This window comes from Girardinichthys multiradiatus, chromosome 9, assembly GCF_021462225.1.
Source record: "Girardinichthys multiradiatus isolate DD_20200921_A chromosome 9, DD_fGirMul_XY1, whole genome shotgun sequence".
In the NCBI taxonomy this organism is placed as follows: domain Eukaryota; kingdom Metazoa; phylum Chordata; class Actinopteri; order Cyprinodontiformes; family Goodeidae; genus Girardinichthys; species Girardinichthys multiradiatus.
Genome location: NC_061802.1, coordinates 3,104,114 through 3,167,359, shown reverse-complemented (window position 1 = coordinate 3,167,359; position 63,246 = coordinate 3,104,114). Strand labels below are relative to the sequence as shown.

At 40.9% G+C, this 63,246-nt stretch overlaps 1 protein-coding gene across 3 annotated transcripts; it reads left to right on the top strand.

The window, feature by feature from the left end:
• Positions 1 to 33,287: 33,287 nt before the first annotated feature.
• On the top strand, positions 33,288 to 55,073 carry LOC124873776 (zinc finger protein 239-like). 3 transcript variants are annotated; one of them, XM_047374735.1, is made up of 2 exons: positions 33,288 to 34,030; positions 52,135 to 55,073. In XM_047374735.1, the coding sequence occupies exons 1-2, from the start codon at positions 33,859 to 33,861 to the stop codon at positions 53,097 to 53,099; spliced, it is 1,137 nt and encodes a 378-aa protein (XP_047230691.1). In that variant the 5' UTR covers positions 33,288 to 33,858; the 3' UTR covers positions 53,100 to 55,073. The 3 variants fall into 3 exon arrangements, with proteins under 3 accessions (XP_047230691.1, XP_047230689.1, XP_047230688.1); XM_047374733.1 differs by lacking the exon at positions 33,288 to 34,030 and adding an exon at positions 41,787 to 43,658; XM_047374732.1 differs by lacking the exon at positions 33,288 to 34,030 and adding an exon at positions 48,613 to 48,889.
• Positions 55,074 to 63,246: the final 8,173 nt, after the last annotated feature.

Genomic DNA, 63,246 nt, shown 5'->3' with positions numbered 1-63,246 from the left:
GTAGGAATGAAAGGAACTTTATCGATCATCTTAAGGTCATGGTGTTTAAAAATGATTCAATAAACAGCTTATTACAGGCTGGCTACCTGAGCAGATAGCCTTAATAATTAACCAACAGATATCAGCTTGTTAATTTTTAAAGGAGGTGTTCACTATGGTTAGCTGTGTTATTCAATAAAGAGCAGAATGGCAAAAAGAGACAATATTCTGTACGGTAATCACATAACAGAGCTACTACTTTGTTTTTATTGTGTTTCTGCATAAATCTAAGTACCAAAATCAAAACTGTAAGTGTTGGTAGAACCTCAATAATTATTAATGTAGAGCAGTAGAATTAGTTATTGATTTTTTGTTTTAAATAAAAGCAATTTAAGGATTTTATTTACAAAAAAGGTAAAAAAAAAAAAAAAAACAACAGTTAAGATTTTTTTATATTTAGACAGTGTCATTGTTCTGAAAATGTAAGAATGTCTTCAGAATGTTTCGATCAGATGTCTTTGAATGAACAAATCAGAAATAAAAAAAATGGTTTATAAAAGGTGAGTGACTTTTAATTTCACTGTAGACAAAGTAAACCCAACATGAGAGACATTTGACTTGACAACTTCATCAAAGAGTTCGGATTTGGAGCTAATTAGGGATCGGCTCAAGTCAGGTCGGTACCCCCCCATGTGGTGGTTCGGTATGCAGGTGTACCAAAAAAAAAAAAAAAAAGCTGTTTTCCTTTAAACATGCAGAACGTCACTGAGCGGAACTAAAGTGTGGAGTTCTACGTTCAGCCACGCAACTTTAAAACGCGACACCAAAACAAAGCCTGTCTGCTGTTTGGGAAAGGACAGAAAAAGAAAGGTGGACCGAACCAAAGCTTTACATCAGCATTTTTCAGCAGTGATCACGAAACGTAAACATCACAATGGAAACGTTCAAATCCAGCAGCGTTCAATCAGCCCCCAACAGCATGAAGGTCTTTATCCGAGCCCATTTGGTACAGCTGGGACACGGGACTGTCTTTATGTCAAAATCTAGTGACGTCAAAATGAGGCTTTTTGAAGCATAGAATCATTTTGAACCATTGTGTCATAAAGTGGTTCACTACCCGAAGCTTCATTCAATTCCCTTGGGTGACATCTAGTGGCAGTAGTGATTATTGCACCAAATGAAGCTCTGCGAATGTGATGCAGCTCTTGTGTAAATAATAGCACTTATGTATGTATAGATGCGTGTTGTACATATGTGTTTTTAGTAACCCATTAAAGATTCTGAGTAATTAACTCATGAAAAACTAATAATTTAAAAACATTGTGAACTGTAGGGGATTACAGATGAAAAATAGCCATTAGGCTAATTCTGGCTTCTTAAAATTGTCATATGTTTTATGAAATTCCTCTGTCCCATTTTAAATAAATAAGCAAAAATAAAGTGGAATGTTTTGATTTGTCATTCATATTTTATTTGGGAGTGTGCTTGGTGTACTGAGTGTTTTTGGTAAAGAGGATGATTGTGTTACTTCAGGTGTTTTTATTCAAGAAAAGTAATTTCTGCACAGTAGAAGGGCTCAAACGGTTTCTTTTTTTTGAGACGATTTCTTCAGCTTTGCCTTCTCCTTTTCCTCCACATACCTCTTCTCCACCATGGCGTTAACTGTATTCCTACTTGGAATGGTGTATGTAGGATCCAGTTCTGCCACAGATGCTCTGAATCCAGGATCATCCACCACAGTGAAAGGCTGGGAGTCCTTCACTATGAAGTCCACAACAGATTCATCAAGCTCTTGCTTCCAGGATCCTAAAAAAAAATAAAGAAAGAAAATGATAAAGAAAAGTAACTTCAATTTAACTAACAAACATTTAACTGTCATTCTTTCAAATTCTGCATGTATATTTATGTTATGCTGACCTTGATTGGTGGCACGAGGCTGAGTGTTCTCATGTTTGCCTCAGCATTGATGATGTATTGTTATTATATGTCAGCAGCTGCAGGCAAAGCAAACACTGCCGCTGTAAAACCAAGATAACAACCCATTACTGCACCTCTTGCATAACATGATACCACCACTGTAACACTACTGCATAGTATAGGCTATAGGCTTTCTAATAAACACTTTGAATCTACATTTCCTTATGAGGTGGCACCAAATCTATGGAGGTAAATTTCTCTCAATATTATTCAATCAAAAAAAACTAATCTCAATTAAAAAATATTAAGTTGTGATCAAACCTTCAGAGTTGTAACGATTTTTTTTTTTTAATGGAATATTTTATTTTGGGGAGAAAAAAAATTGTTTGAAAAAACTTTTTGATTAAAATTACAAATTTTTTTCTCACAAAGAGAAAAAAGTTATTTGCAAAACATAAACTTTTATTTGTGCATGTCAAAAATCTTTGGTTACGATTTGCTCTTTTGGTTTTGACGCTCTCTGTTTTTGGTTGAACTCAAAGAATTTTGAGTTCAATATAAAATATTTATTATTTGACAAAAAACATGAATGTGAAACTTGTAAAAATGTCATTAATAGAAATGTTCTGCAGGTTCCTTTTCTGCTTTCCTCTTATTTTCTCAACCGTTGCCAGGATCAGCGTCCTTTCTGCTCCATTACCGTAAAGCGCCTTGTATGCGCGAATCTAATCTTTAAGAGAGAGCTGGTGTCGGCTGGCATGACCGCGTATTTCTGACTGTCAGCTCACTTGACCGCAGTTTATATATATGTATGTATGTATGAATATATATATGTATATGCACTGTTGCCTTGCAGCAAGAAGGTCCTGGGTTCGATTCCCGACCGGGGGTCTTTCTGCATTGAGTTTACATGTTCTCCCCATGCATGCGTGGGTTCTCACTGGGTACTCTGGCTTCCTCCCACAGTCCAAAGACATGCCTGTTAGGTTAATTGGTCTCTCTAAATTGCCCTTAGGTGCTTGGTTGTTTGTGTGTTGCCCTGCGATGGACTGGTGACCTGTCCAGGGTGTACCCTGCTTCTCGCCCATAGACAGCTGGAGATAGGCACCAGCTCCCCTGCAAACCACTATGGAATAAGCGGTAGAAAATGACTGACTGTATATATATGTGTATGTATATATATGTATGAATGCATGCATATGTATGTATGTGTTTATATATATATATATATTCAAGAATCCCTCATGAAGAATAAAATATCGAGGAGCCAGGCCTGGGGTCGGGACTCGTCGGAGAACGCCTGGTGGCCGGGTCGCTCCTCACGGGACCCGGCCGGGCCAAGCACGAACAAGAGATGCGAGGCCATCCCCCAGTGGGCCCACCACCTGCAGGGGGAACCGTGAGGGACCGGTGCAAAGAGGATTGGGTGGCGGACAAAGGTGGAGACCTCAGCGGCCCGATCCCCGGATGCTTAGGCTGGCTCTAGGGACGTGGAATGTCACCTTGCTGGGGGGGAAGGAGCCTGAGCTTGTGCGGGAGGTCGAGAGATATCGACTAGAAATAGTCGAGCTCGCCTCCACGCACAACGTGGGCTCTGGAACCCATCTCCTTGAGAGGGGTTGGACTCTCTTCTACTCTGGAGTGGCCCACGGAGAGAGGCGGCGGGCTGGTGTGGGTTTGCTTGTTACCCCCCCCAGCTCAGCCGTCTCGTGTTGGGGTTTACCCCAGTGGATGAGAGGGTCGTATCCCTGCGCCTTCGGGTTGGGGAGAGGTCTCTGACTATCATTTCAGCCTACGGGCTCTATATCCTCTACAGGGTGCTCGAGGGTTCATGGGAGTTTGCCCAACCGGTCTACATTTGTTTTGTGGACCTGGAGAAAGCATTCGACTGTGTCCCTCGTGATGCCCTGTGGGGGGTGCTCCAGGAGTATGGAATCGGGGGCCCTTTACTAGGGGCCATCCAGTCCCTGTACGAGCGGAGCAGGAGTTTGGTCCGCATTGGTGGCACTAAGTCGGACCTGTTCCCGGTGCATGTTGGACTCCGGCAGGGCTGCCCTTTGTCACCGGTCCTGTTCATAACTTTTATGGACAGGATTTCTAGACGCAGCCAAGGGCCGGAGGGGGTCGGGTTTGGGGACCAGTGGATTTCGTCTCTTCTTTTTGCAGATGACGTGGTCCTGCTGGCCCCCTCTAGCCAAGACCTACAGCATGCGCTGTGGCGGTTCGCAGCCGAGTGTGAAGCGGCTGGGATGAAGATCAGCTCCTCCAAGTCCGAGGCCATGGTTCTCGACCGGAAAAGGGTGGCTTGTCCTCTTCAGGTGGGAAGGGAGTTCCTGCCTCAAGTGGAGGAGTTTAAGTATCTCGGGGTCTTGTTCACGAGTGAGGGAAGAATGGAGCGGGAGATCGACAGACGGATCGGTGCAGCTGCCACAGTAATGGGGGCGCTGTGCCGGTCCGTTGTGGTGAAGAGAGAACTGAGCCGAAAAGCAAAGCTCTCAATTTACTGGTCGGTCTACATTCCTACCCTCACCTATGGCCATGAACTTTGGGTCATGACCGAAAGAATGAGATCCCGGATACAAGCGGCTGAAATGAGCTTCCTCTGTAGGGTGGCCGGGCACTCCCTTAGAGATAGGGTGAGGAGCTCAGCCATCCAGGAGGGGCTCGGAGTAGAGCCGCTGCTCCTCCACATCGAGAGGAGCCAGTTGAGGTGGCTCGGGCATCTATACCGGATGCCTCCTGGACGCCTTCCTCGGGAGGTGTTCCAGGCACATCCCACCGGGAGGAGGTCCAGGGGACGACCCAGGACACGCTGGAGGGATTATGTCTCTCGGCTGGCCTGGGAACGCCTTGGGCTCCCCCTGGAGGAGCTGGAGGAGGTGTCTGGGGAGAGGGACGTCTGGGCGTCTCTGTTGAGTCTGCTGCCCCGCGACCCGGTCCCGGATAAGCGGAAGACGACAAGTACGATATATATATATATATATGTATATGTATATATATATATGTATGTATGTATGTATGTATAGATATAGACATGTATATGTGTATGTATGTATATATATATATATATATATGTATATGTATATATATGTATGTATGAATGTATGCATGTATGTATATATAAATGTGTATATATATATATATATATATGTATATATATATATGTATATGTATATGTATATATATATATGTATATATATATGTATGTATGTATGTATGTATGTATGTATGTATGTATGTATGTATAGATATAGACGTGTATATGTGTATGTATATATATATATATATATATATATATGTATATATATGTATGTATGAATGTATGCATGTATGTATGTATGTATGTATATATATGTGTATATGTGTATGTATATATGTATATATATATATATATGTATATATATATATATATATATATATATATATATGTATATGTATAAATATGTATGTATGTATGTATGTATGTATGTACATGTGTGTGTGTGTGTGTGTGTGTATGTATGTATGTATATATATGTGTATGTGTGTGTATATATATATGTATGTATATATATATGTGTATATGTGTATGTATATGTATGTATGTGTATATATATATATATGTATATATATATGTGTGTGTGTGTGTGTGTATGAGCTTCAACATAAATAAAAAGTTAGATTTCCAGTGGAACCAGAGCAGTGCAATGTCTCATCTTCTAGTTATGAAATCCATGTGATGTTAGCCTTGAAAGCCCCAGAATTTATTTTACCTGGATAAAAGGAATCCCAGGGAATCTCATATTTTCTTTTTGCATTTAGTAGAAAGGCCGGGACCATTTATTGATGAAGTCTGGGGAAGTTGTGAAGAAAACTGCAGTACACCTTCAGTCCAGCAGATGGCATTACTCCTTTAATCCGTTTAAAAGACTACTAGCTAATAAATATTTTTTTGTTTCAAATGATAAATTTTAAATAATGAGCAGCTTTAGAGTTATACGGTTCATTAATTCTTTCCATTATTCCTCTTGATCCATAAGAAAGAAAAGTTTAAATAATTATTTTACATAAAATTTATAACAACCCGCGTCAGGCCATAGTTGTTGCTTTTCTTCTGCAATAACTAATAGACACTGGTTAACTCACTTATTTTTCTTTTATCACTATTAGGTAAACTCATATCACATAACAGAAAATGTTTTTAGTAAAAAATGTATTTATTAGAATAAAAACCCAGATAATTAGTCCAGAAATAAAGTGATCTGATAACTTGACTATCTAATGACAAGCAAATATTTATATAAAGTAGAAGATGTGTAGACAGTGGAGTAGAGGATGGCAGGACATAAAGATGAAGATCACTGAGAGCTTCTGGTAATCGTCATCCAAACCTGGAACTGTTGTCTCTCCTCCTGCAGAGCTGTCTACATAAAACTATGTAAAATTAAAAATATTAAAGAGTCTATACTCCATTAAGTTAGGTTTACATAAAAAGACAATCTTAGGAAAATGTGTATTTTTTATGTACGTGGAAAATTCAAAGTGCTCTGATTGTCAGCCTTTATTAAAACATTTGTCTCACAGAACTGTGGCTAAATAGTTAATAATTAATGCCAACAATAACTTAAAATGCTACAAATATCCAGCAAAAAATATTCAATTTTATTTTCTGGTTCTTGTGGTTATTCACCACATACCTACTAAATGCTTTATATTCACTTTCAGCTGACAGGTCAGGACCATTTACCTGTGAAAGTAAAGCCCTGAGAAAGAGAATTTACCCAGGTAAATGCGACTCGAAACGCATCATGGGCTGTCTATGAGAAATGGGCACAGGGCTTTAGTTGAGGTAGACCTGTGCTTACAGACCATATTTTCTCCCAAACTCAGAAACGTCTATTCCAACTCAGATCTTAAATACTGTCAGTACTTCAGGAACATCAGGTAGTGGTAATAAATGTTGCATTAAACACCTGTTTGTCAGGCCTGGTCCGGTTGTATTTACAGTTTGAATGGATTAAGATGGGGACATCAGAGCTTCTGTTTGTATGGCTACTAAGGAACATAATGTGATTAATGTAGTTAAACTATCTCACACCATTATGACCTTCTACAGATATTCAAAACACACCAGAGGGAGGATCAAACATTTGCAGGATGATGGCGATAGTAATGATGTTGCCTCTGACCCAGAACTCTGGTTGTAGAAGGTCTAACCAGCACTGTTACAGAACCAGTTAAGAACTTGCCCTTTCACCAGTTTTAGTTAAGCAACCAAACAGCTTTGCTAGAAAGGCCCTATAAGAAACAGACAAACTAGTTGGTGGTTGGTATATCTAGGAGGTTGGACAGACTGAAGGTCTCAGCTGCACATATCTGCAAAAAGAAGAATATTGTGGACAGCTGGTCAGCAGGCTAGTTTATTATTTATGAAAATATTCTTCAATTGGGTATTACCTGTTCTCACCTGAACCTTAAGTAGGACTAAGTCAGACAATAAAGAAAGTTGGCAGAGATGATGTTTCCTGACCTGAATGACAGTCTCAAATTAAAGGATTAATTGTGGGTTCTTTAACATACAAAGGAAAGAAAAATGTAAAAATGTAAAGGAAATGTTCTGAACTTAATCCGGCTCCAACCACGAAAACAGACTTACATCCAATTCAATTCAATTCAGTTTCAATTCAGATTATTTATATAGCGCCAATTCACAACACATGTTGTCTCAAAGCACTTCACAACAGTCAGGTTTATACATTCCAGTTAGTCCTAACCATTGAACAGTGCAGTCAGATTCAGTTATTTATTCAAATTGGATAAAAAGGTTTTCTGTCTAAGGAAACCCAGCAGATTGAACCCTCTGGATCGCTGTTGTTTTCATTAACGATGACGATAACGAGACAATGACGAGATCTACGTGGCTCTTTGATTACTCCTTGATGACTAAAACATGACAAGAGGTGTGTGAGTTTTCGTTGACGAGACAAAAAGTAGTGGGTGGTCTGTCAGATTTTCAAAATGCATGACATTTCTGCCAATTGTGCATTTAATGTCAGTGAAAAGCTAAAAAGTTTCAGCAAAGCTAAACCGTCCTCTCCTTGTTTGGTGGTGCCACCACCACCTTTGAGTTTATTAATTCACTGATGGACAATGATGTTCACGGCACGTTCTACAAAGGAAACCATGAAAGGATCTGTGGACTTATTTTAAATATATTCCATCTGAAAATAATAACAAATGTATTGAAAAGGCAGACGCTAGTAAATGTGGCCACAACTAGGTGGGAAAATATCTCAAATTTTAACTGGCACCTGAAGACTCACCACGCTGATATTATTTCAAAGGTAAGTTACAATAAGCCCTGTTAACAATACAATCGGCATGTAATACATTTCATAGTAAGCTTAAAGTCTAGCATTTACAGAACATTTATGAATATTTCTTAAACATTCTTCCCAAATTTCATCACTCAATTCTATATTAAGCTCAACCACCCAGGACTGCTTGTAATTCTCAGTATTAAATAAAACATTATTATGAATGATTCGATAAAATGAGCAGAGTGCCCCACGAAGGCTCGGGTTTGACTTGATAATTTCTTCCAGAGTTTTATGCTCCGTCAGGGATTCATAATTTGGTATGTTCTTTTTGATAAAATATCTGACCTGCAAATATCTAAAAAAACAATAATACATCTTAAAATGCTTCACGTGGCTTGCATAAGTGTTTCTTTGTGATTCTTATAGATTTATAGCCCCAAATGAAAGGCACAACAACAGAATCTAACTGCTTAAAGTGAGATTGTGAAATATAGCAGGGAAGAGATTGGAAAGAATATTCATTTTAATGGAATTAATGCAGTCTGCCAAAGTAGTGCTTGACATGACAAATCCAATCTAATAGAACATCTGTTCCATGCTTTTGTGACTTTGACTGCTCTGTGGAATGTAGATTCATCCCTCACCAGCAAAACGAAACAATTTTTCTGGCAAATGAACCCTGCCGAAACCTTTTAACCTTTATCCTACTAACTGACGTCTGTAGACTCTGAGATGGAGCTCCTGGGTTTTTAGTCATTTCTCTGAGCTTCACCTCTGACATTGAGCTGAATCTGCTGGGATGTCCACTCCTGGGAAGATTTGGGAATAATCTTCCAATCTGTAGGGTGATGGCCTCTGAAAGTCTGGAAATGACCTTATAGGCCTTCCTATGTTGATGAGCAGCAACAGCTGCTCCTCTATGATTTCTGTTGATGCCCTTGCACCCTGGCATTATATTAAATCAATTCAGTTTATTTATTTAGCGCCAATTCACAACACATGTCGTCTCAAGGTTCTTCACAACAGTCAGGTTCATACATTCCAATTAATCGTAATCATTGAACAGTTCAGTCAGATTCAGTTATTTATTCAAATTGGATAAAAAGTTTTTCTGTCTAATGAAACCCAGCAGATTGCATCCAGTCAGTGACTTGCAGCATTCACTCCTCCTGGATGAGCATGTAGAGACAGTGGACAGTCACTGGTGTTGACTTTGTAGCAATCCCTCATACTGAGCATGCATGTAGCGACAGTGGAGAGGAAAAACTCCCTTTTAAAAGGAAGAAACCTCCAGCAGAACCAGAACCAGGCTCAGTGTGAGTGGCCATCTGCCATGACCGACTGGGGGTTTGAGAGAACAGAGCAGAGACACAAAGACAACAAAGATGCACTGATCCAGGAGTCCTTTCTATGGGAAGGAAAAGTAAATGTTAATGGTTGTAGCTCCTTTAGTTGTTTCATCTAGAAAGAAAGAACAGATAAACTCTGAGCCAGTTTTCAAGGTTAGAGTCTGAAAGAGAGAACATAGAGTTAGTTACAGTAGAAGCTCAGTCAGTAGCCATGTCTAGGAGAGAGAAAGGGTTAAACACTAAAAGACAGGGCCAAATGTATCATTGGTAGAAGGTGAGCATTAAGTTGTTGCCAGCAGAAGCTTGTACGATTCCCCTCTCGAGAAAGGTGTCACAGGTAGACACAGAGTCAGGCCAGGTGTAGCTTCTAGGAAGAGAAAAGAGAGAACAGAGTTAAAAGCTGAAATAACAGCAAATAATGCAAACTTGGAGAGTAGTATGAGAATGTAGCGAAGACAGTGAAAGTGGTCATTATGTCCTCCAACAGCCTAAACCTATAGCAGCATAACTACAGAGATAGCTCAGGATAACCTAAACCACTCTAACTATAAGTTTTATCAAAAAGGAAAGTTTTAAGCCTAGCCTTAAAAGTAGACAGGGTGTCTGCCTCACGGACTAAAACTGGGAGCTGGTTCCACAGGAGAGGAGCCTGATAACTAAAGGATCTGCCTCCCATTCTACTTCTAGAGACTCTAGGAACCACCAGTAAACCTGCAGTCTGAGAAAGAAGTGCTCTGTTAGGAAAATATGGACCAATCAGATCTCTGATGTATGATGGAGCTAGATCATTAAGGGCTTTATATGTGAGGAGGAGAATTTTAAATTCTATTCTGGATTTAACAGGGAGCCAATGAAGGGAAGCTAAAATAGGAGAAATATCATCTCTCTTTTTAATTTTCATATTTTTCATATTAACAACACCTGAATGCTTTACAGCAGCAAATTGACCAAACCTCTTTTCTAGCTGCTCATACTGATCAGTTAAGTGCCGAACCTGGCTGCTATGTTCATGTTTGATGTAGTTGGCAGTGAGGATGGACCTGTTCACCCAGTAGCTCTAAATGTCTGTTTATACTTAAGAAGATCTTGCTGGTGGTTTTCTCCTCAACCATGAGAGGAACTCTACTCTGGACCCAGAGGAACCTCTTCAGAGGTCAAGGATGAACTAGAACCTCCACGAATAAAAGAAGAAAAGGAGAAGACAGATGCTGCACAGGTGATAGAGGAGGAACAGAACACCTGTAATATTCGGGATGTTAAGGAATGGGTTCTGAAACAGGAGAGTGATGTGTTTATGGTGATTCCTGGTAATGTGAAAACAGACTTCAGTGAATCTGGATTTAAACAGGACCAAATCATCCTTCAAAACACTTCTAAAAGTAGCATTCCAGATAGGGAATATGCAATATTAGAGGCTCTGAGTCAAGGACCAATGAAATGCCAGAGAAGAGACATCAAAAAAATAGAGGTCACAGCGACAGTACTGAGCAGCAAGTTAACAATCCCAAGATCAAAAATTTTACGTTTGCCAAGTGTGTAGTAAGGGTTTCCTTTCAGCAGTCAATTATAAGAGAACTCACTCTGGGGAGAAACCTTTCCCATGTCTGACCTGTGGAAAAGGTTTCAGTATAAAACGTACTTTGGTCACTCACACAAGAACTCACACAGGAGAAACACTTTTTGGATGTTCTGTGGAAAACATTTCATTGTAACATTTCATTGGCATTGTGGACACATGTCACTCTGAGCAAATTAAAAAATAGATATAAAATAAATCCCACTCCTTGACTCTGCCCCTCTCATCAAATCAGATCCACTGCTGTGCCTAGTACCATTTAATTTCATTTTCACCACTTGGACGTTTTATAACTGACATAATACAAGACCATGCCATAACGCAGAAATAGGCTAACCCTGACTGGTTGGCCAACAATCAGGACTGGAAACACAACTAGTAGAAGCTAAATGCTACTGAAGCAGTGCCTTATCGTGTTTCTTTGCCTATAGCGATAGCCATCAAGAATTTAATCTCTGACACAATCGGGTACTGCATGTCGCAATCCTGAAAAGCACAAAAATGTTCCTTTATTTCGCAAGGCCTGATAAAATAAACAAGTGATGGTTTAAAGTATAATGAGATGTAAACTCACTGGAAAGTTAGAGGTCCCTGCGATGAGGCGGTGTGCTTGCATATTGAGGGCAGAGCAGCTAATGTGCTGGAGCAGGAACATCTAAAACCTTCAGGACTCCAGGCCTCATGGACAAAGCATGGGTGCCAATAATTGTGGTGCACATCCTCCTCACACTGTTTGAACAGAAATACCAAGATGCCTATTTATTATTTAATTAAAAAGCATTGGGGTCTGTCAAGTATTGACCTGGGAATACCAGCCCGATATGGCGGTGGTATTAGGACAATAGATGATTGAGTGACTCGAGCATTGGCATTATTGAATAGCAAAATCTGCAGACATATGGAATAAATTCACAACTTCTCCTTAAAATATAAGATTTTATTATTAGAAAACATTCAACTCCAAGTTAACCATTTCAATTAAACTCTTCACTAGGCTTCATCTAAAACTACCAAGCAAAATGAAGGAAACTGATGAACTATGTACAACAAAGGAACAAGGGAACCAATAACAGTGATGCAATGATATGACAGTTCAATGTGGAATCATGTTTAAGATCCAAGGTTTATCTTCAGGAACTGAGAAATGAAGTCAGATTAGTTTTACACCAAATTAAGAACAATAATCAGTGTGTATTCAAATAATCAGCAACAATGCAAAATCAGAGGAGTAGATAAGACATTCATTTCATAAAGCAATATTTTAAAGAGTGATTTGATGAATTAGAAATCAACATCTTTGGATAACTCTAAATGATATTTCATTTGCCGTCCTTATCTCAGTGAAATATTTAAAGAAATAGTATTTATTAGATTAAAAAACCAATAAACCTGTTGGAAAATTGATTCTAAATGTTTACTTTGCCGTTCATATATAAGGAATATCTGAGGAAATATTTGTTGGATTATAAACCAATAATCCTTTGACAACTACTAACATGGAGGAGAGGAACGCCTATGGACTCACAAGATGGCGACGAGTCGGATGTAAATATATGATCAGCTTGGAACAAGCATTAGCTGTTAGATGTTTTAGCTAAAAGAGGAAAACTTATAGCTTGTTCACCACTTCTTTAAGCTCAAACATGTACCTTTACCTACCATTAATATACATATTAATGTGCATATGAGCGCTGGCGGCGCATTATGGCCGATCTGTGTTTAAAATCACCCATTAAATAAAGTTTGTCATAACTTTAACTTGAAACAGAACTTGAAACAAATACAGCAAGTAGCCTCAAGGTCTAAAGGTCTGGCAATTTTAGCAGAGCAGATAGCCTTTTAGCACTCAAAATAGTTAACTCAAAATAGTTCAACCTTTAGAACCACACACAAAGCAAAACGTCATAAAATAAACAATATTTAGGTTGTTTCATCCTAAACTACTGTTTTCTGCCAAAACACAACCTCTTACATGAACCAACCTGAAGAAAAAGGACGGGAGGTCCAAAGGGTGCTGGTTTAGCAAAGTTACAGCTACAGACACCTATACCACAAGTATGACATGGGAAAGGTTTCTATTTTATATGAGTTCTAACATGCTTAGTAAAACTACTTTTATGACAAAAACGTCCTCCCCAGGTTATACATGAGAAAAGCTTCTAACCTGTATGAGTTCTGTTGAGGTAAAATAATGCTATCACTGACATCCTTGCGGCCTCAACCTCACCCAGTCCGGATGTCGTGAGAAAGAACAGATGAAGAGCAGGAAATTAAGATTAATTTGGAAAATAATAAGTCCAATGATTTCCAATGCAAAACAAATATATACAGAATAACACAAAGAAAGAAAATTACGTAAGGCCTTACGGAGAGATCGTAGGTTTCAGCAAAGCATGGCTGTCTCTACCCAGATGTCTGACTCATCACAGTTGCCAGAACATCTTTATACCATCTACTTCAAAGCTTACTGACTGTGCCTCCCCCTTATGCAGTCTGGTGTTGTAAATTAGACAAGCTCCCATGCCCAAAAGTTGACATTTATTGCTTTATTATCCATACAACCAGCATTTACTGCTTGCAGTTGTTGAGAACTTCCTAACCTCTGTTTCACCCTTGTTCCATCCTGACTCCTGCTGTGATCTGTGAATCCTTTCCTTAAGGCTCACTCATGTTAAATCTCAGTTTAATGTTCCCACATGCAAACTGAACTAATATCATGAAAGTACATGATTTTAATTCTCAACAGTTCTCATGTGGCTTTCCAATCTAACTTTACAAATGAAACCTATTCCACATGTTATACATGTAAAATGTTTCTCTCTGGTATGAGTTCTATTGTGGGTAACCAAACTACTTTTTTTGACTGAAACCTGTTCCTGTCATCATTTTACGGATGGTTCTGACCCACATGCAGTAAACGCTCAAAGGAAACCAGGAAGTATTTAACAGATTTATTGAAAGCACAAAAGTAAGTACGGTCTTGGCATAGTAGGCAAAGCTGTAAGGAAGAAAGCATAGGTAAGTTAAGACAGTAACTAAGATGGGAAACTAATGGTGTTCTGTTTCTTACTAGTTGGTTGCTGACAAACCGCGAGGAGGAGAGGGAGTCGGGTCAGAGGAAACAGCGTGGGATTACGGAGGTGAGTTCTGCCAAGATACTTAGTCCCTTGGACATTAACAGTGTTTGGAGGATTGTATGGTGGGCTCGAGTGGAGCGGTGGAGGTTGGACAGGTTTCTTGGAGGCAGGATCAGAGGTCGAATCCAGAAAAAGATCAGCAGGAGGAAATCCAGCAGCACAGCGTTAGCGAGACACCAATTTGTAGATCCATCCGTGGGAAACTTGGAACGAGGTCTCATAAGCAAAATCCATTGGTGGCCAGCCTGTGTAACATCCAGGTGGTCACCAACATGGTATACTGAAAAGACAAAATAGGTTAAAGTCGAAGCAAGCAATACGAGAAGCGGCTCAAAGGTCGGCTTGGATAGTACCACTGAAGGCTAACACTCGAGCGCTGACATGCTGGCTGCCTCCTGCTTAAATACTCCAGGAACCTCATCACCGGTGAATGGAGAACACCTGTCTCACAGCTCTTGCTTTCCAACGCCCTCTAGAAACCCAAACACAAACAATAAAAAAAAAAAACACAGAGATCTCCAACCCCGACACTTCCATGTGTTACACATGAGAAAGGTTTATCTCCTGTGTTGGACCATGTTTTGCTTAATATTGGACCATTTGTAAGTTGCTGGACACCAGTATGCCTTCCGGCATGATCGGCCATTTTGTATCCCAGGACAATCCGCTACTACAAATCCCAGCAGCCACCGCGGCTGATAGGACGGGGGCATCGCAGCTCTGATGCCACAGTCAACTATATAAGAGAGTACGAGACGGCCCACCATTGCTTTCAGCTTGGGACCGAGACGCGGTTACCACGCAACTGGAGCATCACTCTGAAGAAGAAATCCCACATGGACTTTCATTCATTCTCCCCGTTGGCCATTGAGAAAACTAAACGAATTAAGCTTACAAGAACAAGAAGGCTTGTAAGTTTTCAACTTTACCGATCGAAGACGTGGGTTTAACATGTAACCAAAAAAACACGGAGACGCAATTTTTCCTCCTTGTTTTTTTTTGTTCCAGTTGACTAGTGACGGTCCGTCATATTTTTTTCACCTTTCTGCCAAGGAGGTCACAGAGGATGAAAAACGGACTGCTTTGCTGAGTATCCACAGACACGTGGAACTCTTCAACCCTTTTCTCTCTCTCCCTCTGCTCAGAGGAGACAACATCAAGTAAAATCCATCCTGGTACAGCACTCAACAGGTTTAAATCCTACTTGAAGGACAGGGACTTTTCGGTGTCAGTAGGTAACTTTACATCAGAGAGCACAAAAATCACGTGGCATTCCTCAAGGGTCCATCTTAGGGCCCCTTCTATTCAATATCTACATGCTCCCCCTAACTCAGATTTTAATAAACGACAATGTAAGTTATCATAACTATGCAGACGACACACAGCTATACGTTACGATGTCACCAGGAGACTATGAACCCATTCAAGCGCTGGGTAAATGCTTAGAAGAAATCAATGCATGGATGGCTAATACCGCAGTGAACAGCAGGGGTACCGATCCACCTGATAGTCAGAAAGGGACAAAAGCTTTAGAGCACCCGTGTTTTCTTTCAACCGCTTCCTCACTTCCGGGAACTGAACCAGGTAGTCTGTGGCACACCCATGCTTGAGCTGAGCAACCGCTCAACTTATCTCTTGGTGGAGAATCCAACCCAAGTGCCTATCCAGGTAACCACAAGAAAACCCCTGGGGATGCTCATAGACAGCTCCTTTCATGACTTCGAGCTGCCCATCCCCGTCATTGGAAACATGCCCTTATTTGTGTCCGGCAGACAGAACTCTCCAGACCTTTTGTCTACGTTTCCGTCGGACATGATCACAATTGAGAGACATGAGGTTTTAACGACCAAATCCACCTGTGGTGCTACCCTGGGGGCTGAAGGCAACCTGGTGGTGTACGCACCGGCGACACACCCAGGGCAACCAGCTCAAGAAGAGCCAGGGACCCAGGATTCATCCATCGAGCCCTACCCTGGTTTTGAGACCGTGGTCAGCGAGTAGTTGGAGAAAGCCGATGCGCTAAGCACAAAAGAGGAAAGAACAGCACTTAAGAAGATGTTTTATGAATATCAAACAGTACTCTCGAAGGACTCCCATGACTGTGGGGTCACTGACCTCAACATGGTTCGGATTCCAACGAACCATGTTTGTTCGCCAATATAAGATCCCTCTGGCCGCTTACGAGTCGATCCAGGAGATCCTCGAAAGGCTGTTGGAGAAACAGATAATTTGTGAATGCAACTCCACGTACAACTCTCCTATTTGGCCGGTGTTAAAACCGATCGGGAAATGGCGCCTGATAATTGATTACCGTTCACTGAACAAGCAAGTACCCCTCTCACGCTGGCTCATGATTCACTTGGACAGGGAGCTGGCTAAGGTGAGAGATGCTCGCTTTTTCTCTACAGTGGACGTGGCAAATGGCTTCTGGACAATGAAGGTAGACCCGGCCGACCAGTACAAATTGGTGTTTTCTTTCGGGAACCACCAATATACCTGGAAAAGGTGCCCCTTTGGGTACTCAAACTCTCTGGCCAAATTTAACATTTTCCTTCACAAGACTATGTCTGATGCCGCAGCCCGGGGAAACCTCATTTACGTCGATGACATCCTTATGAGGAGCAGGACGTTTGAGGAACATCTAGCCGAACTCCGGCACGTCCTGGACCAGCTTGGCGCAGCGGGGGCTAAGCTAGCACTCGCCAAAGGCCAATGGTGCCGGACAAGAGTGGAGTACATTGGTTTAACCGTGGGCCGAAACGGCATTGTGCCCCAAGCCAGCAGGATCCGGGCCATCCAAGACATAAAGGCTCCAATGAATGTGTTCGAATGTGTTTCTTAGGGTCTGTAACTACTCCCGCCAGTTTATTGAAGACTATGCGGAGATGGCCAGATCCCTCACAGAACTCCTGCGCAAAGACACGCCTTTCACTTGGGGAGAACCCCAAGAGCATGCTTTCCAGCTCTTGAAGCAGAAACTTGGTTCTGCTTCTTGTCTGGCCTACCCAGATAAGGACAAGGAGTTCTACCTGGAAGCGAATTTCTCTTCCAAGTGTCTAAGTGCTGCATTGAAGCAGAAATATGACCAGGACATGCGAGTTGTCGCATACGCAAGCCGACCCTTGAGTGACATAGAGGTTAAGTTATCAGACTGTGAGAGGGCTCTGCTTTCTACAGTCTGGGCAATTGAACATTTCCGCAGTTACATTGGGGGGCTGAAAGTGATTATTGAAATGTGCCATCAACCGGTCACCTTCTTGAACAGCGAACGGTTGAGAGACAGTCGCATTGCAACATGGATGATGGGACTCCAAGGCTATAACGTTGAGGTGAGGTACGGTCAGAATAATAAAATGGTGTCTGGGCAGGGGTTAGCATAATGCCAGCACTGTGAATGTGACACCGTGGCGACCACCATTGACACACCTGCTACCTCCCAGTTTTCTTCGAGTCACCACTACTTCGATGAAAACGTGTGCGAAGGGCTTCCTAGAGCCTACATTGACGGGTGCGCCTTCCTTCACGAAGGTCGACCACAAGCTGGTGTGGGCATCATCTGGGTGGGACACCACGCCACCGAACCAAACCACTACCAACTGGGGCCGAAAACAAGTCAGTATGCAGAGATCGCAGCAGTACTCATCAACCTCCTACAGGCTACAGCCCTGGACATTAAACAACTGGTGATCTGCTCCGACTCAAACTATGCTAGGCACAGTTTCATCTCCCACCTCCCGGTGTGGAAGGAGAATGGAATGAAGAATGGCAGGAATAAAGAGGTAAAATATTCAGAACTCTTCCTGACATGTGACCATCTCACCAAAGAACAAGGTATGGTAGTGTACTGGAAAGAGGTGAAGGGTCACTCCCGAACGTTGCGCTCAGACAAGGACGGAAATGATGAAGCAGACCATCTATCCCGATTGGGAGCAGCAAGTGGAACCCTGTGGGGTTTCCAAAAAGAATGGCTTCCTCCCTCTCAGACCCATGCTGTCTCTGCCGTCACTCGGCGACAGACGAAGGGGAGGTGTGAAGACCCCCAAAGCTCTGGGGAGACTCTCCGCCTTGGACGTAAACCCTGTGATACGGACTTGGCAACCATGCAGGACCAAGACCCCAACCGCCACACCATCAGAGAGCTAGTAGCTAGTGGTATGTCAGCTGAAACGTCGCCATTGGCGACGGGTGAGACCAAAGAACTGCGGACCCTCCGACGTAACTTGTCCCGCCTGAAGTTGGAGAAAGGTTTGTTAGTCTACACCCACAATGGGCGCGGGACGCCCCGTTGGGTGGTACCAACTGACCATAGTGGGGTCATGTTAGCCTAAGTTCATGATTCTCCTGTAGGGGGCCACAGGGGTTTTAAAGCTACAATCCATAGCCTCCAACAGGTGGCATACTGGTCTTCAATGGCTCCCGACACCCAAATCTACATCTAAGGATGTTTGACCTGCTGTCAGTTCCAACCATCCCAGCCACTCGGTCGGGCCCCACTTCAGCAAAGGGAGTTACATTCCTGTGGTCCCACCTGCATATCGACTGGGTTGGTCCAGTCCTCAAATCGACCAGAGGTAATAAATACCTCATAACAGTGACGTGCAGTTTCACTAAGTGGGTTGAATGCTTACCTGCACCAAACAAAACAGCGGTAACCACGGCTGTTCTTTTGCTGAACCATGTTTTCAGCCGGTGGGGTCTTCCCCTGTCCATTAACTCAGACAGAGGAACACATTTCACCTCAAGCGTCATGACAGCGCTTTTTGACATTCTGTGGAGTGGAAGTAAAATTTCACATTCCCTACCACCCACAATCATCGGGTCAGGTGGAGCGGATGAAACGTACCATAGTGGCCATGCTAAAGAAGTATGTTAGCAGTGTCGAGGTAGGAAAACTTTACTTGCCGTCCGTTAACTCTTACATTACTCCTCACCTCTCATCGACTCTTTATTTGGCACGCCAAAGGACAATCCTCAGTCAGAGATCAGTTGTATGTGTCCACAAGTTTATTAAAACCAATCTGAATTCAGAGAGGAGACATCACACTTACACTGCAACCTGGAAACGTCTGTGTGTCTCACTGGGGGCTGCGTTACATTACATTTTATACCCCAAACTGCTATTGCAGTACACATACACAATCATTCCGTCTTGTCTCCCCAGCAACAGTATCAAAGAAACAGAGATACATTTCATCATTTAATTAAAAAATTGTTTCCCACATGTCATCAGTAATCTTCAGGGAGAGGAGTACCATGCCTTCCCACATACACTGCCAGCTTCTCACGATACAGACAGAAAACACCTGCAAGCTTTAACCTTGAATAATAAATACTCATTGTGTCAAATACTAGAGGCTATTAAGGTTTTTTTCTAACCATCAAAAGCATAACTAAAAACTCCTAATAAAAATCAATCTATAAGCAGCAAAGTCCCAAATACTAATAATACTAATAATAAGGCCTTTATATTTCCACAGCATCAATGGGAGGGACTGGGACATCAAACTCCCTTTGATCCTGATGGCCATCCGGTCCACCCCCAACGCTCCACAGGCGTAACACTCTTTGAGATGATGACTGTAAGGCAAATGACCCTCCCATTCCATCTACTGTACCATCCAGAAGATGTGAGTGTGACAACTGCCTACACAGCACATCAATATGTCGCAGGCTTGAAAGAGCACCTCAGATCCACATTCGCATGGGCACAAACGAACCTGGAAGCCAGCGTAGAGGGCGCAAAAGCATATTATGACCGGAAAGCAGCCCACCGTGAAAACGAAGTGGGCGAAAAGGTTTTCTATTTCAGATTTGCTCACCCAACCGGGCGTTCCAGGAAACTCCTCCCAAGCTGAACAGGCCCCTTCGACATTGTGGGAAAACTCTCACCAGTGGCCTAAAGAATAAGAATCTCAAAATCCAAACAGGCCCCGGTGTACAAATGGGTTCATGCAAACCACATCAAACCCTACAACAGACTCTCCTTCACAGGGACAGGACTCCCTTCTGGACAGGAGGAAGGAGAGGATAGTGCATAGGGCCAGCAAGATCATGCACTAACCACTAACAACTACACCCCTAAAACTCCCTTCTATAATCAGGATTTCTCTGTTGCAGGATGGAGGTCATCTGGATGATTGGCATTCTTGTTGGCTCAACACTCACTCTGCCAACCGGTGTAATTGAGATAGGACCCCCAACCGGCACAGTACTGCAACACACTCCCGGGCCTCTTATTACACACTGGAGACTTCATACGCAAAGGGTACGTGTAGACCCATGGGACGTGTGCTGCAAACACATCCGCCTTCCTCCACTGATGACTGAAGGAAGACCGCAGGGGACTCAAACCCCCGACACCATAGACCATGCCAAACAAACTACAATCTATATCCTCAAACAACTGCAGAAATTCATGGTCACAGAAGAGGACCTCAGTGGCAGTAAACGTCCAAAGAGATTCCTAGGTGGATTGATAGCCTTAGCGGATGCGCTGGGATCTTTGTTTTACGTTGGCCTTTCAGCAGCAAATTCCGTTAACCTGAAAACTATTTAGCGGCATGTACAAGAATTAGATGAAGAAATGCCAGAAATCCAACAAAGACTCCTCCTCCAACAGTGACTATTGGAAGTACAAACCAAGACCCTCCAGGGCACCGTGGTTACTGTAAATTTACACTCCACTCTTATTAACAATACCCTGCATGCACTGCAAACCCTCACAGAAGTGGTCAAGAATGATTTGATGTACACACAGGTTGTAAGAGACTTGATGCAAGATCTGATTAGGGACGTTGGTTCATCGGTAGACAGCCTAACCGAAGGACGGATACCTACTTACCTAGTTCCGCTGGATTTAGTATAGAAAATCCTAATGTCCACCACAACAGACACCTTGCAACCTCTACAAACACACCTGGCTTATAGCTTAGGCAGCGCAATTCCAGTTTTCGTCAATCCAGATAACTTAGAGATAGGATTTATGCTCAATCTCCCTATCATCGAAAGAGCAAATGTATACAGGCTTAAAACAGTGTTAAATGTCTGGTTTCAGAAGGAGAATACACACGTACACCTGAAAACCCCATCACTCTTAGCTTACCACGATGCCAACCCAAAACTTTATTTAATTCCCAATTTAGACGTGTGCACCAAAACCAAGGACCTCCATTGGGTGTGCCCAAGTAATCCTTTTATTAGAGACGTCACCGATTACATGTGTAGTTAAAGGGAGGGATCTCCTGAACAAAACTGTCAGGCTAAAGTGACTCTGAAGGACGTAGGCATAGAAACCAAGGTCGAACGTGCGGGTAATCAATGGCTTGTAAGCACACCAGTGACAGAAGCCTTGCTATCTTACGATCATCACGACACAGTTACCTGAATAAAATTACCCAACCAAACAATGCTCGTCTCTGTACCCCAGGGTGCACTCCTCCACCTCGGAGACATAGTCCTTCATCACCTTAATCTCGATCGATATGATACAGAAATTGAAATTATGGATGCCTTTAAAGGATATAATTTCAGCATTGATGCTAGTATTGAAGAAGAGCTTGTAGTGGAAGGTACCAAACTAATTAAGTTCAGCCTCACCCCTGCAGAGTTAAGCTTCACACATTTCCCTCAATTCCCCAGGGGAAAACAGAATGGACAGAAACCCATAAAATGACCGTCACTGTAATTCTCCTTGTAATCGGATGGGTCGTGACGGCAGTAATGGCACACACTGCATACAGGCAGGTTAAGCGTTCACAAGTCAGGATTGATTCCCTCACATTCAGTTCCCCACGGTTCATAGCACCACCTTTGCCAATGACACAGGCAGGCTCCAGTGCCTAATGGAAGTTGGACGAATAAGCTATGAACCATGATTTTGTTTTTTTTTTATATACATATATATGTACTGTATCTTTTTGTTGTTGTTTCACTTTGTTTCAGGGTTACCAAAGCTGATGACCAAAAGAATGTAATGATGATATGAATGTATTGTTCTGTATTTTCTCATTGAACAACATAAGAAAGGTATGAGTCAGAGGTTAGCCTGGGCAGGTCCTGCCCAATCATAGGCTTTTGAGGAACACAGAGACAGTTTGTTTTTGTTTTGCTTCGCCACGGATCACAGATGGTTCAGCCAAGGACAGAATGGCCCCAGTAGCTTCAAAGACTGCGATTCATCTCACCCTTTAAACCTAGGGGCAATGTTGGAATATGTTTTGCTTAATATTGGACCATTTGTAAGTTGCTGGACACCAGTATGCCTTCCGGCATGATCGGCCATTTTGTATCCCAGGACAGTCCGCTACTACAAATCCCAGCGGCCACCGCGGCTGATAAGACAGGGTATGAGACGGCCCACCATTGCTTTCAGCTTGGGACCGAGATGCAGTTGCTAAACGGATCCAGGCTCAGCAGGTAAGAACACTTCCTGGTTGCAAAAGTACATTTAGATATCAGCAGTTATTGTTAACTATTTTATTATTATTAATAATAATAATCTGAAATTATTATTATTAAAACAAGATAAATTACAGCCGGACACAATATATCTAAAAAAATGTTTCGCTATAGATTCTGACATAAAGTTGAAAAATGACACCAGGTGGTGTCTTCAGATCTTGAATCATCTCTTGTGTCGCTGCAGCTGCTCCAGGCCGCTCAGCTTCACCTCCGGTTGTTTGACTCGGTGCCGTATTTACTGTATCTGCTCCGGTCCGGCCCGCGTGAATTACTTTGATAATCTAGATGTTGTGCTGGTTCTGTTTCCTGGTGGTCCGGTATGATTCATGCAGATTGACTCCAGCCGTGCTCCGGCATCCAGCAACAATAAACTCTGGTGGAATCACATGGTTGTCTGCAGGCTGCAGCATCTGCTGCTCTGCTATCTGATGAAAGCTGACTTTCTTCTCCTGACTCTGCTGCGTCTCTCTGATGGCGACTGAAATATATCTACAGAAACATCAGATTCTTGGCTGCTGTCTGTGTTGCTGCCGTTGTAGCAGCAGTCAGTTTACTGCAGGGGTTCCCCTCTGATGTCATCAAAGAGCGTAACAAAATCCAAAGGAGTAGTCTGTATAGTGGCGATTGTTTGTCAAACCAAATATCCTAGAATTTCAAACAAGCCACTACTGCACTGGGGTTATGTTTCGTACGCAGGCAAAAGAAGTCCAATGTTCCCACTGCTTCTGCTGCTCTGGTAAAAAACCATAGGCCACACCCCAATGCATGTTGGTCCTATACCAGTTCCTCTACTTATAGGAACTGGAAACACAGTTCTTCCTCAACAAAAAAATAAATAAAAAATAACAAAGACAAAGAAACAAGAAATATAAACCATTATTGACCTCCAAATAAACTGTAGAAATAACCCCAAAAAATATAAAGTAAACTAAGAATAAATTTGAAAAACATTCAAGGTAACAAAACAAAATAAGGAATAAGTAGCTCCAACTTTCTGGCCCCTAGTTGTGCATACAATCACAATTACTTTAAAGAAGAAAAGGAGCTATTCCCTCAAACACATCCTTCATTCTTGCTGGTGATGTTACTTCTTAAAGATGATGCTTCCAGTAACAAAATAAGTTTAGTCACAAGTCTTTCCAAAACACTGGGCTTTGTTTGTAGCCTCACAGAACACACCAAGCTTTTTTCATCCTGGTTTACACTCAAGACTTTAGGCATCATCCATGATCCTCTTGGAGCTGTAAAATCTGCAATTAAGATGACATCTCCAGGAATGAGACATCTTTTAGTTTTTGTCCATTTTTGTCTTTCTTGCATCAGAGGTAAGTACTCAGAAAGCCATCTTTTCCAGAACAGGTCTACCATATACTTCACTTGTTTCCACCTTTTTCTAGCATGAACAGTCCTGGTGGCAAAACTCGTTTGTTCTTTAACAACAAATGGTTGGGTATGAGTGCTTCAAGATAATTTGAGTCATCTGAAATTTTGGTAATGGGTCTGTCATTCAATATGGCTTTGACTTCACAAAAGATGTTTGAAGTCCTTTATCAACCAAAACTTGCTCTTTAAGAACTGAGACTAAAATGCTTCTTATGGAACAAATCAGACGCTCCCAAACTCCACCTTGGTGAGAGGCTGCTGGGATGTTAAAGTTCAATTTGAGTCCATCCTGAATTAAAGCATTTTGAATTTTAGTATGGTTCAGCTCAGCCAAACTCTCTTTCAGCTCTCGACTTGCACCAACAAAATTTGTGGCATTATCAGATCTGATGGTAGAAACTGGACCTCTTCTACAGATGAACCTCCGGACTGCATTTATACAGAAATCTGTATCAAGAGTGGATGCAATTTCCAGATACTGCACGGCTGGTGAAACAAGTAAAAAGAACTCCATACTTATGAAGGAGGCTTCATCCTCTTTTGACACTTATAGGACCAAAGAAATCCACTCCAACATTTGTGAAGGGAGCAGTGTCTGGCTGGACTCTTTCTTCTGGCAGATCTGCCATCTTTTGTTCAACAAACTTTCCTCTGTTGCATCTGCAAATAATACAGCGAGAGATGACTCTTCCTAGCAGCTGAGTTTGCATTTACTACGCAGTATTTTTGTCTTAGTTTTGACAGCATGTGACCTCTTCCTGCATGTCCCAACTGTTGATGAATATGACGTAAAATCAATGTAGACACATACATATCCTTTGTCAAAATGGCAGGATTCTTTGCTTCTACGGGCATGGCTGTTTTATTCAATCTGCCACCCACTCGTAGGACGCCAGCATCCAATACTGAGTCAAGTTTGTATAGAGCTTCTCTTGGAGACTGCTTTGAGGCCACTAGTGATTAAAGTTATTTCAGTTGTAAATTTCTGCTGCCGTACATACTGAATAATAGCTTGTTCTCCCTTAGCCAAGTCTTCTGGACTCAAATTTTCTTTCTTCAAGGTGATCTTAAATCTTTCCATCTGCTTTTCCATTTTCTTCTTTTGATTTTCCAGATTATTTTTATTCAGGCCTGCAGTAGCAAACTCTTTCCTTTTTTTGTTGCAGCAACATCAGGATGTTTTTCAGCTTTAAAAACCAGGCAACAGAAGTTTTAAGCTTTATCCAAGATGAAAAGTAATGAATCAGATAAAATGTAGCATTTTGTGATTCCTTGTTAGGACCTTTTTGACCTCTGAGTCATATGCAGGAATTTCATGGTGATCCATATCCAGTTTAGGCCATTCCTCTTCTGACCTTTTATTGGCAAAGTTCCTGAAGTAACAGCTTAACTGGCAAACTGAAGGGAACCAGGATTCCCAAAGGATCATACAGTGAGCTAACCACAGACAAAATGCCCCTTCTGGACTGAGGTTCTGAACTTGTACTCGTTCTATTTCGATGCACCACTCTAAATCCAGTACTCTCTCAATTGGAAGCGGATCTGTGTCCAAATCCAGATTCTTGATTTCCTTAGTTCTCCTTTCCTCTGGAATTATCATGGGCACCGTGCGACTGTTGCTGACCCATTTCGAAAGCGTGAATCCTCCTTTAGCGCAGATATCGGTCAGCCTTTTCACCATATGCACTGCATCTTCTTCTGTAGGAACAGTCATCCACATTAAAATTATTTTTGACTGTATCAACCACTTCAGCTGGAAACTGCTGTGCCTTATAATCAGCAGTTCTTTGCAGAGCACAATTTGCACAACTTGGTGAAGACACAGCTCCAAACAAATGCACTTTCATCCTGAACTCCTGTGCTGGCTTTGAAGTGTCACCATGATACTACCACAAGAAGCAAAGAAAGTTAACATGCTTTCCAGAGACATAAACTTGGTGAAACATAGCATCAATGTTGGCCATTAGTGCAACTCTTTACAAAATCGGATAAGAACTCCATTAAGAGAATTTGTGAGATCAGGTCCCTGTAGAAGCTGGCTGTTCAATGATGGTCCTTTGTAAGTTGATCCACAATCAAATACAACTCTCAACATGCCTTTTGTGGGATGATGCGCTCCATGATGAGGAATGTACCAGACTTTTCAATCATCTTTCAGTAGCTCTTCTGCTGGTACAGCTTCAGCATATTCTTGTTGCAGCACGATGTTTACATATGGAGTGTAATCCTCTTTGTAATGAGAGTCCTTTTCAAATCTCCTTCTAAGACTCTGGAGGCGCTGTTCGGCAACACAGATGTTATTCGGCAAGCTGACACTTTCGGTGTGTTCAGGAACAGGTGGAGGCAGAGCGGTATAACCCAGACAAAGATAGCGGTAAAACCTGAATGCTGACTCAGAATGGGCTAATTGTAAGTTACAGATAATCACCGATTCACCCAGCAAGACATGAGTTGGAGGTTCACTCTAATGAGCATCTTCAGGGTCATGATGAGGGACTTTCACCTGAGCTACAGGTAAAGTTAAATGATGTCGCTGTGATAGAAAACAGGAGCAACCTTCTTCCAACCGGATTTGCTTCATAATGAGAAATTATCTGGTCCTTTACTTCAGTCAAAATAAAAGCATTTAATCCTAACGTAGCTGAACACATTAAAAGGTCCTTCAGATCAACACATTGATCTCATAGCTGCAGCCAGTTTTATAATCTAGATCTACATGTAGACAGAAAAAAGTGTTGCTCAATAAACCAGGAAAATATCTCCTGGTTCCAGTAAGACGTAGTAGAAAGAGCAACAGTAAGCCTCCGTCTTCTGTTTCATATCTTCTGTGCTGATTTTAAACATAAAGCTCTGGCTTTAAAGATGCAGGATAATTAAGAAATAAATTAATCACAGGTGGACCATTAATTAGTTAACTATTTTATTTTTTCTGAATTACACATGTAATATTATATAAACTAAACTAATTAAACAAGGATACAGTTTTACTGAAGGTGAGACATACATACCATATGTATACAGTTATTAATAACTGTAATATTAGTACTGATAAGGTCCAGGATGAGGCTCTATGCTTTATTTTAAACACCACAACTTAACACCCTTTCCTCTCAAAGTGTTTAATAGTAAGAACTGCACTAATGTCTCACATGCAAAACAAAAGACTGGGTTGTAAAATGTTTCATTTATTATTTTTGGCAGACAAATTTCTTCAGAAGTGGAATGAAGGGCTGAAAAGATGGTGATAAAAGAGAACAGGTTCATAAAAGAAGGAACAATTTTAATGAAATGTTTTGAAAGCTCTTGGCATAATAAAATAAATGTGTTTTAGGATTTTACCATTTGACTAAGATTTTGGAAAATCAACTTTATATCACTTTCCTTTTTTGAAATATAAGAATAAAGACAATGGAGCCTCCGGAGTGGAACACTTTGATGAGAATGTAACGTTTAAAAAAGGTAATTTATGTAGATGAGAAAACAAGCACATTTATTTGGCCCATAGTAAACATCTATGAGTTTAAGAAAAACGTTTGTCAGCAAAAATTCAGATTAAGTTCTTTTCTAAATACCTCAAAATGTGTCATTATTTGCTTCAGCAAAATGGTTTTTCATCAGACCTAAACTCTGTTTCTCCTTGTCCTTCATTCAGCTTCTAACAAAAATAAAAAGTAAAATTATTGCAAAACGTTTTTGTTTGATTCACAATAATTTACATTCAGTCTAAAACCAGCCGAGACAGAGAACTGGTACAATATGTCCTATATTATTTTAACTTTAAATCACCTATAAATTGTTTTATTGAAATCTAAATACTTTGGATTTGGGCTAAAGCCCCCAATGTTTTCAGACCCTAAAAACGCCCCTGCTTCTAAACTAGACAAAACGTGTACATTAACAATCTTATTTTGACTCATTGTTCTCAGCAGAATATTTGTCCTTTTGCCCTTTAGGTTCAGTCTTTTTGCCAGGGTTTCTGTACAAAATGTACCTGAACTTCCTGGATCAAGAAAAGCATAAGTTTGTACAACTTTATTGCTCTTTTGGCTTTTAACTCGAATTGCGACAATAGAAAAAACAGCATCATCATCATGACCGGCCCCAATATGCCTTCACGTTTGAGTGGTTGCACTTGAGAAGTTGACATGAGATCTTGTTCTCTGATCTTATGTGGCCAACTTTCAGACAACCAAAACAAATCCCCTTTTGCTTAATGAAGGTCAACTTATCTTGATGCATCTTAGCTTTGAACTGCATACAGTTTTCCAATAAATGATTTCTTTGTAAACAAAACAAACAGCTCTGAAGAACTGTGGATTTGGTCTTGATTTCAGCTGATTGAGTTTTGGCTCCTGGAACTGTGCTGACATTGGTGGCAAAACTGCTTCCTTTTTTGCTTTGCTTGGTGGAACTTGACACTTTAGAGTTTCTCCCACTTTGTGAGTCTTGAATATTGCCAAACAATGGATCTGATGCTACTTTCACTTGTTTTGTTATAAAGGCAACCAGATGAATGAATAATGCTCTGTGACCATTTCGCTCTTGCAGCTCATAAGTTTCAACTCTCCATTTTTCCCTCAATTTGTATGGAAGTTTCAAAACAATCGTTCACATGTTTGAGGGTAAATCCAACTCTTTCATGTAAACAATTTGTTATGTTAGATTTGAACATCCTTGAAGAAAAAGACAGAATGACTGAAGGCTATGCACATCATCGCCTTTAATTGATGTCCAACTCATAATCTTCTCCGTATTTGCAGAAGCAATTTTATTTTCATTTCCAAATTGTTCTTCAAGAAGATGTTTGGCCGTAGAATAACCTTGCTCAGGAGGTAAGTGCTGACAACTATGCACCAAATCTTTAGGCTGCCCCCTAGTGAACTGCTCTAAAAAGTGCAAACAGTCACTCCAGCTATCAGTTTTAGCTTCCACTCCATTCTCAAAGGCATTCATAAATGATCTACAGGTCCTTCTCAAAAAATTAGCATATTGTGATAAAGTTCATTATTTTCCATAATGTCATGATGAAAACTTAACATTCATATATTTTAGATTCATTGCACACTAACTGAAATATTTCAGGTCTTTTATTGTCTTAATACGGATGATTTTGGCATACAGCTCATGAAAACCCAAAATTCCTATCTCACAAAATTAGCATATCATTAAAAGGGTCTCTAAACGAGCTATGAACCTAATCATCTGAATCAACGAGTTAACTCTAAACACCTGCAAAAGATTCCTGAGGCCTTTAAAACTCCCAGCCTGGTTCATCACTCAAAACCCCAATCATGGGTAAGACTGCCGACCCGACTGCTGTCCAGAAGGCCACTATTGACACCCTCAAGCAAGAGGGTAAGACACAGAAAGACATTTCTGAACAAATAGGCTGTTCCCAGAGTGCTGTATCAAGGCACCTCAGTGGGAAGTCTGTGGGAAGGAAAAAGTGTGGTAGAAAACGCTGCACAATGAGAAGAGGTGACCGGACCCTGAGGAAGACTGTGGAGAAGGGCCGATTCCAGACCTTGGGGGACCTGCGGAACCAGTGGACTGAGTCTGGAGTAGAAACATCCAGAGCCACCGTGCACAGGCGTGTGCAGGAAATGGTCTACAGGTGCCACATTCCCCGGTCCTGGGCTACAGAGAAGCAGCACTGGACTGTTGCTCAGTGGTCCAAAGTACTTTTTTCGGATGAAAGCAAATTCTGCATGTCATTCGGAAATCAAGGTGCCAGAGTCTGGAGGAAGACTGGGGAGAAGGAAATGCCAAAATGCCAGAAGTCCAGTGTCAAGTACCCACAGTCAGTGATGGTCTGGGGTGCCGTGTCAGCTGCTGGTGTTGGTCCACTGTGTTTTATCAAGGGCAGGGTCAATGCAGCTAGCTATCAGGAGATTTTGGAGCACTTCATGCTTCCATCTGCTGAAAAGCTTTATGGAGATGAAGATTTCATTTTTCAGCATGACCTGGCACCTGCTCACAGTGCCAAAACCACTGGTAAATGGTTTACTGACCATGGTATCACTGTGCTCAATTGGCCTGCCAACTCTCCTGACCTGAACCCCATAGAGAATCTGTGGGATATTGTGAAGAGAACGTTGAGAGACTCAAGATCCAACACTCTGGATGAGCTAAAGGCCGCTATCGAAGCATCCTGGGCCTCCATAAGACCTCAGCAGTGCCACAGGCTGATTGCCTCCATGCCACGCCGCACTGAAGCAGTCATTTCTGCAAAAGGATTCCCGACCAAGTATTGAGTGCATAACTGTACATGATTATTTGAAGGTTGACGTTTTTTGTATTAAAAACACTTTTCTTTTATTGGTCGGATGAAATATGCTAATTTTGTGAGATAGGAATTTTGGGTTTTCATGAGCTGTATGCCACAATCATCCGTATTAAGACAATAAAAGACCCGAAATATTTCAGTTAGTGTGCAATGAATCTAAAATATATGAATGTTAAATTTTCATCATTACATTATGGAAAATAATGAACTTTATCACAATATGCTAATATTTTGAGAAGGACCTGTATACTGTAGAGGGTCTCCATCAAACACAGGAATGTTTCTGACTGGAAGAACGGACGATACGTTTGTTTTACAAGTAAGGCAGTTATGTCATTTTGTCTTTGCATGATGTTCACAATATCATTCTGACAATTTTCAGTCAAAGGGGGAGATTGAGTCTGTGTTTGCTGGATTGTTTGAGCTGAAGCATCAACTCTTGCCATCATCTTATCCATCTAAGGCTGTTTCTGCCTTTGTTTTGGTCCGACCACAGGTAACTCAGATGAATGATTTGCAATAGCGTGAAATCTTTCTTTTGGAACAAACGCATCAGTGCAGGGGTTTAACTGGGGCATGTCCTCTACTTGGCCTCTTTCAAAATAAGAGTTCATGCCATCAGATTGTTTAAAACCAACAACTGACCTTATTTTTAAAACACGAAGCTTTGCATTAGTTTCTGCCAACTATGTTTCCAAGGCCAATTTTTCCTTTTCTTTTTTCAATTTTTTTCTCTTGAACTTCAATGAAATGTATTTTATCCAATGCAGCGAATCGGTCCATGAGTGCTGCTTTTTCAGCTGCAGCTTTACTGCAAGCAGAAGACGTGGAGGAAGTCTGAGACTGCTGTGAAGAAGCTCTTGAACGTGGCTTTACACATGAAATATTAGAGATACTGTCTTCAGGATTTATTTCATCCAGACCTGCATCAACTTGATTATCATCAACATTGTTTTTCTGTTCAATGTAGGTATCGCCTGCTTTCTGCAACCAAATCTTTACAGTGTCCATAAAATCAGAAAATGTCGTCACCTTGGACTGAAAATACGCAATTTGTCTTTTCACTTCCTCTTCTGGCAATGGCAAACTCAAAAAGGATTCATGTTAATTGGTTGCCTCTTGATAGCATTTAATAAACTTGGAAAAATGAGAAGACACTTCCTTGACATTTTCTTGTGACGTCATTAACGCAGATATTTTCTCCATAAACTTTGAAGCTTGTTTACATTTTAAACTCTGCTTTTTTGACATGTTTTTATATAAAGCTCCAAACCCTTTTGTGGGAATTTGATGTTTCTTTTCTCTTGTGACATCTGAGTGTCATTCTCTTGTTTGCTCTTTACATCCGACACCTTCATCGACCTTTTGAATTATTTGAAACAGTTCAAAACTGCATAATCCACTGAGAGCATATAGCATAAAAAGGTCGATTCTTGAGAAGAAATATTTCCTGATGGGCGTCGGCACACGTCTTGAGCCAATTACGCATCAATTTGACACATCATAACTCATCTCATCAGTCTTTGCAGTGAAATAATGTATTTAAACTCCAATAGTTTCACTGTTTTCCTTTACGGCTAGCACAATATTGCCACGTACCAGTTTTGATGAATGAGTGATGTGTTGATCCAAGCTTGACGCAGCAAGTCGTTTGATTTCTTCATAAGAGGCTCCAATAACTTCGTCTGAAGGTAATCCTTGAGATCCATACATCCAACAAGTCCATTGATGAGGGATTATTCCTTTAGGATCCAGGGGTGGTTTTTTACTTTTGTATAGTGGTGATTGTCAAACCAAACATCCTAGAATTTCAAACAAGCCACTAGTGCACTGGGGTTATGTTTCGTACGCAGGCAAAAGAAGTCCAATGTCCAAAAACCTGAAGGCTGAGTTTTACGGTTTATTTATCCAGTTGGTAAGCAAATAATACAGATCAAACTTTTATTTGTTCCCACAGCTTCTCCTGCTCTGGTAAAAAACCATAGGCCCCACCCCAATGCATGCTGGTCCTATACCAGTCCCTCTAATGATAGGAAATGGACCCACAGTTCTTCCTCTAACAAAAAAATTATAAAATAAAATAACAAAGACAAAGAAACAAGAAATATAAACCATTATTGACCTACAAATAAACTCTAGAAATAACCCCAAAAAATATAAAGTAAACTAAGAATAAGTTTGAACAAAATTCAAAGTAATAATAATAAAAAAAGGAATAAGTAGTTCCAACAGTCTGGAAATGCCTTTTTAGTGACATTTATGACCATATATCTCAACAACTGTTCATTTCAGTGGCATGAATCTACTTTTAAAAATATCTTACTAATGTTTCCTTTCCATAAATGTAAATGGATTTTTCATGAAAATTCGAGGTACTTTCATACTAGTACTGCAGTGAAAGTTAAAAGTACCATGCGATAAAACTACTCCCTGGAATACATTCTATCTAAAACGTTAATCAACTAAGGGTAAGTAGTTACTCTGACAACAACCCTGCTGGTGACACAAGAAGGTCAACAACACTGGGATCTTCTGGTAACGCCTCAAACTTCAAGCCTATGAAGCTCTGTGAATGAAGCTGAAGCTGTCAGGATCCTCAAGGATGGAATCTGGGATAACCTGCTGCCATTGACAACTATTCAAAATGCTTTTATGAACACATTTATATTCCTTTTTTTGTTTAGTTTTTTCAGTCCTTAGTTTTAAATTTGTTTGAAAATTCATGTTTTCCACAAGTTAAGATGTTTTTATAAACTGTAAATTTACCTATCTGCCTATATGGAATGGAAAACCCAGTTTAGCGACTTTGCCCCAGTTCCAATGATCCTTTACATGTTCACTCAGTTACAAGAAACTAGGGTTTTATTTATGAGAAAGAAAAACCTGAAGGCTGATGAATATTCCCGAGGTCAACTCCTTCCCAACCAGCCGGCATGAGACGCGGACAGAAATCTTGACCGGCAATGAGGACAGAGGGCGTTTTTCTTCTCAGAGCAACATAAGTGAAGTACGTCATTATTTGTTGGCAAAATAAATGAAACTCAAACTACCTGTGATCACCTGCTGATCAATGCAGAGCCTGACATCCATCCTGCTTAGTAAACATTTATGTTTTAATGTAAGACAAGGTTGTCAGGTGTTTAAACGACCATGATGTTTCCATCTACAACTTGGTCAAAGTTGGCTACTGCTCTCACTGCTGAATCTGACTGGATCATCAGAAGAAGAAACCTTCTCAGTACCAAGACCACACTCCACCGACCAGGCTCGCCGCTCGTCTCACCGGCTGTAAAATGATGCGGAGACACGTAGACGTCCGGCGGAATAAACTAAAGAATCTGCTAGCATCGTTAGCTTCCCGCTAGCATCGTTAGCTTCCCGCTAGCATCGTTAGCTTCCCGCTAGCATCGTTAGCTTCACGCTAGCAGAGGTTTTCCGTGTGTGTTGCTCAGTCTGAGTCTGCGCAGCAACAATGTGTTCAGTTCAGCCTCTGAGAGAGTTTATCAGAGAGAGACTAACTGCTGCTGCTGAAGAAATCTTCTCACAGGTGGAAAAAACCATCGTCCAGTACGAGGAGGAGATCGACCGTCAGCGCAGACTGCTGGACCTCACCTGGAGACCCCGAACCGGCCAGAACCCCGCAGGTAGGTCCGGGTTGAGGGTCTCAGGGTCTGAGGACCTAAACCAGAAAAGGTTTTGCGTTCCCACGCAATAGTCTTTGCGTTATCTCGCAATACTTTGTGGGAGACCCGCTTTTGAGATTTATTTATTGAGTTTTTATTTTGAAATCGGTCTTAAATAAAAGGATATTCAGTCAGACTTAAAGACAGTTTTTATCTACAAGCTGTCAAACTACTGAACAATAAAACTGCACGAAACCACATCTGACACTTTTTTGCTTATTACTGCTGCATGATGTGTACTTTTTTTGCACGCCACTTTAGTTTTTATCGTGATTTGAACGGTTCTTCTTCTTATTCTAAGCATTTAATCGCATTGTTGACTGCGTGTTAACATGAAAATGACAAATAAACCATATCAATGCCATTTCAGTGCTGTTTGTTTTGTGAGCAGTTTATCAAATGTGCTGCTGTTCCAAAATGCACCACTTTCTCAAGGTGATTAACAACTAAAATCCCCTATGTTCCCTCGCGGGCTCCGTAGTTTACAACCTGATATCAGGAAAAGTTGGACACAGTTTTCCTTCAGTTTCGTAGAAAATTTTAATTTGACCTCAGAACTAATTCGGGATTTTAATAGAGAAATGTTCTGTTATGACCACATGATGGTCCACAGAGCCGTGGGGGTGACTGCTGAATGACACACTGCACAAGGACGGGAAGGTGGCTGCTCTCAGAGTTCTGTATCTATGCACATTAATGGAAAGTTTAGTGGAAGGAAGTGTGGTAGAATAAAACCATATAAATACAGTGATCATGCATTGTTGGTTCTTTTAGAAACAGTAAGCACTAACAGGGTCTGCAGCTTCATACGTAACAAACTGTGAGACCGTTCTTCAGAACCGGCATGAATTTCTTCAGCAGGTGTAAGCTACAGTAGCTCGTTTGTTGGATCAGTGAGCCTTAGCTGCCCATGGCCCTGTTCAATAGGCTTCCTTCCATGGGTCACTTAGATACTGACCACTACAGAGCAGGAACACCCCTCAGAGCTGCAGGTTTGGAGATGTTCTGACCCAGTCATCACTCAGATTCTCACGCTGCTTTTTTTCCTGCTTCAAACACATCAACAAAATGTTACCCTGCTGCCTAAAATGTCCCACAGACAAAGGAGCCATGGAGAGACAATCTGTGGTCATAATGAGGACATGAGCATCAGAACTGGGTCACAACTGCTGATAAACTGTGTTAGCACTTCCCGTAGGGAAAAAATCGCTTCGTGTGAAGTTGCAGAAGATGAAGGAGAGAAAAGCTGAAGAATCGTAGCTGACTTAACTGAATAATAAAAAAAAGCAGTCATAATTATAGCAATAATATAAATTCTGAACCTATTGAAGTGGGGGCAGAATAACTGATTCTAGATCATGACCAAACTGAGGTTCTGACCTGATTCCCAGTTTTTATTGAACAGTGATGGATGAGCACGCCGAAGCTTGGTTCTGTCATAGAAACCTGCAGCAGCAGTTCTAAACCGAGCAGTCAATATGACTGAAATGATAGGAGGTGCATGTTCTGGACCAGTTCTTGGCATGGGCCACATATGCCTCAGGCACTAACTGCTGCAGGGGGCGCTGCCACGTCAACGAATCAAACCCACAACAGAGTGAAATAAGCAATAGCATCAGCGTGCAGCCCGGACTTACGCCCTTCCTGTTGTCCCTCGTTCTGATGGAGCTCCAGCGCTGTCAATAAAATGCTCTGAACATTGATCAGCTGATCCAACAGGTAGAACATGTTTAAATGAACCTGCAGGGTGAAGCTAACGTTAGCAGGCGGCTCTGTTAGCATATGATCTGGAGCTTCTGGCGGATTGGTTCCACTGTTTGTGTTTTCAAGCTGAAACAGCCATGATCTGATGTTTATATGAGTTTACCTGCTGAATGGTTGTTGGTTGGATTCCCTCTGAACAGGACAAGGAGGAGCCAGATCAGGTCCATTATAGATTGTTTAAAAAACTCAAATGTGTTTTTATTCCTTATCAGGCCCAATAACGTCTTTAGGTTGCTTTACGTTGCTATAGTCTTAGGCTGCTGGAGGACATAATGACCACTTTCACCCTCTTTGCTACATTCTCACACTACTCTCCAAGTTTTTAATTATTTGCTGTTATTTCAGCTTTTAACTTTATGTTCTCTCTTTTCTCTTCCTAGAAGCTATACCTGGCCTGACTCTGTGTCTACCTGTGACACCTTTCTGGAGAGGGACATTGTCCGAGCTTCTGCTGGCAACAACTTAATGCTCACCCTCTACAGATGATCCACATAGTCCTGTCTTTTAGTGTTTAATCCTTTCTCTCTCCTAGACATGGCTATTGACTGAGCTTCTACTGTAACTAACTCTATGTTCTCTCTTTCAGACTCTAACCTTGAAAACTGGGTCAGAGTTTATCTGTTCTTTCTTTCTAGATGAAACGACTAAAGGAGCTACATCCATTAACATTTACTTTTCCTTCCCATAGAAAGTACTCCTGGATCAGTGCTTCTTTGTTCTCTTTGTGTCTCTGCTCTGTTCTCTCAAACCCCCAGTCGGTCATGGCAGATGGCCGCTCACACTGAGCCTGGTTCTGGTTCTGCTGGAGGTTTCTTCCTGTTAAAAGGGAGTTTTTCCTCTCCGCTGTCGCTACATGCATGCTCAGTATGAGGGATTGCTGCAAAGTCAACGCCAGTGACTGTCCACTGTCTCTACATGCTCATCCAGGAGGAGTGAATGCTGCAAGTCACTGACTGGATGCAATCTGCTGGGTTTCCTTAGATAGAAAAACTTTTTATCCAATTTGAATAAATAACTGAATCTGACTGAACTGTTCAATGGTTACGATTAATTGGAATGTATGAACCTGACTGTTGTGAAGAACCTTGAGACGACACGTGTTGTGAATTCGTTCTATATAAATAAACTGAATTGAAACTGAATAGCATTCACTCCTCCTGGATGAGTGACAGTGGACAGTCACTGGCGTTGACTTTGCCCCTCTCCAGAAAGGACTGAACTTATATAGCGCTTTTCCAGTCATACAGACAGCTCAAAGCGCTTTACACTAGAGCCACATTCACTAACGCTCACACATTCATATACCGATACGCAGATCGGTAGGCAACTTGAGGTTAAGTGCCTTGCCCAGGGGCACATCCACATATGGCAGGAGGAAGCTCGAATTGAACCCACAACCTTCTGATTGCAAGACGACTACTCTTCCTACTGAGCCACAGTCGCCTCAAAATCTATTCTGGATTTAACAGGGAGCCAATGAAGGGAAGCTAAAATAGGAGAAATATGATCTCTCTTTTTAACTTTCATCAGAACTCTTGCTGCAGCATTTTGAATCAACTGAAGGCTTTTAACTGCATTTTGTGGACATCCTGATAGTAAAGAATTACAATAGTCCAGCCTTGAAGTAACAAATGCATGGACTAGTTTTTCAGCGTCACTCCTGGACAGGATATTTCTAATTTTGACAATGTTCCGGAGATGAAAGAAGGAAATCCTAGAAACCTGTTTAATATGGGATTTAAATGACATGTCCTGGTCAAAAATAACACCAAGGTTTTTTACTTTATTATCAGAGGTCAATTTAATGCCATCCAGGTTAAGTGATTGACTAAGTAGTTGCTTTTTTAAAGACTCCGGTCCAAAGACAACAACTTCTGTCTTGTCTGAATTTAGAAGCAAAACATTTAAAGTCATCCAAGTTTTTATGTCTTCAAGACATGCTTGTAGTCTATCTAACTGGTTGGGCTCATCAGGATTTATGGATAAGTAAAGCTGAGTATCATCAGCGTAACAGTGAAAATTTATTCTATGCTGCCTGATAATTTGACCTATTGGAAGCATATATATAGTAAAGAGAATTGGCCCAAGTACTGAACCCTGTGGTACTCCACAATTAACCCTGGAGTTTAAAGATGATTTATCATTTACATGAACAAACTGGAATCTGTCAGACAGATAAGATTTAAACCAGCCTAGCGCTGTTCCCCTGATCCCTACAGCATATTCCAGCCAGAGAATATTATGGTCGACTGTATCAAATGCAGCACTGAGATCTAACAGAACCAGTACAGACACAAGTCCATTATCTGAGGCCATAAGAATATAATTAGTGACTTTCAGCAGAGCTGTTTCAGTGCTATGATGAGCTCTGAAACCTGACTGAAACTCTTCAAACAGGTCATTGCTGTAGAAATGTTCACACATTTGATTAGCAACTATTTTCTCAAGAATTTTAGATAAGAATGGAAGATTGGATATAGGTCTGTAATTTATTAAGTCATCTCGATCAAGCGAAGGTTTCTTAAGTAAAGGTTTAATTACAGCTAACTTAAAAGCCTGTGGTTCTGATCCATTTACTAATGATAGATTAATCATATCTAAAATGGGGCTGGTAATCAGAGGGAACACTTCCTTAAATAATTTGGTTGGGATTGGGTCTAACATACAAGTTGAAGATTTAGATGAAGCTAATATTTCTGATAACTCAGGAAGCTCCACAGGATCAGAACAGTCCAAACACAAATCAGGTTCTACAGTTATTTCCAATGTTGTCTCACTTGCTGAGGATGAAGTAATCATCTTAGGGAGTATGTCAAAGATTTTCTTTTTAATAGAATCTATTTTATTTAAGAAGAATCCCATAAAGTCATGACTGCTGAGAGCTAAGGGAATGGATGGCTCAACAGAGATATGACTCTGTGTAAGTTTAGCAACTGTACTAAAGAGAAACCTAGGATTATTCTTGTTCTCTTCTATTAATGATGAGAAATAAGCTGTTCTAGCTTGGTGAAGTGTCTTTTTATACAACAGTAGGCTATTTTTCCAGATTAAGTAAGAATCCTCTAGGTGTGTAGAGCGCCATTTTCTCTCCAATTTTCTAACATTGTGCTTTAAAGTACGCAGCTCTGAATTAAACCAAGGAACCAGCCTCCTATGAATGATTACCTTCTTTTTCAAGGGGGCTGCATTGTCTAATGCACCACGCAATGATGAAGAAACACTATGAACAAGAGAATCAATTTGTGAAGGGGCAGAAACAAAATTATTGCCCTCCACTGTGCTTTTCAGTGATGATGAGGAAATTAACAGTGGAACAGATTCTTGAGATTGAGAGTAAGGGCCTGGTGGACGGTACAAAACAACAAACAGAAGAGGTTTTAGTGCTTTGCAATTTGGATGAGGAAAACTAAGGATTAAATATTCAAAAGAGTTGTAGCTATCGATTGGTCTGGGACTAATCAATAAATCGGACTGAAAGATGGTTGCTACTCCTCCTCTCCCAGTATATTGAGGAAATGACTAAAGGAGCTACATCCATTAACATTTGCCAGAACCAGGCTCAGTGTGAGCGGCCATCTGCCACGACCGACTGGGGGTTTGAGAGAACAGAGCAGAGACACAAAGAGAACAAAGAAGCACTGATCCAGGAGTCCTTTCTATGGGAAGGAAAAGTAAATGTTAATGGATGTAGCTCCTTTAGTCGTTTCATCTAGAAAGAAAGAACAGATAAACTCTGATCCAGTTTTCAAGGTTAGAGTCTGAAAGAGAGAACATAGAGTTAGTTACAGTAGAAGCTCAGTCAGTAGCCATGTCTAGGAGAGAGAAAGGGTTAAACACTAAAAGACAGGGCTATGTGGATCATCTGTAGAAGGTGAGCATTAAGTTGTTGCCAGCAGAAGCTTGGACGATTCCCCTCTCCAGAAAGGTGTCACAGGTAGACACAGAGTCAGGCCAGGTGTAGCTTCTAGGAAGAGAAAAGAGAGAACAAGGTTAAAAGCTGAAATAACAGCAAATAATGCAAAATTGGAGAGTAGTGTGAGAATGTAGCGAAGAGGGTGAAAGTGGTCATTATGTCCTCCAGCAACCTAAGCCTATAGCAGCATAACTATACAGATAGTTTCAGTTCAGATTATTTAGTTAAACGGCGCTTATTTACAACAATGTCGTCTCAAGGAACCTCACAAAGGGTCCCATTGATGGTCATTGTTATACTAAAAACCACAAGGATTGGGATACCTCTCTCTGTCAGACTGATTATAACCATTGGAAAAGAGAAGGGGTCATACAGGTAGCAGAAATGGAGGGTGTGTTTGCACCTCAACCATAACTGAGCCAGTTTAGGCTAATCCTGACTCCCCCTTACTCCAACCAACAGGGAGGGAGGAAGGCTCCCTCCCTGATAACCTAAGCCACTCTAACTATAAGCTTTATCAAAAAGGAAAGTTTTAAGCCTAGCCTTAAAAGTAGACAGGGTGTCTGCCTCACGGACTAAAACTGGGAGCTGGTTCCACAGGAGAGGAGCCTGATAACTAAAGGATCTGCCTCCCATTCTACTTCTAGAGACTCTAGGAACCACCAGTAAACCTGCAGTCTGAGAACAAAGTGCTCTGTTAGGAACATATGGACCAATCAGATCTCTGATGTATGATGGAGCTAGATCATTAAGGGCTTTATATGTGAGGAGGAGAATTTTAAATTATATTCTGGATTTAACAGGGAGTCAATGAAGGGAAGCTTAAATAGTTAAGTCATATTTTTTCCATTTATCAGCATCATTTCACAAACTCAAAGCAGATTTATTTAACATGATCTTCATCTAAACCAAAGTTTATACAGTTATAGGTTGCAGGTCAGTATGAGGGTCTCATGGTTTAAGAACCTTGGGGAAAATACTCCAGTATCAATATTTAGGCAAAAGTTTAAAAAACAAATGCCAACATGATCTCATTTGTTTTCTTTACAAGAGAAAACCAATTATAATCCCAATTGCTGCTTTAGTATTATAATGAACGGATTAATACTGTTTCTAAAATGTTTTAGCAAACATAAAGAACTGGCCCCTGCTAACTGGTGTTCATACTGATGTTGTTCTTTTTCCTTTATGGTGTTCTGCCTTTGGTAGAATAACACAGTATAACGTGCTGATGTTAGCTGGTTAATTGGTCAGGCTATCTGCTCTGGTAGCCAGCCTGAGGTCAACAGTGAGGCTAACTTACCAACTGTAGTTTTTAAAAAGAAGAACATTTATGACCTCTCACAAGATGGGGATGGTTCGGACTGACGTGATGATGTCACGGCTCAGTTATCAAAGGGAAAAAATACTAACATATCAATTTCACTAAGTTATTAATTTACCTTTATTAATACAAATATTAACATGCATATGATTGGCTGATCTGTGTTTAAACCATTCATTGAAGTAAACTAACCTTAAAGAAATACACAATATTTGATTGTTTTATCCTAAACTAAGGTTCTCTGGCCAGACATAACCTCTTATGTGAAATGTGCTGGTGAACAGGAGGACAGGAGGTCCAAAGGGGACGATGAACAAAGAAACTATGTTGGTTCCTTTTAGCAGCAGCTGGGAGGGAAAGCTTCTGCTCAGAGCTGTGGTTTTGATGCAGTCTTCTTTAGGCAGTGAGCAAAACTTCGTCTTCTTTTCTTGGGGATCTTTGGCTCAGATTCTTATTCTGCAGATACTCAGAAAGAAAGATTGAGGCGACTTGTCTTGCTGGTTTATTATCGACAGATACACAGATGTCAGATCATATTCAACTTTGGACCCAAGCTCGGAATCCTTTATTCAGCCAACAAAATCAGGACATTCATGCACGTTGCTCCCCTATGAAACCATTGGCGGCTGCGGGCGAAGACAGTAGTGATGTGTTGGTCGTGAGCAAAATGGCTCTCAGATTTTTGAAGTGAACGACAGGAGCCGTCTCCTGATTGGATGCTATTTTTTTCTGCTTCTTTCTCTTACGCTTTATTTCTCTTCAAACCGCATGTGATTGGTTGGTATATGCGTTGTTGCCTCTGTCTGCATTAACACGGAGGGTTGGCAGTTATGCACACTGGATGACTAATTGGCAATGGGTGTGGCCAGCGCTGCAACACCATGAGTGAGGCTGCTGTTACAGTTAATATTCTCTGTTCGACGCTGCAATTTAGGATGGGGTTCATTGTTCATATAAGAATGAATCGATGGTTGGATGGTTTATAAAATACTGAGTCACATTGAAAGTAGGACTGTCTCTTGGTATCTTGGTTTTGCTGTATTCTAAACTAGAAATTGGATTTGTGTGTTTGTTATTGTTATTGATAAATTAGTTCTAGCAATAATAGTCTTGAGAGCCTGCAGTTTCTAATCACCAGAAGAGAGCAAGCTGGGCTGCACTCCACAGTTTTGTATGATGATGTCATGGGGTTCCAGCTGTGACTCCTTCCTGGGCTATCCAAAAAGTAGGTTGTTGCTGTGGATTCTGGGATTCAGAGTTTTACTAATCTGTTCTTCTCTGTGTACAGTTCAGTGCATTATTTCATCCTATCGCTGGGACACAACACTTAGTAAGGACAATGGATGCTGCTTTTGTTTCCACACCATTACTGTATTTTTTTTTCTTTTTTGTAACTGGACATTTTTCCAAACAGCTGAATTTTTATTTCTTGTGAGCAACAGAAAAACGTAGGAGCCTTATTTCAACCTGTTGAGCGGCAGTGTACAATGACAGGTGGAAGAAGGATGAGCAGGGCCTGATTCCATGCTCCACACACATTCTGACAGTTTCTCTGTCTCAGCAGTAGGAACAGGACCACCAAATGCATACACTTAATGCTGTTTGTTATCCAGTTGTTTTTTTTTTACCAGGGTTTATTGATAAAATTTGGTCCAACAAACTCATGTTTCATGTATCTAAAGATGAGCAGATTTTTTAAATCAACCAAACAGTCAAACAAGTTATGTTTTCAATGACCTTTCTACCAAAAATCAACAGCTTTGTTATGGAAACGCATGTTTAATCAGCACAGCCAGGGTCCAGACTTCCTCAAAAATTAGAAATCATTTCTAGCTTAGTTTCTGTAAGGTTTGAAAGCTAAAGGTGCTCTTGTTTCCGGGCAGAATATTTTCTGTTTTTAATAGTGAGCGTATCAGATTTGGCAGTACTTCAACATGATCTTCTGGACGATTTACTGTCTTTTATTCTGGATACTGAAAAGGTGAAACATTCATCCAGGTTTGTTTCACAGCAATATCTAAAAAATGTTTCATGTAAAAATGTGTTGCTTATAGAACTTACATGTACAAAATATTTAATTCGCCTTTATTAACCTGATTTCGTATTTGTACATTTGTTGTTTTCTTTTCCTGCTGGCCTGAAATCTGCGGAGAACATCAGTCCCACATGTTGTTTATTATAAATATTACCGGTAGTATAAAACTAATAATAATAATAAAAATTTGCTGTTAAAATGACATATCTTCGTTTTCAAGTTCAAAGTGGAACTCTATGTCGGTGTTTCTGTCGGACCCTTACAGTGTGACATCCGGTGGAAGTACATGCTAGCAGTGTTAGCTTTCCTCGCTTCGTGATTAAACAGCGGTTAGCATAGTTAGCTTGTCTGTGTTGCTCAGTCTGAGTCTGCGCAGCAACAATGTGTTCAGTTCAGCCTCTGAGAGAGTTTATCAGAGAGAGACTAACTGCTGCTGCTGAAGAAATCTTCTCACAGGTGGAAAAAACCATCGTCCAGTACGAGGAGGAGATCGACCGTCAGCGCAGACTGCTGGACCTCACCTGGAGACCCCGAACCGGCCAGAACCTCGCAGGTAGGTCCAGGCTGAGGGTCTCAGGGTCTGAGGAACTGAATCAGGAGCACCTGGAGGAGCTGATCTGAGGTCTGCTTAGTGCCGCGGAGGAATCAGGACGGTTCCACGTCGATGCGCCGTTTCGTTCCTCCTGTTTGGACCCAACCTACCTCAGCTTCGTATTCATCCTTATTCGGCTTGTTCTTGGTCGACATTTGAGTTCCATATCGGGGGATAAATAAGAAAACTTCAGTTGTTTTTTTCGAGTTTGCAAAATCTCAGGTTCCTGAGTTTAAGATCCAACATGGCTGCCGACAAAACGAACTAAACGTTTATTTGCTGCTCTGGCCGCTTTGATCAATTAAATGAGTGAAACACAATGAAGGTGCAGATTGTATCTGTTGAAGATGTTCGTTTAGATTTAAATTTCCTAGAAAGTAAACGGATCATTGTTCTCGGCGTGCGTCGTTAGGCTGCTCCACCACAGGCAGGGTTGCCAGATCTGACCGCTTCCAGCCCAAAGGCGACGTATAACCCGCCCACCTCAACAAACACCAGCCCGGAACTCAACCTGTTCTGGGCTGGTGCTGAACACATGATGAAGGACACGTCATAAGCACACGCCTGCACTAAAACAAAGAAAACAGTTACACAGATCGGCTCCTCACAAAGTAACAACCAGGCAACCAAATAACCTAATCATGTTGTCATAGCAACCACAATAAACGTTCAGGTCTCCCACCTTATCTTCAATAATATCCGTGATCCATAGACCGCATTAACCGACCTGAGATCTCCCACATATGTTGCAGTCCTCTGTTCGCAGCGTTCATGGTCTCCATTCATTTCCTTCGGATCAGAACTAGATCCACTGGTACTACAAAACACGTGGAACACAACGGGATCTGTGTTCATCTGTGCTGCTGTGTTATTTTAAATTATGAAGTTATGTTTGGATTTCTTTGTTACAATCCTTACAACGACCTTCGGAGTCATCCTCTGGGACGAGAAATCCGGATCAGCTTCCCATTCCTTTACATATAAGTTAGTATTTTCTCCTCTTCGTCGTGTCACTGCGCAAAGGATTCTTCATAAAATGAGGAACATAATGGAGAACCCTGAGCATCCTCTTCATGAGACTGTCCTACAACAACAGAGTGTCTTGAGTGAGAGGCTTCTTCAGATCTGCTGTAAGACGGAGCGCTTTGGACTTTGTTCTTCCATGGAGAAATCTCCTCCCACAACGGCTTGTTCTTCTCGGCTTTTTTCCAGGGAATGCTTTGGAGCGCACCCACCATGTGTGTCTGATATAAAGACAGAAACTGGCCTCTGGCTTCATGTTTTGGTTCGTTGTCCTGCTGGAAGGTGAACCTCCGCCCCAGTCTCAAATCTTTTGCAGACAGCTTTTTTTCCAGGATTGTCCTGGATTTAGTTCCATCCATCTTCCCATCAACTCTGACCACCTTCCCTGTCCCTGCTGAAGAGAAGCAGCCCCTGAGCATGATGCTGCCACCACCATATGTGACAGTGGGGATGGTGTGTTCAGAGTGATGTGCAGAGTTACTTCTTCTCCACACATAATGTTTTGCATTTTGGCCAAAAAGTAAAATTTTGGGCTTGTCTGGCTCTCCTTGTTGTAAGTTTAGGTGGACGGCCTTGTCTTGGTAGATTTCCAGTTGTGCCAAGCTCTTTCCATTTCCAGATGATGGATTGAACAGAGCTCTTTCAGATGTTCAAAGCTTGGGAAATCTTTTTATAGCCTAATACTGCTTTAAACATCTCCACAACTTTATCCCGGACCTGTCTGGTTGTTCCTTGGACTTCATGATGCTGTTTGCTTGCCAATATTCTCTTACCCAACCTCTGAGGCCATCACAGAGCAGTTGTATTTGTACTGAGGTTATATTACACACAGGTGGACTCTATTTAGTCATTAGCAATCATCAGGCAACTTCTGAAGGAAACTGGTTGCACTCAGACTAAAGGGGGGTGAATACATTTGCACACCACACTTTTCAGTTTTTTATTTGCGAAACATGTTTTAAATCATGTATAATTTTCTTTCTATTTCACGATTGTTACCACTTTGAGTTGGTCTTTCACATAAAACTGTTTGTGGTTGAAATGTGACAATATGTGGAAACTTTTACAAACCACTCGATGTACAGGTCCTTCTCAAAATATTTCCTCTTCAAAGAGGCCTCCTCAGCCTATAGCATCACTCACACCTCACAGCTGGCTGTTAATGAGGGTATTTTGGCTCAGAGAAGCGTAGCTGCAGTTTGGTGTCGGATGTAAAATAGTTGGACATTTTAAACATGCCACCTTAGCATACCCCCTTATGCCTGGAAAATATTCAGCTGCAGCTCAACCAGCCCAAAAGACTCCAGCAGGATGTGCTGACCCGCTGGAAGAGCATATTTACATGCTCCAATCTTTCCTTGAACAAAAACTTTTTGTTTTAGCGCCACTGCTTCAGAAGCTAAGAATATGGTTATCGTGGAGCTGCAGAAGATAAAGAAGAGACACGGGGGAGGAGGAAGAGTAAAAGAGGCTGGGAAGCAGCCTGATGTGGGGAACCAGCAGGACCCAGGTCCACAGCAGTCCCACTCTGGAAGGGAAATACAAGTCCTTCTCAAAATATTAGCATATTGTGATAAAGTTCATTATTTTCCATAATGTCATGATGAAAATTTAACATTCATATATTTTAGATTCATTGCACACTAACTGAAATATTTCAGGTCTTTTATTGTCTTAATACAGATGATTTTGGCATACAGCTCATGAAAACCCAAATTCCTATCTCACAAAATTAGCATATCATTAAAAGGGTCTCTAAACGAGCTATGAACCTAATCATCTGAATCAACGAGTTAACTCTAAACACCTGCAAAAGATTCCTGAGGCCTTTAAAACTCCCAGCCTGGTTCATCACTCAAAACCCCAATCATGGGTAAGACTGCCGACCTGACTGCTGTCCAGAAGGCCACTATTGACACCCTCAAGCAAGAGGGTAAGACACAGAAAGAAATTTCTGAACGAATAGGCTGTTCCCAGAGTGCTGTATCAAGGCACCTCAGTGGGAAGTCTGTGGGAAGGAAAAAGTGTGGCAGAAAACGCTGCACAACGAGAAGAGGTGACCGGACCCTGAGGAAGATTGTGGAGAAGGGCCGATTCCAGACCTTGGGGGACCTGCGGAAGCAGTGGACTGAGTCTGGAGTAGAAACATCCAGAGCCACCGTGCACAGGCGTGTGCAGGAAATGGGCTACAGGTGCCGCATTCCCCAGGTCAAGCCACTTTTGAACCAGAAACAGCGGCAGAAGCGCCTGACCTGGGCTACAGAGAAGCAGCACTGGACTGTTGCTCAGTGGTCCAAAGTACTTTTTTCGGATGAAAGCAAATTCTGCATGTCATTCGGAAATCAAGGTGCCAGAGTCTGGAGGAAGACTGGGGAGAAGGAAATGCCAAAATGCCAGAAGTCCAGTGTCAAGTACCCACAGTCAGTGATGGTCTGGGGTGCCGTGTCAGCTGCTGGTGTTGGTCCACTGTGTTTTATCAAGGGCAGGGTCAATGCAGCTAGCTATCAGGAGATTTTGGAGCACTTCATGCTTCCATCTGCTGAAAAGCTTTATGGAGATGAAGATTTCATTTTTCAGCACGACCTGGCACCTGCTCACAGTGCCAAAACCACTGGTAAATGGTTTACTGACCATGGTATCACTGTGCTCAATTGGCCTGCCAACTCTCCTGACCTGAACCCCATAGAGAATCTGTGGGATATTGTGAAGAGAACGTTGAGAGACTCAAGACCCAACACTCTGGATGAGCTAAAGGCCGCTATCGAATCATCCTGGGTCTCCATAAGACCTCAGCAGTGCCACAGGCTGATTGCCTCCATGCCTAGTGTCTACCAGCTGTTCATGTACTGAACCAGGGGTGTCCAAGTCCAGTCCTGCAGAGGGTTTAGATGCATCCCTGTTCTAACATCTGAATCAAATAAGCATCCAGTCATTCAGCTCAGCAAGACATTCATTTGATTCAGGTATGTTGGAGAACAGATGAATCTAAAAGCTGAGTTACAAATTTAGTTTGTAAAGTTAATGACTGGTAAAGAGTTACTTTATTCCTGCAAAATGAGATTTATCTATTTGTGTTTTCCCTCCATCTCCTCTCACTAACCTGCATAAAATATGTCCACATAATCCTTAAAACGTGCTAAATTAGCCCCAGGATTTACATTCTTTTTCCATTGCCTAGATTTAAATAAATGGCATGGCCCATTTATTTAAATCAGCTTGATGACGTCTGGGGATGTTGTGAAGAAAACTGCAATACACCTTCATTCCAGCAGATGGCATTACTCCTTTACTCCGTTTAAAAGACTACTAGCTAATAAATAAAAGTTTAAAGTGCTCTGATGGATGCACTGCATTGAACCTTTGTTTTACAGAAGTGTGTTGAAATAGTTGATAATTAATGCCAACTATAACCTAAAATGTCACAAATCTCCGGCAAATATTAACTTTTATTTTCTGGTTCTTGCGGTTATTCACCACATTCCCACTAAATGCTTTATATTCACTTTCAGTCGCCATAAACAGATAACAGGTAGCAGGAAATCCCAGAGTCTCGGGATCAGGCAGCGGTTAGTGGGGAAGTCCCAGTCCAGCGACCCCGTTAGCTTAGCTTAGCAACCAGACCAGCCTGTAAGTGGCACTCCGCTGCTCCAAAAACTCTGAAAAAAACATTTCAAAGTAGGCTCATTCTGGATGAACTGACTGCACAGATCAAGTTTTGAGGTATACTTTCCAGCTTAATAACGTCTTAAAGCTACTTTTTGTGACAAATTAATGGAATAAAAATTATTAATTTGTATAGTAACCTGCGTCATTACTGCAGCTACTGGAGCCATACCTCGCTGTATGTAGCCTCGCCCCTTTAACAAATCCTAGGGAAAGCTGAGAAGATCATCTCCAGACCAGGACCATTTACCTGTGAAAGTGAAATTACCCGGGTAAGTTTGTATCGAAACACGACCTGGGCTTTCTGTAAGAAATGAAAATAGGCTATTGTGTCACGGTTATCCCTAATGCTAAAACAGATCAACTATTAGTTCTGCTGTGTTTAGAACACATTTCATCCATTAAAATTTGCATTAACGATAGAGGAGTTTGGGTTTCTCTTTGTGTTAGCAGAACCGCTAACCTGGATGTGACATCATCACTCCCGCCATCAAGGTGGCCATCTTGTGAGTGGATACACGCTTTTCTGCCGCCATCTTTGGCGTGTTGAACTCCATTAAAGTTTATTCACTGTGATGGATTATTAACATAACATTAAGAACCAATTGTCCAAAGCGTCATTGTTTTATTAAAATAGTATTTTATATCTCTTTCTGCTTTGTTTGTGAACTGGTTGCTTGAACACCTAGCAACTGTTTTTCTTAATTTTTAAAGCTATTTTGGTCCCAGTATTGGTTATTTGTTATCAGTTTCACCATCTTGTTTCTCTTGTATTATAGTTTATTAGTTCTCTGTATTCTTTTCATTTTGCTTAGTAGTTTAGTTGAATGTTACTGGTCTAGTTAAAGAGTTTGTAAATTAAAGTATTTTATGTGGAAGTTGAAGTATTCTGGTAAATTCTTGTATTTGGAGTGAAGTAGTTTGTGTTTATTCTGTAATGTGTGCAGGGCTGTTGGAGAACACTAGAACATGAATTCACTCATTCACCTGTTCTATAATGCTACACCTCACCTGACAGGGAATCATAGAACAATACCTGACATAGATGGACAGCTGATTGGCTGTGTGATAATGTACCTGATTATCAAGTGGTGTTCTGACTTGGTCATTTTGATCTAAATTACTAGCTTTGTCATAAAACACCTTTGACATTAATTAGTAGTTACTCCTAGCCAAACCAAATCTATTGTTGCTCAACAGACCCTATCTGCTGAGTAAGAGTCTGGGTGGAGCTGGAGCTTCATGAGCTGAGTTAACTAGTAAGTTCTGTCCAGGATCAGTATGGTTGGTTGTGGTTGAAGTAGGACTGGGCGATGTTATAAATGTATCCCATTTATCGTGCTGTGCCACGGGTGATGTCTGACATGACATTATCCCATTCAAGTATGCAATCTCACTCCCTGTCTGCGTATAAATTACTGGAAGCTCAGTTTCTCTTGATGCTCCTAAACACATCACCCACCCCTCTCCTGCCTACCTTGCAGATTGTTTACCAGGTGAGGTCAGATGTTGCATTAACAGATGGACAACATGTTGGTGAAGCTAAACAGCTGTAGGTCAGAGAAGATGACCAGGAAGAGATGATTCTTAACATCAAGTCAGATTTCAGCTAATCTCCAGTAAAACCTCTCAGGTTAAAAGGAAGCTGATAAACTGACAAAAGATGATGCCTTCATCTGAGGAAGAGTCATCTGGACATAAATAATTAGTTCAGTTATGTGAAGCAGCTTTCATTCCGATCGCTGCGCTTCTGCTGTTTTTGGCTGATGATGAATTTGAAAAACTTACTTTGTCTTAATTCATGATTTATATTCATATGAATGAACAAAGTTTTCTTTCACATGTTACAGCATTTATTCAGAACCTAAAACAGAACAGCGCGTGTTAATCGGCTGCTGTGTTACTGTGTCAGCTGTTGACATTGGAGTTATCTTTTTGGCGTTTTGTTTTGTGCTCCCAGTGTTAGGCTGAAGTTAGACCTTAATTAGTCTAATTAATAGACATTATTTGGTTTAGTGTAAAAATAAGTAGTCTTTGGAGATAAGATGGAAAAGTCAAAGAGTTCGTTCAAATTACTGAATGGAGCTTCCATACAATTTATTTCCCCATTAGTAGATGAAACTGGAATATGTAATTCAGTCAGAATCGTATTATATTAAATCCTCTTTGCTACAAACTTACTTTAAATACAAAGTTGGATCATCTACAGGAGTGCAGAAACCAGGATGGAAGCAGAAAACCTTCAGCTAACTCACTCCATGTAAACGTTTATCTATGTTCAGGAACTGATCCAGGTCTGATTTTTATCACCACTTCATCAAACAACTTGATATTTTGACATTTTGCTTTAATAAAAATTATACACTTGCTCCTTTCTACAGAAGGCAGGATTAAAACATCTCCATTGTCCATTTTCTCCTAGTCCATTTTCCCCTAGTCCATTTTCCCCTTGTCTATTTCCCCTAGTCCATTTTCCCCTAGTCCATTTTCCCCTAGTCCATTTTGCCCTAGTCCATTTTCCCCTAGTCCATTTTGCCCTAGTCCATTTTCCCCTTGTCTATCTACCCTAGTCCATTTTGCCCTAGTCCATTTTCACCTTGTCTATCTACCCAGTCCATTTTGCCCTAGTCCATTTTGCCCTAGTCCATTTTCCCTTAGTCCATTTTGCCCTAGTCTATTTTGCCCTAGTCTATTTTGCCCTAGTCTATTTTGCCCTAGTCCATTTTCTCCTAGTCCATTTTCCCCTAGTCCATTTTCCCCTAGTCAATTTTGCCCTAGTCCATTTTGCCCTAGTCCATTTTGCCCTAGTCCATTTTCCCCTAGTCCATTTTGCCCTAGTCCATTTTCCCTTAGTCCATTTTCCCCTAGTCCATTTTCTCCTAGTCCATTTCCCCTAGTCCATTTTACCTAGTCCCTTTTCCCCTAGTCCATTTTCCCCTTGTCTATCTACCCTAGTCCATTTTGCCCTAGTCCATTTTCACCTTGTCTATCTACCCAGTCCATTTTGCCCTAGTCCATTTTGCCCTAGTCCATTTTCCCTTAGTCCATTTTGCCCTAGTCTATTTTGCCCTAGTCAATTTTGCCCTAGTCCATTTTGCCCTAGTCCATTTTGCCCTAGTCCATTTTCCCCTTGTCTATCTACCCTAGTCCATTTTGCCCTAGTCCATTTTCCCCTAGTCCATTTTGCCCTAGTCCATTTTCCCCTAGTCCATTTTGCCCTAGTCCATTTTCCCTTAGTCCATTTTCCCTTAGTCCATTTTGCCCTAGTCCATTTTCACCTTGTCTATCTACCCAGTCCATTTTGCCCTAGTCCATTTTGCCCTAGTCCATTTTCCCTTAGTCCATTTTGCCCTAGTCTATTTTGCCCTAGTTAATTTTGCCCTAGTCCATTTTGCCCTATTCCATTTTGCCCTAGTCCATTTTCCCCTTGTCTATCTACCCTAGTCCATTTTGCCCTAGTCCATTTTCCCTTAGTCCATTTCCCCTAGTCCATTTTCCCCTTGTCTATCTCCCCTAGTCCATTTTGCCCTAGTCCCCTTAGATAATAGTGGAGGAAACGCTGTTACTGATGTCTTTGGGTTTAGATCAAATGTTCTGTGAAAATAAGCTGATATTTGAGCCAAATTGTAATATCTTGCGTGTCCCAGTATATTCATCCTGGTGAGCCTTAAAATAACTAAAATATTCCTCTACATCTGTTTTCTTATCAGCACCATTCTAATATTGCTCTTGTGGTTCTGTGTTCATCCAGGCCTTCCACATGGTCATCTCTGTGAGGAGGACATCCATAATGAGCAGCAGCTTCTTAACCAGGGAGACCAGGAGGAAGAGGGAGCTCCAGAAGAACAGCTTCATCCTCCAGAGATTAAAGAAGAACACGATGAGCTGTGTATCAGTCAGGATGCTGAGCAGCTCGTTCTGAAGCAGGAGACAGAATCACTCATGGTGACGGTTGATTATGATGAAACCGACAACAGTGAACCAGAAACAAACTGTGACCAACTCCTTCCTCAGAGATCTCCTAAAGCCGAGAATCAAGAGTCAGGATCGAGCAGATCTGAAGAGTTGGAACCAAATTGTCCGTCATCAGAGAGTCAGTCTGACCCCAAAACAAGTAAAACTTTAGTCAAATGTGACTTCTGTGATAAAGAATTCAGGTTTCAGTATGCAATGAGGAGGCATCGTAAAATCCACACTGGAGAGAAACCCTTTTCATGCAAAACGTGTGGGAAGAGCTTCATCAGGAAGTTTGCTTTGCTGACCCATATGAGGGTCCACACTGGGGAGAAGCCGTATTCATGCACCATCTGTGGGAAATGTTTCCGCTGCAGCAGTGATTTGTCGAAGCACACAAGCATCCACTCCAGTGAAAAACCCTATTCCTGTGAAACCTGTCTGAAGAGCTTCACTACGAAGCGTAGCTTGATTCTTCACAGGAGATGTCACTCAGAGGAGAGGCCCTACTTTTGTCCAGTATGTCATAAAGGTTTCAGGAGAAGCGACAACCTTTCGGTCCACATGAGAACCCACATGGATGAGAAACTGTTCACATGTGAATTTTGTGGTAAAAGTTTTAATCAAAATGTGCATCTGGTCATCCACAGGAGAACCCACACAGGGGAGAGCCCTTACCCCTGCAGCATGTGTGAGAAAAGGTTTAAGAACAGATCCGCTTTAAACAGCCACCTCAGACTGCACTCTGAAAATCCACTGTAGGTCTGCAGATTTTTTAACTGGATCTGCTTAACAACCTCAGAGCAGTAACGGCTTCTCACAGCTCCAGGTTCTGCACACGACGCCTGCTGATCTAAACGTAACCAGATCTCCTACAAACATTCTTCTATCCCTTTCAAACTGTTTTTTCCATGAAGATAAAAAACAAACTTTTGCATGAATGAACCTGTGTTTACCAGTGCAGCCAGTAGGGGGTGCTATAGACTAGTCTTTTGGTCACATTTTCCAAGCCTCCACCTTGTCTCAGTCTTGGACGTCCTGGACTCATCTGCAACATTCAGCTTTACTCCACCTTGATATGAAACTCATGGCTGCAGAGAAAGTTTTTCAACGCTGCCACTTATGGCCCTAAAAGCTGAGGATGGATGTAGATCTAGTGTCTGTAAAACATGCAGAATAAAGAATCATGAGTGAGTGAAGCCCTCCACCGGACTTCACCCATCCAGCTAACGTTTAGCTGGATGGGTGAGCTCTTTGGAGCTCTGGTTTCTCTGTTTAACTTGTTACCTGTTGTATTATTTAGGCCTGTAGTTCTGGTTCTGCTTTCATACAAGTTTGGGATCAGTTAAATATTGTCTCAGAACCAGAGCTTGTTAATGAGCTACCAAAGATAGATGCTCTTGCATTGATTCAGTCCTTGTCTCGGTCTCACCTCTCTCAGTCTTGGTCTTGGTATGTTCTGGTCCTGGTCCGAGTTTTATGCTTTTCTTTGTTAACAGCAGCATAGTCATTGTTTTAATAAATGAAACATAATCATTAGAAATGCAGCCAAATCAAAACACACTTGATCAGGTGTTGAAATATTGATCAATTCTCTACAAAGTGTGCAGCTTTGTTTTCTTTCTAATAGACTACCAGGCAGGAGTTTGGACATTCAGGGTACTGACTGAGTGACGGGTCGAACTCCGCCGTGAGTCAAACAGAGGCACAACGTCTTAGAGGCTGAAATACCAAAATCATTTAGTTTGTTTCATAAGAGGATAACATGTAGACTGGTTTTATACAGGGACGTGACTCTGGAGGGCACTGTTCCATCACTACTTTAGGCCCATGGTTTAGGACATGCTTTCAACGTTCTTATTGGTTCATTAAAGAAATGTCAGATAATCAGAACCAACATTTAGAACCTTTCCACTTATTGAGTTTATGATCCCAGTTCTGCTGCTACAGCCGCTGCACTGCTTCACTAAGAGCTCATCGTTGCAGCTTGTTGAACACAGAACTGCAGCCAAATGTAACCATTTCATAGAATTTTATGTTGATGTTCAGAACTGAGCTCCACCAGCTCCACCAGCTCCACCAGCTCCAGCTTCCACGTCTACAGGAGACAGTGTGAGCGTGCCGTGTGTGTCTGTTTGAGATGAAGGCTCATCTTGTTTTCCCGTAACTCAGCTTGTTCTCCTGCTGTGCTTCTATAAACTCCAGAAGAAGCAGAGCTCAGGTCCTGATCAGGAGAACATGAAGAATAGGAGACGATGCTTCACTGATGTCGGCATGAAAAACTCCGTGTTTAAAACAAGAACAGGATTGATGAGCTCACCTCTGTCCTCTTAGCAACAAGTCAAACAGTGTTTTGGGTTTTAGTTGACCAAACAGGACCTTGTTTGAAGATGAAAGGATGGAGAACTTCCAGGAACATCTTCAATCATGCAGCAGGCATCCTCTAATTAGTAGTAATTAGTGTTTAAAGGAGAAGCAGGGGTTGGCTGTGTTCCAACGCAGCGCTGCAGCTCATTGGTTCAACCCATTTTATCCTCAAACTAGTTTTTCCACCAGAAAATACATTTTCTTCATCTACTTATTTTACAGTAAATTGTTTCCTGTTTGTTTGAGTTACGTTTAAAAATTTTCATCTCAAGCATGACAAAATAAATCTAATCTTTTCAGATATGATGAGAAATAACCACTTCAGTTCAGTGCAGAAAATGTAATAAATATAACAACATGTATGATTTACGATTTCTGTTAGAAATTTGATTCTTTTAGATTTTCACATAATTGACACCATTAAATGGGAAAAAGTCAAATTGTGATTGTGGCTTCTGCCGTCTAACCTCTGGTCCATTCAGCAGAAACCGCAAGGATTATTTTCATGGCTCATTAGCGCCCCCTAGATCTGTATCTGCAGCTTCTCGTGTAGCGCTGGAACCTCTGCAGACCTCAATGGGGCACTGGTTTTTCATCAGAAACCACAACGATGAAATTATTTCTGAAATATAAAAGCAGAGTTTCTGTGAAATCTGTAAAATATTTTTGTTAAATAATCAGTGATGTTAGAAATAAGTTTTATGGCCAGGAAACCTGTTGGGCTCGTGGTCTGCAGCAGTTTATTCATTCTGTAGATAAGGATCCACAGAATAATGCAAAGCTGGAGGATGAATTACCTTTGCCACTGGATGTCGGTCAGGACATAAACTGGAGGTAGAGTTTTCTTTGAATCTTTAATTAGCTGTTAGAGCAGCTGTTCAGAGATGATGGAGATGGAAGGATGTGGGTTAGGGTTAGGGTTAGGGTTAGGGTTAAATCGCAACTGAAATGAAACCATATTAATTCACTTACAGAATACTTATTAGATACAAAGTACAGCAGTGACACCTGCTGGTCATAAACTCACTGCAGGGCTTATTAACTACCACAACGGATAATTTAACTTTACCATAAAGTAATATGACTTAGACGTCATATTAAGCAGGCAATATAAACTCATAATAATTACTGATAAAATCACAGCAAGATGGCAAAACAAAGAACTGAAGCATCTCACCAATTACACTGCATGTGATCATGGATGAAAAGTTAACGTGGTGCAGCGTGCTAATAACAGCCTAAATACTGATATTACTACACATCACCGGACAAAACTACATTAATTCACTGAACTAATTCACTTGTGGGGATTTCATCACCAGCCGCAAACATCCACGCACTGAAATACGTTCCTCGGCACCCTTCTAATACAACAAACATCTCACCACTAGGTGGCACCATACTCCACCCAGGCTCAAACCAACAAGGGAAACTCTATTTTAGCAGAACTGCATTGTGAAATGTCCAGTCACAATCATGAGCCTTCTTATACATTCATTCATTCATATTTTTTGTCCCCACTGTATTAAAATATGAAATATTTTCAAGGTCAAATATGAGATATATTTAAATTAGTTATCATGTAAAAATGCTTCATCACAAGCTGCCTTTTTTCCATTTCTGTACCAAAAAAAATGGCTGTACACACCTGCATGTACTGCTCTTTCATCCTCATTGTGTTAAGTTTATGTATTTCATGTCTGTATGATGGAAGCGCTGTCAGCATGCAAGTTAAACTCACATCAGGTTAACTGACCCGGATGTACGTGGAAGAAGAAATCCACAAACCCAGACCCAGAAGATTTACTGGGCTGTCTATGCATTCCTCACCAACACTAAAGGAAACCACATTCCAGAGGCTGAGGAAGAGGAGGGCACGCCTGCAGGCCTGACCTGTCACTATCAGGGATTGTTGGAGAGTTTAGGAACCAGAACTGGGACTACACCTGATGGAAAAGTGTGACCAAATAACACCTGGTACCCCTCATGGATCGGAACCCTGAACGCTGGAGCGGCTTTAGGAAGGAATGAGAACGTTTGGGAGGAGATGAACTTCTGAAAGTTTCCTATGGTTCTGGTTCTGGTTGTTTTGCAATGTGAAATGTGTTGAATTGTTTTCTTTGATGTATTTTTCCTAGAAGCAGTTGAATATTTGTGGAAACATGAAGGGAGGTTAGCAGCTGGACCCGTGTAGTTCTGGTTCCTGTTTGCAGTGACATGATAGATTCTGTTATTCATATGGGTTCAGAAACAGTTTCCAGGATTTGATTGGTTCAGATTAGTCTTGTTTTATATTCTTTGTATTAGAAGTGTAGTTCATTTAGTTCAGAAGATGATGTGAACGTTTATGATGGAGGCAGGAGGAGCAACCTTCTGCGGCTGCAGCATTCCACCACCTTCCCCCTTTCATTTTCACTATTTCCCATTTCTAGTTTCATCTTTAGGAATTGTGTTCTTCCTGTTTCTGCAGTAACTGTTGATGTAAAAAAAAAAAAGAGGAACCAAGTCATAAACTGAACTCTAACTCGACCCAACGTTTGTCAGTTTGAAGCAGCAGATATTCTGGCCCACATTTAATAAAAATGACATTCACAACATCAGAATTTTCCATCCAACCAATAAAAAGAAGACTAAACAGAAAAGTCAGGCTTCTGAAAAGTATGTTGATTTCTATGCATTCAGCTCTGGGTCTGGGCTCCTTTTGCTTAAATTACTGCATCAATGCAGCATGGCATGGAGGAGATCAGCCTGTGGTTCTGCTGAAGTGTTCAGGAAGCCCAGGTTGCTTTAGCAACCTTCAGGTCATCTGACTTGTTGGTTCTGATGTCTCTCAACGTCCTCTTGACAGAACTCCATAGATTCTCTATTCTCTATATTTATTAATATTGCCAGATCTAGTCCTTCCTTAGTGAATTACTTTGATAATCCAGATGTTGTGCTGGTTCTGTTTCCTGGTGGTCCGGTATGATTCATGCAGATTGACTCCAGCCGTGCTCCGGCATCCAGCAACAATAAACTCTGGTGGAATCAGATGGTCGTCTGCAGGCTGCAGCATCTGATGAAAGCTGACTTTCTTCTCCTGACTCTGCTGCGTCTCTCTGATGGCGACTGAAATATATCTACAGAAACATCAGATTCTTGGCTGCTGTCTGCGTTGCTGCCGTTGTAGCAGCAGTCAGTTTACTGCAGGGGTTCCCCTTCTACATCAAGAGTCATCCGAAAACCTTTTCAGTGAGATCTATGACCATATATCTCAACAACCATCCATTTCAGTGGCATGAATTTACCTTTTAAAATATTTTATCAATGTTTCCTTTCCATAAATGTAATTGGATTTTTCATGAAAATTCGATGTCACAGGTACTTTAATGTAGACGCTTTAAACATGGGCTGCTGTAGGTTTTAGGGTTAAATTGTAATATCATCTTTTTATTTTTCATTCTCAGATTTGCCACATTATGTCTGGTATTACGCAAGGTGTACTTGATTGCCATTTTATCGTCAATCAGAAGGGGATCTCTGTTCTGGACCAGAGGGAAACAGACTCTCAAAACCAAAGAGGAACCAGAACCTAAACAGGTAAAAGAAACAGAGAGTGATTCAGAGCAGCAGAACATGGTAAACAAAGAGGCTGAAGATATCTGTCAGGATGAAAGCCAGCACTCAATAAATCAGGTGCCTGATACCTTAATGGGAACAGTTTTTGACTCTCTTCAAATCAAAGAGGAACCAGAGGAGCTACAGCTTAAACAAGTTGAAGTTCACAGTGAATCAGAACCTCAGCAGGTGGTAAAGAAAGAGACTCAAGGCACCAGTTAAGATGAAAACTGTTAGGTATTATTTAGTCAACTCAGAGGTAAGAACGATACAGTCATAGTTACTTGTGACAAGGGTAGCCCACTTTGCAGTGAAACTACCAAGTTTTGACACCCTATCTCTTTATTTATATACACAGTTCAACAGACAGTTCAGACAGGGTGTGTGTGAGACGGAAAGGAGGCTGGTTCACACAGAGATAACAATGATCTCACACACACAGGGAGGAAGGCATAGTGCTGGTGCCTTGCAACACAAGGTTTTTACATGAGTGATAACAAGTTTTTGCACCCATCCAACAGTCCCTCCTTTTATCACAAGTAAAAACATTTAATATAAAAACGAGTAAGAAAAATACTTTGTATGAGCGAAAACCCACGGACGGTAAACAGATTATATTTTGTGGGAAATACTCATACGGCCCCGCCGCCCTCGGTGACCATTAAAAGTTAAATGTTGATTAATACTTGAAATCATAAAAATAAAAGAATAATACTTGAAATCATAAAAATAAAATAATGATACTTGAAATCATAAAAATAAAATAATGATACTTGAAATCATAAAAATAAAAGAATGATACTTGAAATCATAAAAATAAAAGAATAATACTTGAAATCATAAAAATAAAAGAATGATACTTGAAATCATAAAAATAAAAGAATAATACTTGAAATCATAAAAATAAAAGAATAATACTTGAAATCATAAAAATAAAAGAATAATACTTGAAATCATAAAAATAAAAGAATGATACTTGAAATCATAAAAATAAAAAATAATACTTTAAATCATAAAAATAAAAGAATAATACTTAATGAAAACAGTGAAACATAATAAAGGAATTTCAAAATCTGCCCTGTTTATGTCATCATTGTACTTTTTCTCATTTCACTTAAGCAACAACTTCTTCCGATTTTCTGCTGTAAGGTCATTTTATGAAATACAATGTATGAGTACACTCAGGCTTTTGATGTGATTTATTTACAACATGTCATCATAATCGTCCCCTTCATTTTTGTGTATTTCTACCTAGTTCAGTGTTGCATATGGCACCATGAACAATACCAGAAATTCTGTAGGAATGGATGTGCGTCATGTTCTTCCGTCAGTGTTCTGAGTTAGGTCCCGTCTGATGTCCATCTCTTCTGGTTCGGTATCACCTCCTGTGGATCCTGCTTTAGATAGAGAAAGAGTCCTGCTACCAGAATTAAACTCAGGCTTATCAGTCCTGTCCACATGTTACAGAGAGCCATTTTATAATTGGGCGCAGATCAGCTGTTTTCTTCACCGGTTTGAGACGCTGGGCCATCTTTGAACCCGGACTTCCTCTGCTACCCCGTCGGTTGGTTTGGCTCCTGTAACGGCAAAACTGGCTTACAGTGGCTTTTATGGATCCAGGAAGGCCTCTCTGCTATTTTCAGAGCTGTGGGCGTTGTCAGGAGTATTTGAAACGGCCCTTTCCACCAAGGAGTGCTCCAATCCTTCCGGTGGAGTGTCTTAATCAGGACCAGGTCTCCAGGCCTCATTCTGTGGGATAGGAGCAGAGATTATCGGCAGACCACTGGACATTTGTTCTTCTTTTGTCTGCAACATTTTATTCATCCACTCAGCTAATGAAGGTTCCTGTTGTGCTTTCTCTATTTCATTCATGTCAGAGGGCAGAGAAAACGGTCTGCCATGTACCATTTCTTTGAGAATACAAATTCACATCAGCAACTTGGTGTCATGTGATCTCAGACTCAGAATATAGTGGGTGGAGTTATACAATGATGTACAGTAGGTGGCAAATGGAGTAAGACCGGTTTGATTTGGAGTTATTCTCATCCATAATTAACCAGGGATAGGCATTCAGGCCATGGCCTCCCTGTTTCTTCCATTGTTTTCCTTAATCTTTAACTGAAACCCTAATGCATTAGAACTTAGTTCTATTAATTTATTTACAAAATGAGTTCCATTATCTGACCTTATAATCTGTGGGATACCATATGTGGGGAAGAAATGTGTCGCTAGGTTCATCTATTACAACTAGGCAATATTTCTTTCCCCGTGTTTGCAACAAATTATGCATGATCTGCAAAAATGATTTGCATAGTCAGAAATATTTATAGTGTAGCATTAATGCTTTACCAGATGTGACATATTCCCCCCTTGACACGTGGGTCTTCCCAATGTGTCACTGTAGCCGCTGTGTTGTATAAATGTTTTTGGGAGGATTGGTTTATCTTCTATCTGATTGATGTCATCTTTTTTCTGTGCTCCTCTCTTTAGCCAGGCCTTTATTTCTGTCTTGGGTGCTGACTGTTGGGCGTCTTTCAGCACGTCTGTGTCTATAAATAGCAGATCTGACATTTTCTCTTTAATAGGTTGAAATGAGTTAGTTCTGTCCCTGATGATGTTTTAAAACCTCTATTTTGCCAAATCTTAGCATGGTGATGTACTGATCCGAACACGTATTGGCTGTCTGTGTATATAGTAAGTATTTGTCCCTCATGTAATTCACATGCTCTTACTACAGCATATAATTCTGCTGTTTGGGCTGAGCATGTATTGGGTAGAGATTTAGCTTCTATTATCCTATCGATGGTTGTTACTGCATAACCAACTCTATTCTTTCCATATTCATCTTTAGATGCTGAGCCATCTACAAACACAACACATGAATCTGGTATAAGGGTTTGAGAAATGTCTTGTCTGGGTTTGGTGTCTTCTTCAACTTTTGCTTTATAAGAATGTGGTTTTCCATCTTCTGCAGCAGGTATTAGAGTACTTGGATTTAAAGGGCACATCTTTTTAGAGTTATGTTTGGCTGTGATAATAATAGCGATGTCAGTGTGATATGCCTTGCATGTAGCGTCAGGTGCTTCTTTTAATATTCCTGACTTCAACATATCTTGTATTACTGGCTTAGTACCTTCTTCAGCTTCTGGCTTTAAGGGGTATTGACGGACTAATGGCCTTTTTTCAGATATTAGTTTTAACCTTGTATGGTGGGAACCCCTTTATAAGTCCTACATCAGTTGATGATTGGGACCACAGTTCAGGTGGGACAGCAGATAGGGCAGGATGCATGTTGCTCTCTTTGCTCTCAGCTAAGCCCTGTATTTGTCCCTCTGCCTCATCTAAATGTGTCCTTGGATGGACTTTGACTATCCACCCTAGAATGAGCTTCCAGATTCCTGTATTAGGATCTACCTTTGACAGTGTCAGTGCTATTCCTGCAGAGGTTTAAAGCCTCTGTTTTTCCAAATTCTTATTATTCTTTTTTACCATATTTTATAAAGTAAGTCCTTATTACATTTAAAAATGAGATCACTATTTTTGGTAGTTGCTATTATTATAAATAATGCTTGGTTTAGTTCTTATTAAAAATAAAAAATTAAAACTCACTCACTGATGAACACAAAAAATGAAGGGCATATTATATCTTATAATCTTAGTTTATCTTACCCAGTTTTATAGATACAACATATAGTTTCAGTCAGCTTTGTATTTAATTCAAGTAACTAAAGTTTGTTTCAATTAACTAAAGTTTTATCTATTTCAGTCCAGTTCAGTAATTCTGTTAAGGTTCATTTCATCTTATGTTAAGTTTGAGTCTAATTCAATCATTTTGAACCTGACTGGAAAAAGTCTAAACATCTGTTAAAATCTTTTTGTTTTACCATAGAGAACTGACCTAATATTATTATGGTAATGTTGAGGACTCTAATTTTTACATAACATGAAACAGACATTTATTTCACAAAAACAGAAAGTCAAACACAGACATTTGGCCACATGAAAGTTTAAATAACCTGTTTGTAAAAGAATTAGGAAAAATTCAAGACGGGTCTATGAACTTTCTTATGGTTATCAGTATTTTCAATACAGGTAGAACCTTTGCCATCTTTATATGATTTTTCGAAAAAGATTCTGGAAACCTTATTAAGATATAAGTTTGGCAAAGATCATCAGAACATCAGATCTTTATTAGTGCTTTTAAGGTCCCTCAAAGATGCATTACAATGAAATCAGTCATTCCCATTCACACACATTCACACACTACTTACTTATTTTTCTGTCAGAGTAATTTTTATTTGCAAAAATTTGAACATAATTTGACTTCTATTATTCTTAAAATGCACATTGTTTCCTCATAACCCCTTTTGTTTCCACTAGGTCTGTTTTGAACGCTTCAATTCTTTTTTTTTTTTATTCACCAAGAATCAATAAGGTGGTCTTAGTGGGTCCACCTTAAAGGTGTTGTCTGTTGGGTGTCATGTTATCATTGTCAGGTCAGTGAGGTTCATAAGTCAGTCAGAACCTTGGTCATTTGGTCTGTGCACATAATGTTTCATAGATCCAGCCTATGATTAGTCAGCAAAACTTCCACCTATAGGAGAAAAAATGATTGTTAATGAATGAGCTGCATTTCCTAGGAACACTGTCTTCCTCCTGGATGAGCATCACCTGTTGAAAAACTTTCATCATTGTTTGTTTCACATATTCAATCAGATCTTTATATTATACCAGTAGGTGAAGTTGTTAGTATCTCATGTAGACTGACATATACTGTTGCATTTGGAGAAGATCTCAGATTAAATAAACATAGTTAGAGCTTCAATCCAGGTTCATTTTGTGTCTGCAGACTTTAGCCAATTTTTCTTTTCTTTCTTTTTTTTTTTATACATAAAGAGCAAGATTCAAAACATTTTCAAAAGGCAGATTGTGGCAGAATGTAGAC

Excerpts from the sequence above, each read along its gene's own strand:
- LOC124873776 (XM_047374732.1), top strand. The coding sequence starts at position 48,697 with ATGAAAATAGGCTATTGTGTCACGGTTATCCCTAATGCTAAAACAGAT. Across the intron at positions 48,890-52,134 it reads GCCATCAAGGTGGCCATCTT|GCCTTCCACATGGTCATCTC; the intron begins GTGAGTGGATAC and ends GTGTTCATCCAG.